General features: G+C 50.1%; 1 protein-coding gene across 1 annotated transcript; it reads right to left on the bottom strand.

Moving 5' to 3' along the window:
* Positions 1–37,868: 37,868 nt before the first annotated feature.
* Positions 37,869–59,505, bottom strand: LOC142466752 (uncharacterized). The gene is made up of 3 exons (XM_075572121.1): positions 59,417–59,505; positions 55,462–55,646; positions 37,869–39,963 (listed from the first exon to the last, which is right to left on the bottom strand). Exon 3 carries the CDS (start codon positions 39,861–39,863, stop codon positions 38,265–38,267), a length of 1,599 nt encoding a protein of 532 aa, XP_075428236.1. The 5' UTR covers positions 39,864–39,963; positions 55,462–55,646; positions 59,417–59,505; the 3' UTR covers positions 37,869–38,264.
* Positions 59,506–72,089: the final 12,584 nt, after the last annotated feature.

Raw genomic sequence — 72,089 nt, 5'->3', positions numbered from 1 at the left:
GCATTTTTGGTTTACCTTGACGTTAGTATGCAGGATTACGACGCTTTGGCCAAAGGGTTTAACGTTTGAATATTATTATTCAAGTATTTATACTTTATACTTATTACCATATATGTTTTGTCAATTTGATGTAGCATTGGGCACCCGTGTCTTCTGTTGTACGTATACATTTGCCACGCTCAGTAGCACTCATTTTGGCATAAATATATATTCATGATGTGGTGGATGTAGGAGTTTGAGCTATCTGGGAATGTGTGTTAAATATATATATGTGTGTGTGTGTATATATATGCTAGAGGTCGGAGGTGAGTGTGCAGGGGACAGTGACCTACTGCACTAGGCCAGTAATCCCTATAGGCCCCAGATATGCCCTGAGACACCCTCTAGCTTGTGGCTGCTATAGGGACAGACCCCATGATAGGGAACCTGCCCCATTAGAGCTGCATAGCAAGTGAGGGACACAGTGGACGCTTCAGACCCTGAGAGAGATAGAGGTCTGGGACAAGGCCTACTCCACAGAGAGAGAGAGACACTATCTTCAGGGTGGGATCGCCCCTGACGGACCATAACTCCGGTGGAATCCAGGACGTCGCGGTGGATATCGTGGATCGGCAGATCCTTTTTTAAGTTGTTTGCGGGGCCAGGTGTAGGAGCACCCGGCAGGTACCTTAATAAAGTGCACCACCATATCATTCAGTACGGCACTGATCACACCTAAGGGAGTGGGGGGTCATACTTGGGGACAATTAAGTGTTAGAGTGGCCAAGGGCCTCAGACATTACTGTGGACATGGTGTGGGGAACACGGTGGAGGGTTACGCCTTGCGCGGTACGTGGGCAGTTGTGTTATTAGTAGCCATATTAGAGTATGAGATATATGCTGAAAGTAAAGGTATTGTTGTTGTGAGGATTCACCATCCTGGCGGTCGCAGACCGTCTCCTCACCCCAAGAAGCCTTCCGTGACAGATACCCAGGATGCGCGGTTTCGTGGTCCCAGTAAGCGCGCACGGACCTTGTGGACTCTGATCAACCACCCGCAGATTCGGATCCCGCCCCCATCTCTGTCACACGACGTGTACGTTCGGCCAGCCTCCCTGAATACATGCGAATCAAGCTCTGCCCCCGGTGTGGGGAAAGTCTGGACCGCCGTGGGAATGACGCACGTTCTCGGCTCCACCCCTTGGCCTCTGTGGTGCGCGCGGGTCAGCGTGCGACTGGTCCCACCCCCTCTTGTCCCAGCAATCAGCGTGGGAGTGACTCGCGCTCTAAACTCCACCCCCTAGCCTCCGTGATGTGTGCGGGTCAGCGCGCGAGCAGTTCCACCCTCCAACCCCGATTAAGCTGCATCATAGGGCACACCTGTGTTCACCAGCAGCCAATCGCCTTTCACTTCCTGGTTCCGCTCTTACTGGCTATTGGAGGCTCCTCCTATTTATACCCTCAGTCTGCTACCATTCCTTGCCGAGCATAGTCATTGTGACACCGTGCCTTGCCACATCCTTGTTCCTGTATCCTTGCTTTGCCTTGTCTACTGTTGCCTGAACCCTGCTAGCACCTTGGACTCCGCTTCTCTCCACTCCTGATCCGGCTTGTATGACCATTCTCCTGTCTCCAGTCCTGACCTTGGCTAAGTACTCCAACGATCCAACATTCTCCAATCCTGAACCTGGCTACTAACTACGACGATCCGAAGCTCTCCGCTCCTAAAACTGGCAAGTACCTTAACCATTCTCCAATATATAACCCTGACCTGGCTTGAATGACTACTCTACATCCTAGACGCGCCCGCGTGGCTGTGGGTTGGCATTATCCAATCCCCTACCTCAGCACCGCGGTCGCGCTTCATTTGTGGTGAGCTACGCGTTACAGTTGTGTTATACCAAGTGTGTGATTATTGTGTCCTGTGGAGGGGCGCCTCCCACTTCGGTGGGATCCCTCTCAGGTGGAGGCGCTGCACCAGAGTTGTAAGTACATCACCCCAGGCTCCCCGTGGCAGAGGTTTAGGCTCCTGTGAGCCAACAGTTGTAAGACAGCATTAGTAGTTCTGTGTTCAGGGGGAAAGAGTGCTACATTTGGAGGCGCTGCTGAGATCTCAGACCTGGGGTAACCCTACTCATCCGTCAATTCAGTTAGACAAAATGTTCTCCCCATCCAAGCAACAGGTTCGCGATTGGGCCTTGGAACACCAGGAATCGCCCCGCCACATGGTCGCGGTGGGGGATGTGCCCTTTGACGTCACCCTGCAAGAAGTCATAAACCAACTTAGGCCACTGCCCAGGGTTTTGCAAAGGTACGACAGATAGGTCAGAAGGGGAACCCCACTTTCCACTGGTACATCATCATACTAGCAACCCGCCACGAGGTACATGAAGATGACACTCCGAGGGCCCTACACTTCCCTGGAGCTCTGCCGCCGGGCTGTCCTGTAATTTTTCCTGAATTGTCCCTGCCAGTAGCCAGTTCTGGCCCTGAACGCCCCCTACACCATACCGTATCAAGCGGAAACCCCACGTCCCTCCCACACCCCTGGGCAGTACGACGCATTACTCACAGGGTGCTCTTTACTGTATTCTGACTTTCTCCTTCCCCGTGGGATCTTTAGTCCCACCACACAGCAAGAAACCCCTCTACGATCGGAGGCCCAGCGACCATCATACCCTCCCAGAGTACCGGGCAAGTCTAGAACTCACCCCTAACACTAGACCTGACTCTCATTCCATCCTGTCCCCAGAGAATGCAGCCGTAGGGACTCCCTTACCACAACTAGTGGAAGCTTTAACCCTGGCATCCCAAGCACAAAATTATAGGAAACTGAAGGCGTTCTCTGGGGCGGTTCCTATCCCTGTGGGCGAAGAAGGAATCGAGTCCTGGAGGGAACACACCCTCAAGGTGATCGACGAATGGCCCTGCTCTGAGGCGGTAAGGCGACAGAGGATCATGAAGAGCCTCCGACCTCCGGCATCCACCATGGTCAGTGCGCAACGCAACCAGGACACCGATCTCTCAGCTCACCAGATGATGGAGCTGTTGGTACAGATCTATGGCAAGGATGAATATGAAAGTGAGCTGTGGTTCAAATATTACGGTCTCAGGCAACAAGATAAAGAAGATCTATCCGATTTCCTTCAACGGATTCAACTGGTACTTTGGAAATTGTGAACTCGCGACCTCATCCCTGCATTGACGATGGATGAATACAGGCGTGAGCAATTTCTTCGAGGGGCCATTCCCACTCATCACATAGTGATTATGATTCGGTGCTCTCTATTAAAGGGACCTCCACCTACATTCATGGACATCTTGGGCTTAGTCAAGGGGCATGAAGCATACATAAGGCTACATATGTCCCCGAAGGTCAAAGAACTTCTCAAGAGTGACATGCAGGGAGCATCCACTTTAAGGGTCAAGAAACCTGCCAAAGAGGAAGAGGCGCCACCCAAGCTACCCTCCGTTGATCCCAAGGATGTTTTCTGCTATGGCTGTGGACAGAAGGGCCATCTCTACAGGGAATGTGCAGAGAAGGAAGACCAGAAGAAAACCCTACCAGTAGAAGAAGTTCAGCTAGGTAAATGATCTGCCACGTACAGATCGCAGAGGCCAAGCCATGCAAAGTCTCTCCTGAGTCTTCTGAAGCCCCAGGAGTAGGAAACTGCCCGGCGCTTCCTTAATACAGTGCCACAGCACCACCCAGTGGTGAAAAAATATAACAAGCAAATGCAAGAAAGGGAAAATATGCAATATAAATAAGGTAACAACAGTAAAATATATATAATCAAAGGACCACTCAACCTTAAGAGGAAAAAGCCACAATCCTCTAGAGAACAGAAAACGCAAGGGATGAGGGAGTGTGTCCTAGATTCGACCAATGGTGTTCTGCAGCAGCTTCAGATGATGAACTGCCTGGTAGCCAAGCTAGAGCTGGTGGGGAAGAAAAACTTTAGGAGACAAAGAAGGGGCTGATGGTGTAGTAATATAAAACACCTTTAATAAATGACACATAAAAAAGACCCCCTTAGGGCGTACTCACACTCTGTACTGCCACTCAGGGCACATAAGGGTTTCTTTACAGCCAATGCTGTCCGGTGTACGACTCCTCCGTCTCTGGCAGTCTCTGACGGTCCCCACAGGCGGCCGCTGGGGTTCTCGTGCAGTTTAACTGGAGTCGGCGTCTGGCGTCACGATCAACCAGGAACGGATTGCCTCCTCCTCCTCTTCCACTCAACACGTTTTGCAAGATAGGGTTAACTTGCTTCGTCTTAGAATCGATGTATTGCAGATGGTTGAAGATGGACGGGCGGGAGTGCGGTGGCAGCGGCAGGACAGGTCCCAAGTCTGCAGGTGAATGAAGATAAGAAGACAGCGGGTGTGCGATGGCGGAGGCGGCTAATAGATCATAATAGCAGGAGCAGAACGGCGTAGGGGAACGGCTTGGGAGGTGCACACTGTAACACCGGAAGTTGATCGGTGTCTGACTTCCGGTTACAGTGTGCACCTCCCAAGCCATTCCACTATGCAGAGATAGACAAGAAAAAAAGCGCAAAACGCAAATCCCCTATGCCGCCCTGCTCCTGCTCAGCATGCCCGCTGTCTTCTTATCGTCATTCACTTGCAGACTTTGGACCTGTCCTGCTGCCGCACACCCACCAGCAGTCCATCTTCAACCATCTGCAAACGTGGGTCCTCTCCTGCCGCCGCCGCCCGCTTCATCCTCTGCTGACATGGGACCTCTACTGAAACATGGTCAGTGAAAAAGTAATGTTCCTCGATTGTAAGGGCCAAATCGATGGTGCGTCTTACAATTAAAGGCGTCTTACAATTGAGGAAATACGGTATATGTTAAGAATATTTCCCCATTCTCGATGGATTTTGATGCAGGACAGAGTTTGGCCCGTATATATCTGGTCAGCCATGTGGAAACAATGTCACAGGTGAACACCGCTGCGTTGGGTGAGCAGTCAACTGACCAGAATTTCAACTTCGGAGATTCGATGCTGCCAACTGAATGGAAAGACCGACTGACAGCCAAGTTGACCGAAAGATGGGCTATGTTTTCCATGAGCGAGATGGATGTGGGTTGCAGTCGCAGGGCCTGACACACCATTAGACTGAGTGATGCTACTCCTTTCCGTGAACTCTTTCGGCACATTGCCCCGAGGGATGTGGACGATGTAAGGAACGTCCTGCAAGAGAGGGATAAGGGAATACCATGGGAAAAAAACCAGAGCACAGCTTCCCAAATGAACTGGTAGATACAGGACTTAAAGAAAAAAGTTTATTGATTTAAAAACAAGTACATGGGTAGTCCTGGCAGGTACTCTGACGCGTTTCACGCACAAGGCGCTTTGTCAAAGAGTAATCTGCCAGGATAGGGATCAACACTTATAATGGGTAACTCACAGCTGTTGCAAATTAATTAAGTAAATGAGTACACCTACTAGGTTTTAACTAAGCTCCAATGGCAGCCCTAGCTGCTAATGAAGCAAATCTCTCATATAAAATATATAAGAACTAACAACGATAAAAACAAACAACGTTGAATCACAAAAATAAACTAAAAACAAAAATACAAAACAAAATAAACATTAACATATCACATATAACTAAGTCAAAACTAGCATATACAAGAAAGAAAAACTATTTCATATTGATGAACAACTAATAACCTCTTAAGTTCATAATACCTCATAATTGAACAGCAATATTGCATATTCCCTATTCCCAAGAGGCTGTACATAGGACATATACATATGGTAGTGTCAATCACAGTAAACGGGTTAAAAAAAGCTTCACATGTTTTTGGTGAACAACAGGATATCACTTGTGATGAACCCTCAGATCTGACTAATCCCTTTGTCAGACTAGAAAAATTATTAGTACAAGATATAAGACTCTGGTGGGACATTACCACGCTTGAAAACTATATAAGTACTAATAGAATCCCTAGAGGACTTCGGGTCGAAAAGGTTCCAACTTTTGGTTTTGCGAATAAACAATTTGAGCAAGATTGGATTAAGATCTTAAAGTTATCTTAAACACTGAAATTACAGCTTTTCAGAATAAATTACAACCTTTTGAAACAATGGAGCAATTCATCAAAAATGATGTAACGCTATTAGAAAATCTTGAAGCTATTGAAGAAGGGATAAGTGATAAGAAGCAACAAAAATTTGAGAGGGATAAAGCTGATTATATCAAAGGTCATGTATATTGCTGGCAAAAACCATCTCAGAGGGATACATCACAATCTAGAACACCCAAAAAATGTAATGCTCATAAAGAGGGACAAAGATAGGATCATCGCACACCGAATAAATCAATATTAAAAACCAGGCGAACAGAAACTTCAAGCTTTGATTCTGATCATTCAGAAAATTATGCTAGGGCACGTTCAGTCTCCTTTGAAAGATCAGATGAATATGGGAGGGATCATTGTACTACATCTAGAACTGATACTAGACCATCTACTTCTACAGCTCTTCTTTTTTCCAGACCCCTTAAATCTCCCTCACAGGCTGTCTCTAATACGGGTTTAAAAAAACTAAAAGAACACGAAGATCAAAGAGGAAACGGGGAAGCACGGGGCAGAACAAAAAGGAAGAAATACACTTAAATTATTCAATTGACAATGTGGTTAATTTGTCTGGGATTGAATTGACCATTGATCAACTATCCCTGTTGAAGAGAGGTCTAGGATTTGCACCGACACAGAATTTTCAACTATTCCAGACTGTTATTGATTTGCAGAAATTTACTCGCAAGTTATCCCTTAAGAAATTCTTTACATCTAGAGGAGCAACGCCCCTAACCAATGTACAAGCCAATGTTCCGGTGACGGATATTCTATAACCTGAGAATGCTGTGAGATTTAACTTTCAGGAACAATGTCTTTTATCAGATATGGATGACATTCTTGAACAACAGGGGGAACCTCTGAACACGTTTTCTCAACCTTTTTTCCGACATCAAGACACGGGTCTGAGAAATAAATTGATTTTTTGCCCCAGTTCTAGTAGGGGCCCTTATATTACCACTTTTGAGAAATTCGTTGAGCGGGACATACGTTTATTGGTGAATGGTTTTCCTTTTGCTAATGTTATCTCTAATAATCTTACTATTTCAGAGGTTCAACAATTAGATATTCTGATGAAGGATGATAGATTTGTCTTTAAACATGCTGATTAAGGAGGGGCCCTTGTGGTCTTGTCAGCCAATCAGTATAGAAACGAGGCATATAGACAGTTAAATGATGTCTCTCTTTATCAACGTCTTAAAGGTGATCCCACAAATGCCTTTAAAGGTCAACTTTTGGAACTTCTGGATATGGGTAAAATTGTTGAGGTTATTAATCAGGAACAGAGAGGAAAAGTAGAGCACTGCTAGTAAAATAAGAAAAAGGGCCAGTAGCAAAATGATTATTTATTAGGCATATAAGCCAAAAAAGGGGACAAACACACTAACGTTTAAAAACTCTGACGCGTTTCCCGCCGTGGAGGCGCTTTATCAAAGAGTACTTTGGGCTCCACTCACATCGGATTATATAATGGTCAGAGGTAAGTATACACCCACAATTAGGTAAAGGTTAATGATATATGCAATCAGCTGAATCCTCATGCAAGTTGGAGGAGCGCCCTAGCCTCTGCACATGATATAAATCCGGTGGAGTGAAACAATCTATCACAATCAACATATAAACATTTATTTTAAAAAACAGGCAAAAGACTAATGTCTATACAAAAACAAAACAGTGTCCAAAAAAGTCATAGATCAATGAATGAAGAATGCTATATCGACCAATAATGTGTCTAAATATATAAGAAAATATATATGTGTAAAACATGATAATTATAAAATAATTAATCAGTGCCTTAATTAAAGGAAAATTGATGTAAGTGTAACATGTTGAGTGCTAAATAAAGAACACATGTATGTACTGCTGCGACACACTTTATTCGAGCAAATACCCAGTATGTACCTGGCAGATACCTGGAATGCGCCGCTCCTCACCTCAGACAAGCCCCGTTGCGTTTGCCTTCCCAGCCATGGTTCATGCCTGGCTGACGGGCGGCTGATCTGTTAAATGATAATGATTAGGATTTAATAGGCTGCAATGCTTCGCGTGTCTACCAGATGGCATAAATTCATGAATTGTAATGCAGTATATATATATATATACTGTGCAGTATTGCAGCCAGCGGGAATAAAATGCTTCAATCCCTGCCTGGAAAATAACGCAATGCACTCGGGCAGAAAACAGTCACAAACCTCAATACACCCGAGTATACCCGAATTCGTGGGACTAGCCGAGCTCGAATAAAGTGTGTCGCCAGTGTATATGTGTAATGAATGTAATAATAAAAAATAATAAATTATATAAAATGAGTATTATGTGTATAATAGATATATGTGAAATGAAAAAACCTTAACTAATAGACAGTAGTCTTAAGAATAGATAACAAAAATGTGTAAGCTAAAACCAAAAAATAATTAAAAAACCCTAATCTAACATATAATGTATAATATAATAGTCACCAAATAGGTTGTGGAATAGTATCAAAAATGAACAACAAATTCTAAAGAGTATATGTCATGAAAAAATAAAGTAATATATATGCAAATAAAAAGAATATATATGATAAGTTATAGTATAAAGAATATGTATATTGGTAGAGATATTAATCTACCAATTGAACCACACATGAATTGATATCATAATATGGTGACATATTTTAAAGCATGAATTCAAAGCAGTAAATGGTAAAGGATATATAATGCAACTATATAAACAGTTTATACAAATATAATAATTTTCAATGAAAGCATAATAATAAAGTATTTGAATAAACAAATCTAAAAAACAAATCTTCAAACAAGTATATGAAAACATGTACATTAAATAAATACATGTAAACCAATAATAAGTATAAATCACAAAGAAAACAAGAACTATTATATACACATGATGTTATAAAAAATGCTTTAGTTCCCAATCAATATTGATGCCTGAGGGTTGCATAGTATCTAAGCTGTAAATCCAGAACATTTCTTTTCTGTTCAGTATGCCCAATCTATCTCCTCCCCTGGTTGGGGCATGTATGTGGTCTATTCCTGTAAATGAGAAGTTTTTGATAGTACCCTGTGGGCAGTTTGTAAAATGTCTTGAGACTGGGTGTGTTAGATCTTTTTTATTTATTGCATGGACATGTTCCATGATTCTGTTCTTTAGGGGTCGTATGGTACGACCCACATAACCTTTCTCACACCCACATCTCAAGAGATATACAGTGTAACTTGAGTTACAATTAATAAAGGTATGTATAATTTGCTCTTTCTTGGGATTTATACAATTGAGTTTTTTTATTTTTCTAGCAAACTTACAAATCCCGCAATGTCCACATGGGAAAAAACCTTTTGGTATAGTCGTGATCCTGTTATGATTTGTTTTTGAATCAAACAGACTAGGGGAAAGGAATGTGCCCAACGATTTAGCCTTCCTAAAAACCAATTTTGGCTTGTTCTCAAGGATTGGGGTCAAATCTTTATCCAATTTTAGAGTGTCCCAATGCTTATAAATGATGGAACGTATACGATCTGACTGCCTGCTCTGTTGGGTAATAAATAGTGGAGCTGTCACCCCATCTTGTTTGGATCTCTTTTTGGAAGATAATAGAAGGTCCCTTCTGTCTAAGCTTTTAACCATGTCTAAGCTTTTAACCATGTTATGGGCTTCTTTGATGTCATGCATCTTATAACCTCTAGATGAAAATCTTGTAATGAGATCATTCAATTGTATATCAAATGATTCTTTGGTCGAACACAACCTTTTTAATCTTGTAAATTGCCCCTTAAGAATGCCCTTTTTAAGAGACTTGGAATGATTACTGTCCGCTCTGAGGTAGGAATTTCGTGCATTAGATTTCCTATAAATATCAGTTTGGATGATATGGGTAAAATTGTTGAGGTTATTAATCACAAGGAGTTTGAGTTCTTCAACTGTCCGCATCCCATGGTACCCATATTTCACCATCTCCCAAAGATCCATAAATCGCTGGTCGACCCTCCTGGCCGACCCATAGTAGCGAGTATTGGATCTTTGGGAGATGGTTTATCGCGGTATGTTGGCAGCTTTTTACAGCCATAGGTATTTTAATTACCATCTTTCATTAAGGATACATCAGATCTTATTAGTTCTATACAGGATTTAAAATGGAAGCGAGAGTACCGGTGGGTTACATTGGATGTGACCTCCCTGTATGCCATTATTTCACATGAACATGGTATCACTGCAATACAACATTTTCTTAATTTATCTGGCTTTTCCATCACTTTATGTACTTTTTTATTAGAATCTATCACGTTTCTATTAACCCACAATTATTTTTTGTTTGATTCACGTTATTATTTACAAAAATCAGGCACAGCTATGGGTTCATCTTTTGCACTGTCGTACGCAAATCTTTTTATGGGACTTTGGGAGTCACAACACATTTATCACGATTCTAATTCATTTTGTAATCACATTATTTTTTATAGACGATTTATAGATGATCTTATTTTGGTGTGGGGTGGGGATTCTGATTCACTTATCACTTTTATTAACACTCTCAATATTAATGATTTAAATTTACATTTCACCTATACTCACAACATGCATCACATTGATTATTTTGGATATTACATTGTTCATAGATAATGAGAAAAACATACAAACTGATATTTATAGAAAGGCTCATTCTAAGAACTCACTCCATTGTGCGACAAGTTGTCTTCCCCGATCTCTGATTAGGAGTATCCCAAGGGCACAATTCATTAGACACAAGAGAATATGCTCTGACAATGAGACATTCATTTTGCAGTCTCGTATTATGGCAGAGAAATTTCTAGCAAGGGGTTATAAAGAAAAGGACATCATAACAGCATTTGAAAATGCAGACTCTATAGATAAAAGGGATATTATTAAGTATAAACACCCTAAGAAAAAACCATTACATAAATTTGATAATGACTTTTCATGTCCGTCATTTATTTCTACTTTTAGTAGACAATCACATTCTGTTAGAGAGATTTTTCTTAAACATTGGAAAATATTAACATTGGATAGGGACATTGCACCCATTATACAAGGAGGTCCTAGGTCTATATACAAAAAAGCGAAAACTTTGGGGTCTCATTGTAACGTATGTGCTTGCCACAAACAAGGAGGGACCCCGAAACTGAGGTGAGATGGGTAACAAACTGCACCCACAGCTACGGGGACACGCCTGAAAAGTGGAAAATAGGCGTCTGGAACCGTCTGGGAGTATAAGATAAAGTAAGATACTCGCCAGACGAGAAGGGAGATTCCAGAAGATAGGTGGTACCGAGAGCCTGGGGTCCAGAGCCGGGAGGTAGGTAGGAATCCGCAAACCGAGGTAAAAGGGTCGAGAAGTCCAGGAGGTCAGGATACAAGGCAGGAGACGAGAGTGGATCCACAGCCAGGCCGGTTCAGTACGCAAGGGGATCACTAAAAAGACAAAGAGACAAAGAGACAGAAACTGAGGTAGGCACGAGATAGGAAACGCTGGGGAAACCAGCGTAGCCGCTACAGCGCAGCGAAGTCTGCCAGGAACAAGGAAAGCAGCGCCGGGGCTGCTATGCAAGAAGGCCTTGGGATGCGACAGGAACTGAGGCAGACATGCCACAGGAAACGCTGGGGAAACCAGCGTAGCCGCTACAGCGCGGCGAAAGCGAAGTCTGCCAAGAACAAGGAAAGCAGCGCCGGGGCTGCTATGCAAGAAGGCCTTGGGATGCCGGGGACTGGAAGCAGGATACAAGGCACAAGGAGCCCAGCAGGTCAAACACGGAGTCCGTGACATGCACAGTTACTTGCCAGTTGAATTGCAAAATCTATGTCCAGCAACTTCCTGAGGGCAGGGCAGGCACTAAATAGCACAGGAGGCCAATCAGGCCAGAGCTGCACAGGAGGCAGCAGGAGGCAGGTGATTGCAGAAGCAGGGAATAGATTGTCTGGAACCTGCAAAGCTCCGGATGGAAGAGCTCCAGCCAAAGCCAGGAGTGGATTCCTGACACTCATCTTTCACCAAGCTTATTTAGTTCGGTCCCTCGAGGGTCTCAGGTGCGGAATATTCCAAAAGGTTTCTTTTCATGTGGGAGGTGTTCTGTTTGTATGTATGCCAAATCCATCAAAAATATTTCAAGTGGTTTTGATAACCTTCGGATTGGGAGTTTTATTAACTGTTATACCAGTCATGTTACATATCACCTACAATGTGGTTAGCATTTCTTGATCTAAGTGTACATGGTATATATTGTTATTGTTCATATTGGATCATATAGGTACTTAGTACTCACAATTAATTTGTCTTTATATAGATTTGTTTATTATTATATATAAAACTATTATTCACTACTACACATATTGATTTTTGATACTAATATTTAGTTTAATGTTATATACATATGCACTTTTTATGGAGTTTAACAATATAAGATTTAAATATGAATTTTGGGTATTAATATAGTTCTATAGTTTATAATTTTTGTAAGCTCTTTGGATTGATAAATATTTTTTCTCTAACTAATTGGATAGAATTATTAAAATGTATTTTTTAGTATAGAAGGATATAGATATGTTTCTTTTTCTGTTTTTCGTTTTGTTGCTTTTTTTGCCACTTTGTTACTGGTTTTGTATATAAATTGTTGATTATTTACATGATATGTCAGCATGCTTATATTTGCTTTTAATCATTCTATGTTTTGTATGTCTTTCTAAACATTTTGGCACAAGTTTGTATTGTATGTAGTCTCCAGTGATCCCTGTTGTGTGATTACCTGTATTGGGAGAAGTACTGGTATACCTTGAGAGGGGGAATCAATTCATTATACAGCAGGTGTACTTGATTTCACATACTCACTTAGCGCTACCAATGAGTGTCTGAGGATCACTATATAGGTTTCTGACAGGAATCAGCGTTCTCCACGCTCCCCACACAGAGCACCCCCTTCCCGCAGGGAGCCCCTGGACACACAAAACAAACCTGCCTTACCGGCCTCCACGGCTCCTCGCCCCTGCCGCCGTCGCGGGATCACTCCCCTCGGCGATTCCTCTGCTCAGCGCCGGGCGCATCCACGCCCTCCTGCATGCACACCTGCACCATCCACTGGCTCGGTTCACGCGCGTACACGAGTTACGGAGCACGCTCAGTCTCACACTCTTCTTCCCGTCCGCCGGACCTCAGGCTTCGCCCCCGCACACTGCACGGGCATACTCAGGTTACCAACAAGACTCACCTGGCCTGTTATGCCTGCACCAATCTGCAGTGTCTCCCTGTAGCTCTTCCTGTCCCGCCTCCGTTCCTAATTGGACCTTCCTGCTTTATCTAGCTCCTCTCTGCTCTCAGTCTTTGCTCGACATAGTCTCTGTATGGAAGTACTTCTGGATTCTCTCAGTGTTTTCACAGGTTCTGACGCAGCTCGTACGACTACCCCCTCTGGCTCTCGATCTCGGCACTCCTTGGATAACGCTCGCTCTGGTAACCCCCTGAACACGGCTTGGACTATGACCTTTCTCCACTCTCCACTCCCTGACTTCGGCAAGGCATCCTTCACTCTATCTCTACAACCGGTACCGGCAAGTATTGTCTACCTTACTACACCTGGCCTGGCAACGCTTCATACCACACTCCGGACACGCTCCCTTTGCTGCGGGAGCGTGTATTACCACTTCCCCCTTCAGCTCAGGAGATGGGTCTGGTCTGCGGGCAGCACCGGCGTAACATTATGTCGAGCCCACAAGACGCAGACCAGACCGAACTACAACAGTTTCTCTCTAATCTGCTTCAGCAAGAACAGGCCATGGCGGATCAAATTGTGGCACTTACACGCCAAGTTGCAGTACTCTCAGACAGGGCACCGACCGCGACCCCGCCAGATGTAAGCCCCCACTCCGCAAGCGCAGTTAGCAGCTCAGATGTAAGGATTCCTCCCCCCAAGCCTTATGCAGGTTAACCCGCAAAATTATAGGGGTTTCCTAAACCAGTGTGAGGTGCAGTTTGAAATGGCCCCCCATCTCTACAATACTGATCGCAAGAAGGTAGCCTCCTCACTGGCAGCGCCCTGGCTTGGGCTTCCCCGGTTTGGGAGCGACGTTCTGACCTTACCCAAGATTACCCAGCATTTAAAGCCGAGTTTCAACGAGTGTTCGATTCTCCCGCTCGTCGGAAGATGGCATCTGTTTCTCTCCTCCAGATCACTCAGGGACGGCGAATGGTGACACAGTATGCTGTGGAATTCCGGACTCTAGCAGCCGAGACTAACTGGGGACAAGAGGCTCTCGTCTCCGTATTCTGGCAAGGCCTGGCAGATCCCATCAAGGACGAACTCTCTCGCCAATCCAGGCCGGAGCAATTGGAGGTCCTCATTGATTTGGCTGTCCGAGTGGATCAACGTATCCAGGTACACCGCTCAGAGCGTCAGCGCACTCGCTTCCATAACTTTCAAGTTCCGTTCTCCAGTACTCCGAGCAACACTCCTGCTTCCCCAAGTGCTACCATACCTCTTTGTCCTGCACTGGAGTTGCCAGAGCCAATGCAATTGGGGGTACAACGCATCCGCACACCGATACGGCAGTTCCGCCACGCCGGGGGATTGTGTTTCTACTGCGGATCCATGGAACATCTGGTTCGGGAGTGTCCACTGTGTCCGGGAAACGGGAACACCCAGTGAGTACAGAGGGGCTCTCTCTGGGTGTAATGTCTCCACGGCCCCTTTCTAAAGGTGAACTCCCTAAGAAACTTACATTTCCAGTCTCCCTTTCAGGCGATAAGTTCAAGACTTCTACCACCTCTTTCATTGACTCAGGAGCTGGAGGAAACTTTGTGGATCTTGAATTCGCCAGGTTAAACCGCATACCACTCGTGAGAAAGAAGGTTCCCATCGCACTCGTCGGTATCGATGGACGTCCTCTTACCCCGGCCCACATCTCCTTAGAGACGGCTCCCTTGCTTCTGTCCTCACATCTGCACAAGGAGATCTTAGTTCTCAATGCCATTCACGCTCCTGGGATACCCATCACCCTTGGTCTTCCTTGGCTACAGCTTAACAATCCTCTCATTGACTGGACTTCCTCTGCTCCCATTTCCTGGAGGCCGAGGTCAGGCGAGACTCATCAACTGCTGGCCAATACCTCTGTTCCCGAAGTTATTCTACCTTCCGTTTATCATCAATTCCGGGACGTTTTCAATAAGGTACAGTCAGACCTCTTGCCGCCACACAGGACTTACAATTGTCCGATCGATCTAGTTCCAGGTTACTCCCTACCCAAAGAAAAAAGCCTGTCCTGCGCTTCAGTTATCAAGCAATGCACCGAACAGTGTCAATGTAGTCATGTGGGCTGGGTGTGAGGAAGCTGTGAACGACCCTAGAATTACCAGAGTAAGTGGAGAGGCAATAAAGTAATAACTCTTACCTTTATCTCCAGTCCGGTCTGGGTTCTGCTAACCTCTATCCTCCAGCTCCCGCGTGCTGCCTTCAATGGATGTAGATGAATTGGATGAGTTACGGGCGCAACTGCGCATGACAAACTCCACGAGGTCCCGGATGAATGCAAAAAACTTTATTGGCACATAGCAACACTAGGGCTACACCACGATCTCCCCCTCTACGCGTTTCACCCTCTGGGACGAAGCCCTATACCAGAGGGTGAAACGCGTAGAGGGGGAGATCGTGGTGTAGCCCTAGTGTAGCTATGTGCCAATAAAGTTTTTTGCATTCATCCGGTACCTCGTGGAGTTTGTCATGCGAAGTTGCGCCCAATTCATCTACTCCCTACCCAAGTCCAAGACCTATCCCTTGTCGTTACCAGAATCTCACGCTATGGATGAATATATCCAGGAGAATCTCAAGAAAGGCTTTATTCGTCACTCCAATTTCCCAGCAGGGGCTGGGTTTTTCTTCGTCAAGAAAAAAGACGGGTCGTTGAGGCCTTGCATCGACTACAGGGGTTTAAACCACATAACTATTAAAAATCGTTACCCCCTTCCCCTTATTACCGAACTGTTCGATAAATTACAGGGGGCCAAGATTTTTTCCAAGTTGGATCTACGTGGTGCCTATAACCTGGTGCGCCTAGGAAGGGGGATGAATGGAAGACGGCCTTCAACACGCGTAGTGGACACTACGAATATCTGGTAATGCCTTTCGGCTTATGTAATGCTCACGCTGTCTTCCAGGATTTCATCAACGACGTCTTTCGTAAGGTACTCAATATTTGTGTTATTGTATACTTGGATGATATCCTGATTTTTTCCAAAGATCTCCAGGACCGTATACGCCACACCTCCTACGTCCTTTCCCGTCTCCGTGAACACCATTTGTACGCCAAACTGGAGAAGTGCACCTTTCATCAGACCTCTACTCCGTTCCTGGGGTACATCATTTCCGATGAGGGGTTTATGATGGACTCCGGTAAACTTCAAGCAGTCACTGAATGGCCAAGACCCAACTCTCTCAAGGCCATACAACGTTTTTTAGGGTTCGCTAATTATTATCGTAAGTTTATACGGAGTTTTTCCACCATTGTGGCACCCCTTACTGCGCTCACCAAAAAAGGAGCTGATCCTTCTGCTTGGTCATCCGAGGCCATCTCCGCCTTCGAGACACTCAAGGAGGCTTTTATATCCGCACCTATTCTCCGTCATCCCAACATTGAACATCCCTTTGTCCTGGAGGTCGACGCTTCTGATTGCGGCGCTGGTGCCGTTCTTTCTCAGAGACCCACGCCCCAAGATAAGTTACATCCCTGTGCATATTTTTCCAAGAAATTCTCGTCTGCCGAGAGGAACTATGACGTGGGTAACAGGGAACTTCTAGCCGTGAAGATGGCTCTTCAAGAGTGGAGACCCCTGCTTGAGGGGTCGAAAGAGCCGTTTACTATTCTCACGGACCACAAGAACCTTCTTTACATAAAGAACGCCCAACGCCTTGGTCCACGACAGGCTCGTTGGGCGCTTTTTTTTTCTCGATTCGATTTTCACCTTTCCTACAGTATATCCCAGGGACCAAGAACGTAAAGGCAGACGCACTCTCCCGTATACATTCTTCTGAAGAGAGGCCAGAGGAACCTTTGGAGACTATCCTTCCGCATGAGAGGTTTCTCGCCATGTCTTCTTTCAAGAATCTTGACAAGATTTTGCACTCCCAGAGACGCATTCCCAAGGACTTGGTCGTTCCGACAACAAACTCTTTGTACCTTCCAAATTTGTTCCAGAGGTCCTGTCTTGGGGTCACTCCTCTAAATCTGCAGGTCATCCAGGTTTTAAGAAGACTACTGATCTCATTCGTCGGAATTTCTGGTGGCCTAGGATGTCTCAAGATATTCTGGAGTTTACCCGCGCCTGCCCCACGTGCGCTCAAAGCAAGACCCTCCATCAAAAGCCTCAGGGTTTTCTGTTACCCCTTCCAGTTCCTGACCACCCCTGGTCCCACATTTCGATGGACTTCATCGTGGAGTTGCCCAGGTCCAGAGGAATGAACACTATCTTGGTGATCGTGGACAGGTTCTCGAAGATGTCCCATTTCATTCCACTTAAAGGATTACCCACCTCCCCCGCCCTTGCTGATATCTTTACGGAGCAGATTTTCCAGATTCATGGGATCCCTTCGTCCATTGTTTCTGACAGAGGTTCTCAGTTCGTATCCAAATTTTGGAGAGCTTTCACGAAGAGATTGGGCATCTCTTCTTCTTTCTCTTCCGCCTATCATCCTCAGTCCAATGGACAAACGGAGAGAATCAATCAATCCCTGGAGAAGTATCTGAGATGTTTCATATCCGATTTCCAGGATGATTGGGCTCAACTCCTCTCTTGGGCAGAGTATGCCGTCAATTCTGCGAAAAACGGATCCACCCGGGAGTCGCCCTTCTTTATAAATTATGGGTTCCATCCTCCCTGTCTTCACATCCCCAACATCCCTTCTGGAGTACCAGCCATAGATGAACGCATTTCTTCCCTCCAAACTGCATTGTCCAGGATTCAGTCTACCCTTCTCAACTCCTCTCGCAGATCGAAACTACAGGCCGATCGTCATCGTCGTTCGGCGCCCAGTTACAAACCAGGGGATTTGGTATGGCTCTCCTCTAAGAATATCCACCTCAAGGTACCATCTCCTAAACTGGCACCTAAGTTCCTGGGTCCCTTCCCTATTTGCGAACAAATCAATCCTGTGGCATTCAGGCTCCAACTACCACCCAGTATGAAGATTCCCAATGTCTTTCATGTGTCCCTCTTAAAACCATTTATCTCCAGTCACTTCTTTCCGGATCAGACTCGTAAACCGGATCCCATTACTGTACAAAATAACGAGGAATATGAAGTTCACTCTTTTGGATTCTCGCCTATCCAGGGGTCAGCTCCAGTTCTTGGTGCAGTAGAAGGGCTTTGGCCCTGAAGAGAGATCCTGGGTACCTTCAAAGGACATTCATGCCCCGGCCCTTCTTAAGTCCTTCAGGAAAAAGTTTCCAGAGAAACCGTTCTTGGACCGTCCTGAGGCCGTTCCTGAAGAGGGGGGTACTGTCAGGAATCGGCGTTCTCCACGCTCCCCACACAGAGCACCCCCTTCCCGCAGGGAGCCCCTGGACACACAAAACAAACCTGCCTTACCGGCCTACATTGCTCCTCGCCCCTGCCGCCGTCGCGGGATCACTCCCCTCGGCGATTCTTCTGCTCAGCGCCGGGTGCGTCCACGCCCTCCTGCACGCACATCTGCACCATCCACTGGCTCGGTTCACACGCGTACACGAGTTACGGAGCACGCTCAGTCTCACACGCTTCTTCCCGTCCCCCGGACTTCAGGCTCCGCCCCCGCACACTGCACGGCATACTCAGGTTACCAACAAGACTCACCTGGACTGTTATGCCTGCACCAATCTGCAGTGTCTCCCTGTAGCTCTTCCTGTCCCGCCTCCGTTCCTAATTGGACCTTCCTGCTTTATCTAGCTCCTCTCTGCTCTCAGTCTTTGCTCGACATAGTCTCTGTATGCAAGTACTTCTGGATTCTCTCAGTGTTTTCACAGGTTCTGACGCAGCTCGTACAACTACCCCCTCTGGCTCTCGATCTCGGCACTCCTTGGATAACGCTCACTCTGGTAACCCCCTGAACACGGCTTGGACTACGACCTTTCTCCACTCTCCACTCCCTGACTTCGGCAAGGCATCCTTCACTCTATCTCTACAACCGGTACCGGCAAGTATTGTCTACCTTACTACACCTGGCCTGGCAACGCTTCATACCACACTCCGGACTCGCTCCCTTTGCTGCGGGAGCGTGTATTACCACTTCCCCCTTCAGCTCAGGGGACGGGTCTGGTCTGCGGGCAGCACCGGCGTAACAGTTTCACTGTTGGCTAAGCCAGTTACTCTTTGTCAAAGTCATAATGGTGGACGAAATGCATCAGAGTTACTCTGTGCAGATTCACTTCAACATGCACTGAATAAACAACCTTTTTTCTTATTGCGTTTGGACACATTTGATTGTACCCCTATGGTGAGCTGTGAACCGCCTAAACCAACTCTTTCTTCTTACCTGATTACTTGGCTAGAACACGCTCTATAGCGCACCTGATGAACTTCCAATTTGCAGTGTTTGCGGACTGAGCTCGATGAGTCAAGATCGTGAGTACTCACTCGTTGCGGGGTTGCGTGGTTTGTATGAGACGCTGGGATGTGTGAGGGTAGTGGCGGAGATTAGCTGTGGTGTGGCCGATACATGGTTCCATGCAGGGAACATGGCTCCACTGTTCACTCATCTCCCTACCACATTATGGCCCCGTCCTGATGTTTAGTCCAGTGTACACAGTCTTACTCCCTGGTTCATGTTTTTAAGATTAAGGATATTGATCAGTAGCGCTTTAATTACTTTATTATCACCTTAATTGTGGACATTGTAGAAACTGTTTGCACTACTTGGAGCATCGGTCTTTGGAGTCTATTCTCTGTTTGTTCTTACATCCTTAGCTAGCTGCACTCCAAAAATTAGAGTGCTAGCTTGCTCCTTGTGTCTGAAATACAATTGGCCCAATTCGCATACATTGCTATTACTGCAACTATGGACTGAGCTGAAAAATGGGAACAATAAAGATGGTGTTGAGGAAAACAGATCAGTGTGGTGCACATACAGTTAACGCCTTCAGTACCAATGCGATTTAGGGTTAATCAGCCAGGTATAATGCCTTTATTAATGGCCTGATTAACCCCCTCATCGCCACACCTCCCCCAACTCAAAGAGCAGGCTCTGTGCCGACCATCTCGTCCAGTGGTTGGGCTGGCCTGGCAGCTCTTGGGTTTGGGGAAAGGTCATCCGCCTTGCCACATTCACTGCCCTCCTCCCCTCCCCCACTTGGCTGAGTACAGCTCCGATGCCATAGTCCGAGGCATCAGTCTGCACCAAAAAGTCTGGTGCAATTAGAATAGGGGCACTGGCCAGTCTTCAGGGCCTGGGATGAGGCTTCACAGGCAGGAGACACGACAACCAGCACAGACAGTCGCTTTTGGGTCAAGTCAGTCAGAGGGTCAGTCTCAGTAATGGGCTGGGGGATAACCTTTCTACAGTAACTAGTGGGGCCTAGACAAGTCAGATGCCTGTCACGCACCCTGTGCCCTAGATGCAACACCTCTGCCATCTCTACTGAACACTGGGTGGGTATAATAGCAAGCCCCAATCCTTGCTAGCACTGCTGCTTCTTGTCCTTGATATGAATCCCATATCTGCCTAAAGGCAACTATCCTCTCCCTGTATGCCCCTACATACCTCTGCACTCTCTCTAGTGCCCTCCTGACCAGGCGTCGGAAGGTAGCCAGAGCATTCCTCATCCTGAATGGCATCCTAAAAAACCCACAGAGGCCGTTCGGAATGTGGAAGGCTGACCATTTCCCCCCCCCCCCTTACCCTCCCACTCTACCCTGCCCTGCACCTCTGCTGATATTCCATAGGCATCCCTATGCAGAGGATGCAGATCACCTGTAAGCACAGGATGATCTGTACTATGTATCCTGCTCAGCTTGTCCGAGTACAGAACCCTATGCTGTTCTATCCTAGCCCTGTCTTCTGCTCCTGGCTGCCTACCTCCCCGGCACCCTAACTCTGCTAGCAACCTTCTAGGCGAACCTGTCCTAGCAAAGATCCCTAGCACTGCCTTAGCTACCCCCTGAACTAGTATCCCCATTCCCAGTAACAGGTTCAGGAGCATCCGCACACAATCACCCGCTTTACTGTCTGGTAGGCAGGCATCACCAGGGTGGCAAAATTTTGCCCCTGCCCCTGATGCCTCCGGCCAGGAGTAAGGCTACAACAGCTGGGCTCTCATCTGAGTGACCCCCTGATGCCCTGTTAGTGGAATGGAGTGGGCTTCCCACAGTCCTTGCTGCCTACACTCCCTAGGTCCCACCAACAGTTTCCTACCTGTCCAGACTATGTCTAACCTGATAGGTCCCGGCTCCCTAACCCAGAGCCCACGTTGCCACAGCAAGTGGCCTGACCCCCCACTTTCCCGAGACGCGGACGGCCGCAGTCTCATGCCTTCTAAGCTGGGGTCAGCTTTCACCGCATCCCTAAATTCTGTTCCTAAAACTAACCACCCACCCTTAGTCTCCAAGAGAGGGGAAACAGGAACAGGTAAAGGGAACAGTAAGTCAGTCACTGGTTGCGACTCAGTAGTCTGACTTACCTGTCTGGTCTCACAGAGACCGCTGGAACTGTTGGTCCCAAATGCAGGGGGACAGGGGTTAATTCTGTGGTGATCCCTGATGACTGGCTCCTAGGAATCACTGCAACAGGAGCCAGTTCTGATGTTAACACACAGGTAACATGCCCCAAGTCATTACTGAGCAAATGTAAGGAACCAGGTCACACGCCGTCCTCGGCGCTGCCCTCCCTTACCTCTCTGCCCGGCCGTGGGTTCCTCTGCTCCTGCTCCACGCAGCAGAGGGCGGCACGCACCACCACACCCATCCCCCCATGGCTCTCTCACACGCCAACGTCTCAATCAATAGGCGCGCGTTGCTTCCACTTACAGGGCGCGCGCCGCATAAGTTAATTTATGCACTGCACCCGGTGGCTGGTTCCGCCCACTGGATGACTCTGGTTCCTGGCTCACACCCCCCCAGCCCTCCAGCTGCAGCAAGACTGCTCATCTTCACCTGTCCTATCACAGGAGGCTCCTCCGCTCACCTCTGCCCTGCCTCCACCCCTGATTGTCTCACTGCACTTTATTACCCCTGTAGCTCCAATGCAACGTCGCTCTGCATAGTTTCGTTGGCCTCGTGCTGTTTGGATACTATGCCCAGCTCCTTCTTTTGTTTCAGTTCCCGTTACCAAACCGGCTTGTCTACTTACCCTCACTGGCTCCTCAACTCCGGCAACCTCCTGACCTCTCGGACCCAATAAACACGGCGCACGGACCTCTACGACTTGGACCTCTACTGCCCATGACCCTTGGGTACGGACATCACTATGCTTCACTCTCTATGCCCGGATCTGGCAAGTACTACGGCTAATCCCTTGTACCTGTCGCGCTGCGCTCACCACGGACAAGGAGGGACCCCGGAACTGAGGTGAAAAGGGTAATACTTGCACCCACAGCTGCGGGGGCACGCCTGGAAGGTGGATAGTAGGCGTCCGGAACTGCACAGGAGATAAGGTGTTAGTTCAGATACTCGCCGGATACTTGGGCAGTTCCTAGTAGAATCGTCGGTGCCGAGAGCCTTGGGGTTGGAGCCGGGAGGTAGGTTGGAATCCGTAAGCCGAGGTGGAGGTTAGGAGAGTTCGGGAGGTCAGAGGGCAAGCCAGTGGTCGAAGTCCAGAGCGGGTCCACAGTCAAGCCGGTTCGGTACATGGGAGATCACTAGAAGACACAGAGACAAGGTACTAAGACAGGCACGACCGTGGGTAACGCAGGTCACACAAAGCTATGCTCAGCCAAAGAAGGAATGGCTGAGCAGGGTATAAATGAGTAGAGAACCCAATGGGAAGAGGGGGAGGGATGGAGGAGTGGTCCCATGGAAGGCAGGGATAGGTGAGGGGAGATGGCCACAGCTGATAGCTTGATGCGAGGCTTGTGGGTGGTTCACGCGCATCAGGCGTGTGCACCGTGCGGGAGGGGTGCACGTGGCCCGAGCTGGGGGCGGGAGATCGTCCTGCGGGAGGACGTAAAAGTCCGTGGGCGTTCGCATGCGCGCATCCCGTGGCAGCCGCGGGGACCAAGGAGAAGGAAGGAGGGTCCCTCTCGTGGCGGTGAGCCAGTGGAGCCCGAGTGCGAAGGGTAAGTGGTGTCGCGGGGAGAACCCTCTTTGGGAGAGGTGTTCCCCGGGGCCGTACAGTACCCCCCCTTGAGGAGCGGCCTCAGGACGACTCCAATATGGCTTTTGGGGAAACTTAGAATGGGAGAGTCTCAGCAATCTGGGGGCATGTATTTGATGGTAGGGTACCCAAGATCTTTCTTCTGGACCAAAGCCCTTCCAGTGAACCAGATATTGCACAGAGCCCCTTGTTTTCCTGGAATCTAGGATAGACCGAACCTCAAACTCTTCCTGCCCCTGAACTAAGATTGGTTTAGGGCCAACTGGTGTTTTGTGGAAACGTGGGCTTTGGGACACAGGTTTTAGAAGCGATACGTGGAACACGGAGGGTATTCTCATGGATGGGGGAAGTTCCAGGCGAAATGCCACAGGATTGATTTGTTCCACCACTGGGAATGGACCCAAATACCTGGGGGCCAGTTTGAGTCTGGGGGTCTTCAGTTTAATGTTCCTGGAGGAGATCCAGACCTTATCTCCCGACTTGAAGACTGGTGCCTGTTGGCGGTGGAGATCTGCCTGTGCTTTTGTCTGCGGGTTGCCCTTCCCAGAGCTTCTTGGATCTTTTTCCAGGGTTCCTGCAGATCCTTGATTCGGTCATCCGCTGCTGGGACTCCAGAAGGGACTGAGGTGATGGGAAGCTGAACCGGGTGGAAACCATAATTAATGAAAAGGGGGGATTTCAGTGTTGAGCTGTTCCTTAAAGAGTTATGGGAAAATTCTGCCCATGGGAGCAAATCTACCCAATCATCCTGACTGTCCGCGACGAAGCCCCGGAGGTATTGCTCCAAAGTCTGGTTTGTTCTCTCGGTTTGCCCATTAGTCTGGGGGTGGTACCCGGAAGAAAAATGGAGGGTGATATCCATCCTATGGGCGAAGGCCTGCCAGAATTTGGAGATGAATTGTGTACCCCTATCGGATACGATGGAAAGAGGAACTCCGTGAATGCGGAATATTTCCCTAATAAAAATGTCTGCCAGTGTGGGGGAATTGAGCAGCCCTTTGAGAGGGACAAAATGGGCCTGCTTGGAGAACCGGTCTACGATTACTAAAATGGTATTCATCCCCCTAGAGGCTGGAAGTTCTACAACAAAGTCCATGGACAGGTGACTCCAAGGGCGTTCTGGTATGGGCAGGGGTCGAAGGAGACCGTACGGCTTTTTACAAATGGTCTTGACCTGGGCGCAGATTGGACAGGTTTTCACATACTCCGAAATATCTTCCACCATGGTAGGCCACCAAAAGGTACGGCTAATGAGGTCAGCGGTTCTACTGATACCTGGGTGGCCGGCTGACTTAGAAGAATGACCCCACTCTAGAATCTTCTTCAGGAACCGTGGGGCTGCATATAGACGGCCGACGGGCACCTTAAGGCCTCTCGGGAGGTTAGACTGTGCTACCATGACCTGGTCCAGGATATCGAAGGAATTAGCCGAGATTATATATTTGGGGGGTAAGATTGTCTCAGAGGTGTCTTCGGAGTTGTCCTCGAATAGGAATTGCCGTGAGACTGCGTCCGCCTTTTGTTTTTTTTAGCCGGGAATGTAGGATATGAGATAATTGAATCTCGAAAAGAAAAGGGACCAGCGGGCCTGACGTGCTCCAAGACGACGTGCACTCTCAATATAAAGTAGGTTTTTATGGTCGGTGAGGATAGAAATGGGGCTCTCTGTTCCTTCCAGAAGATGTCTCCATTCCTGAAGGGCGAGTTTAATAGCCAGGAGTTCTCTATTTCCGACGTCGTAGTTCTGTTCTGCTGACGAATTTTTTTTGGAAAAGAACCCGCAAGGGTGAAGTTTGGCCCGTGGGGACTGTCTCTGAGAGAGGATGGCGCCTGCACCGATATCGGATGCGTCTACCTCCAGTGTAAAGGGAAGCCTGTGATCTGGAGGACGCAAGATTGTGGCGGAAGCGAAAGACTTCTTGAGGGAGTCGAAAGCTTGGAGGGCTGCAAGAGACCAGGCTGCTGTGTTAACTCCCTTTTTAGTAAGGGCAGTGATGGGGGCCACGGTGGAAGAAAAGTTCTTGATGAATTTACGGTAGTAGTTCGCAAATCCTAATCTTTTTGTATTATATATTTTAATATATTTTGTGGTTATATGCATTTTTAATTATTATTTCTCTCCTAATCGTTTTTTGATTAAGTTGTAAGAGGTTCAGTGGTCTGCTTATTGTTTGTGTCTTTTGACATGTCCTTTTTTTGTCCTACAGCGGTTGCCGTATGTATTGCCCTTACTTATATGCTTTACATGCCTGCAGGGACAATTTTGCCCTTATACGGCGCCATGTCGCTCTGCGCATGCGCGGTGACGCGCATTGCGTCATGACGTCATTGTGTGTCCGTTTTGGGTATGAATTTGCCTGCTTATTATACCATTGAATTACTATGTTATCTTATGCATTGCCCTTACTAATAATACATCACACTGCCTGCATAGATCGTTTTGCCCTCAGACGGCGCCGGGTCGCTCTGCGCATGCGCGATGACGCGCATTGCATCATGACGTCATCGTGCGTCCGTTTTTTGGCGCGAATCTGCCTGCAGGTAAGAGGGTATTTAATGGATGGTATTACACTATGTTTTATCCTTGAAAAAGAACGCTGTGACGTTCGAAACGCGTTGGATGGGTCTTTTGTCACATTAAAGTGCCCTTTTATTCTATTTTTGATTCTGGGTCCTTCCTGCTCCTTTTTTGCTTGTGCGCTTTGTTTCACTACTTATTCCTGCTTACTACAATATTGGAAGCTGCACAGCCTGCCTACCACTCCCAGGATTTGTGAGTATTGCTTATTATTCAGGGGAACCTGCCAATGAGACTGATTGTGGGTGGGCTTGTACCATCTACCACCTGTCTTCAGGAGGATAGTACCCATACAAGTGGTCATTATGTACTAATACTATTACTCATTCCTTATACCTTGGATGAAGTGGTTTTGGCTTACAATATTCTTTAATTCCTGGCATTGGAGCGCTTTAGCCTATTTTTTCTATCTAGAAATGATGTATCCTAAAAAGGGGATGGAAGATAGAAGGAAAGAACATTTCTCCAGCTTGGCGTACAGATGGTTCTCTCGAAGGCGAGACAGGACTAATTTGGTGTGCTGAATGTGGTCAGGGAGGGAATTTGAAAAAATGAGGATATCATCAAGGTACACGATGACGAAGCTGTTGAGGAGATCGCGGAAGATCTCATTGACAAACTCCTGGAAGACAGCCGGGGCATTGCACAGGCCGAAGGGCATGACTAGGTATTTATAATGCCCATCCCAGGTGTTGAAGGCGGTCTTCCACTCATCACCCTGACGGATGCGGACAAGATTATAGGCTCTGCGGAGATCAAGCTTGGAAAAAATCGTTGCCCCCTGTAGGCGGTCGAAGAGCACGGAAATGAGTGGTAGGGGGTAACGGTTCTTGATCATGATCTTGTTGAGACCTCTGTAGTCAATACAGGAAACGAGCATACCCAGTGAGTTATACGGGACTCTCCCTAGGTACCATCTCTTCTTGCCCCCTTTCCAAGGAGGAACTTCCCAAGAGGATCATGCTACCCATTTTCCTCAAAGGTCCAGATTTCCGTATACCGACCTCCGCCTTCCCTGACTCGGGAGGAAACTTCATAGACCATAATTTTGCCTTCCAGAACAAGATTCCACTGATCAAGAAGAGGTTTCCCATAGGTCTAGAGGCCATTGATGGATGTCCTCTGCAACCAGCCTGTCACGGTTGTGCTCGCCACAAACCTGGGTCGGACCGCGTGGCTGAGGTGGGGTTGTATAAGCACCGACCTTAGACCGCGCAGGCTGATCCGGATTGCGCAGTTCGTAGTCGTATATAGCAGGGTCGGGACTGGAGAAGGCAGCATCGTCAGTGGACAGGCCAGAGTCAGGATCGGAGACATCAGGGTAAACATTTTCCAAGCGGAGTTTCGGTAACAGGAAGTCAGGAGTTCCCCGCGTGCGGCGACCATGGCCCATGGTACCGGTCTCAGGAAGGGATAGGCAGACCGGAGTGGGCACACCGCCTGGCAGCACCGGTAAACCAGTGCTTCAGCGCAAGAGTCCAGAACGAGCCTGTGCAAGGAGAGAGAGAGCTACAGACCTCAGGACTCGTAGACCAGCCTCTTCAAGGGGAGGGCAGCAGTCCTCAGGAAACTGGAAGCTGAAGTACGCACTGGAGAATCCTCCGCTTCAGCACAGGAACCAGGACACAGCCTCTGCAATGGAGAATGAGCAGCAGGCCCCAGGAACCAGTAGATAGGCTCTGCTGTGGAAGGATAGAAGGCCTCAGGAAACAGGGAGCTGAAGTCAACACTGGAGAGACCTCCGCTTCAGCACAGGAGACAGGAACAGGCCTCTGTGTGAAACTAGCAGCAGGCCTCAGGAAAGCAGACCTCTACGAGAGAGTAGTAGCTGGCCTCAGGATACACAGGATAATAAGGAAATACAGGCCCCTGCATGAAGACTAGCAGCAGGCCTCAGGAACTAGAGAATAACAACTAGAGAGGTTAGTACACACAGAGACAAGCCTAGGGCTTGTGGCAGAACACTTGTGACATCCAGGAAGGATTTTGCTCGGCAGGGAGCGTTGAGGGAAGGCTGTCTTTAAAGGTCAGTGAACCAATAGCAGAAGGGGCGTGTGACAGCATTGCTTTTATGAGTGAACCCAGGGTGGAGCTGCAGTAAATATCAGGAGCAGTGTTCTAGGGCTGCACAGGTCTGTAAGGCAAGGCAAACAGTAAACTAAGGTGCGGATCCGTTACACAGCCTTTATTTAATTTGAGACCCCCATGCTTACCTTGTCCACGAAGGACGGTCACAGCGAAACCATCTTGTTCGATGTATTCCACTCTCCCACGGTTCAAGTTATCCTCAGTTTGCCCTGGCTACAACTGCACAACCCGCGAATTGATTGGAGGGATCGGGTACCCATTCAGTGGCAGGCTTCTCCAGAGCTGTCCTTTCCTACCACACTTCTCGCCGCGGTAGAGTCATCCTCCCCTAAACCTTCTTCTCTTCCGGAGGCATATGCTGACTTTCTGGACGTCTTCAGTAAAACCCAATCCGACCTTTTACTTCCGCATCGCCAGTACGACTGCCCCATCGATTTGGTTCCCGGCGCGACTCTCCCTAAATCCAAATCTTACCCCCTCTCTGTACCAGAGACCACAGCCATGGCGGACTATATTCAGGAGAATCTCCAAAAGGGGTTTATTCGACACTCCACTTTCCCAGCTGGCGCAGGTTTTTTTTTTCGCAAAGAAGAAAGACGGTACACTTAGACCCTGCATTGATTATAGAGGTCTCAACCACATAACCATCAAAAATCGTTATCCTCTTTCCCTCATCTCTGAGTTATTTGACAGGCTACAAGGGGCTATCATTTTTTCCAAGCTCGATTTTGAGAGGGGCTTACAACCTTATCTGCATCCGAGAGGGGGACGAGTGGAAAACCGCCTTCAACACCCGTAGCGGCCACTATGAGTGGTGATGCTCTTTGGCCTATGCAATGCCCCGGCCGTCTTTCAGGACTTTATGAATGAGGTCTTCCATGACGTACTGAATGTTTTTGTACAGTAATCATCTACCTAGATTACATACTCATCTTCTCCAAGACCATGTACTACACAGCAGACTCGTTCTCACCCGTCTCCACTCTAACCATCTCTACGCCAAACTGGAGAAGTACCTCTTTCACCAGACTTCCACAGCCTTCCTGGGCTATGTCATCTCTGACCAGGGGTTTAGTATGGACCTCAAAAAGCTGAAAGACATACTGGAGTGGCCTCAGCCCAGACATTAATGGCTATTCAACGTTTCCGCGGATTCTCAAATTATTATAGGAAGTTTATTCGCACTACCGGTGCTCCCATCACAGCCCTTACCAAGAAAGGAGCCGACTGTCATGACTATCAGGCCTCTCAGGTATATGTCTTTGAGATATAGGGTTTCAAACCGGGTCAGCGGGGGGAATTTGGAGGTTGGACACAGTGAGTGTAGGAAGTGCCTAAGTTGTAGATATTTAAATAGATGAAGGTCTTGGGTCTGGAATTTGTTCTTTAATGCCTGAAAAGTTAGGATCTCTCCCTTCTGCAGTAGATCGGCAACCATCCTAATATTGTGACCCTGGAATTGGTCAAATTGTCTTGTAGAACACCCTGGCGGGAAGTTGGTGTTCCCAAAGAGTGGGTTGAGCTGGGAGGGAGAAGCTAGCAGACCATACTTCCCTTTGCTTTTGAGCCATGCGTCCCACGTGCATCTCATTGCTCCGAGGCCGAACCTCTGTGGCCCACTCCCTCTAACTCCTGTGGTCCAGAGTGCCACTTGGATGGAGTGAGGCTGTGCGTAATGTGACTCTATTGCGAGCCAACAGGCCGAGGCTGGGTCACAATTCCAAACTAAAGCCTGCTTCAATTGTGCTGCGAGGTAATATCTGACTAAGTTGGGGACCCCCATGCCTCCTCTTGCTCTTGAGGAGAGCATCACTGACCTTTGGACCCTAGGTCTCTTATCGTTCCAAATGAATTGGAGTATTAGTGACTGGATGTTCTTTAGAGCCGGGCGTGGCACTACGACGGGGAGGGTTTGGAAGTAATATAGTAACTGTGGGAGGACGTTCATTTTAACGGACACTATTCTTCCGAACCAGGAAATTTGATGTTTTTTCCACGTTTCCAAGTCTTTTTAAAATCTGGTCAAATAGGGGGATGGGGGTGGAATTGTGTTGATAAAGGGAGTTATACGAGTTTGAAATTTTTACCCCCAGATATTTTATATAGGTGGAGCGCCACTTGTATTTGTAGTGGACTAATTTTCCACGTCTGGGGTGGGAGGGAGATATTTAGGGCTTCCGATTTGTCTATGTTGACCTTATAGTCAGAGACCTGCCCAAATTGAGTCAGATGCCTTTGAAGGCTAGGAAGGGAGGAAAGGGGGTCATCGAGGGTCAGAATCACATCGTCCGCGAATAGGGAAATTTTGTACTCTCGATCCGCAATTTGGAACCCCTTGATACTTTTTTCGGCTCTAATTTTGGCCGCTAGAGGTTCAATGGTTAGGGCAAATAACAAGGGGGAAAGCGGGCAGCCCTGTCTGGTCCCGTTCCTGATTTTTATTGGATCCAAGAAGCCACCTGATAGTTTGACATACGCTGTTGGGTTTTGATAGAGGGCTCTCACTCCCTCTAGTAAAGGGCCACTGAAGCCGAACCTCAGCATTGTTTGGTCTAAAAAAGACCATTTGATTCTGTCGAACGCTTTTTCAGCATCGAGGCTCAGAATCATTGCTTTGGATCCGGTGAGATGCACGTGGTCTATTATAGCCACAATTTTGCGGGTGTTGTCGGAGGCCTGTCTTCCTGACACAAAACCTACTTGATATATGTGTATGAGTCTAGGGAGAATTGGATTTAGCCTGTTTGCCAAGATCTTACTGTAGATTTTGAGATCGGTATTTAACAGGGAGATGGGCCTATAGTTACCGCAGAGGAGCTTGTCTCTACCCTCCTGGTGGATTATAGCCAGATTTGCCGCTGTAATCGTAGCGGGGATTGGTTCCCCTTGGAGGAAGGAGTTGTACATATCTAATAGGTATGGGGAGAGGATTGGCATGAACATTTTATAATGTGTTTGAGAAACCGTCTGGGCCCGGGGTTTTGGCTAATTTGAGTGATTTAATGGCTTCAGATAGTTCCTCTTGGGAGACATTTTTTATTTAACTTCTCTACCTCTTCCTGGGATAGGGTGGGCAGGTTACATTGCTCTAGATATTGTGAGATAGTATGAAGGCTAACCGGGTCCTGGGTTGGGGGGTGAAGGTTGTAAAGGTCCGAGTAAACGTCTGCAAATTCCTGTGCTATCTCTTTTTCTATGTATGTGGTCTGTCCATTTCGTGTCTGTATGTGGGCTATCTGAGATTTGACTCTTGTGCCCCTGAGTTTTGAGGCTAGAAGCCTGGCAGCTTTATTGCCTTTATCGAAAAAAAATTGCTTCGACCACCTTAGTGCCTTCTCTACTTCCTCGAGCTGGGTATGTTTGAGGGCAGATCTAGCTAGATTTAGTTGTTTAAGCGTTTTTTTAGATGCCGTAGTTTTATGCTGCTGTTCTAACATGGTGATCTTGTCTAAGATCTCTTTTTGGAGCTTAAGTTTAATTTTCTTTTTGTGTGATGCGATTGAAATCAGGTTTCCTCTGATGGAGGCTTTATGGGCCTTCCAGAGCATGGCTGGGTCGGAGACTGAACCTGCATTAATTTGAAAGAACATTGATAGCTTTTGGCGGAGTACCATTTCAGTGTCAGGGCAGTTTAACATGGAATCATTTAATTTCCATTTGTATTGGGTGTTTTTCACAAAATGTATGGATATGGTAAGGATAGGGTAAGTTCAATTGGTGCATGGTCGGACCAGGTGATTGGGCCTATGTTTGAATGGGACGACGCCTGGAAGATGTTGCTTGTACCTAGAAAATAATCTATCCTCGAATGGGACTGATGAGGGGTGGAGAAGAAGGTATAGTCCCTCTGACCCTGGTGCTGAGCCCTCCATATATCCACTAGTGAGTATTCCTCAATGATGTCACTACATTTCTTAGCTTTCTTTTGGGATTGGATGGTGTATGGAGTGGGAGAGGATGGGAGGAGGGTGGGGGCGGGGTTTGATTTGTCTAGTGCGTGAGAGGCCACCATGTTAAAGTCACCTCCGATAATCAGAGATGAGAAAGATTGCTGTTCTAGGGATTGGAGGAGTGTTCTTAGGAAAGGGAGTTGGTTGTCATTGGGGGCATAGACGTTTACAAGTGTGATTGGGGTGCCAGACAGGGTGCCCTGTAGTATCAGGAACCGACCATCGGGGTCTGGGAGTGACTTGGATAGAACAAAAGGGACGCCATTCCGTATAAGGATGGCTACTCCTCTTTTTTTGCTTGGCGAGGATGCAAAATATGCCTGGGGGAATACATTTTTAAATGTGTTGGGTGGGGTTGGGGAATTGAAGTGAGTCTCTTGGATGAGGACAATGTCTCCCTTTGATTTCTTTAGGTCTTGAAGGACTAGCTTCCTCTTTGTTACTGAATTGAGTCCTTTGACGTTAAGTGAGATTAATTTAATGGAAGACATTGTCCCATGGGGGGTATTCCCAGAGCTCCAGGCTCTGATGCTCTTGGATTTCCCATGACAAGAGCTCGTTCTTCAGGCATAGGACAAAGGTCCCTAGTCGGTGTGGATGGGAAGGGATAGGACATCTCTGGGCATCGGATTGGAGGGGGGGAAGGGTGGACACATAGGGGAAGAAAAGAACATACGGGCCTTTGTCAGGCCCAAAAAGAGTAACCTTTCTCACGACAGTGAGAAAGGTGGTGGGGTCAAACACCCCTGGAGATCCTTCCAGGACACCAAGCCTGGAATGGGAGAGAGAACCAGGTATATGGTCCGACACCCTCCGTGTCTTCGAACATACCGTGTTTAATGGAGACCTAGTAAAATGAGGGGAAAGCTGCCTCCAGTCTAAATTTGCGGCGCAGTGTGACCTTTGGGTCTTGTAGGCTGAAGGGCATGGGACTAACTGGGGAGGAGAGGGATATAGAGCGGGTGGGAGGGGGGGAAAGGGAGAGAAAAAACGAAGAAAAACCAGTGTGCAAACATATAAAGCATTTCTTTCCACAGTTGTTGTTTTGTAGACATAGCCTAATCAGGTTATTACTCTAAACATTTCAGCGTCTTTCTAGTCCCACAATTGTTGTATACAGTATATGCATGTGTGCTGTGTTTTCTTCTTCCTGTGTGTGTGTCTTCTTTTTAAGAAAGAGTGTGTGTGTGCTGCGTCTTCTTCCTGTGTGTGTGTCTGTGTGCTGTCTTCCTCCTCTGTGTGTGTGTGTCTGTGTGCTGTCTTCCTCCTGTGTGTGTGCATCTATGTGCTGTGTATTCTTAATCTGTGTGTGTGTGTGTGCTGTGTCTTCTTCTAAAGTGTGCGTGTGTATGTGCTGTGTCTTCTTCTTCCAGTGTGTGTGTGTCTGTGTGCTGGGTCTTCTTCCTCTGTGTGTGTATGTGTGTGATATATTTTCTTTTCATGTGTGTGTGTGTGTGTGTGTCTTCTACCTCAGTGTGTGTGTGTGCAGCGACTTCTTCCTCTGTGTGTGTTTGACTGTGTGCTGTCTTTTTCCTGTGTGTGTGTGTGTATGCCTGTGAGCTGTTTTCTTCCTCAATGTGTGTGTGTGCTGTCTTCTTCCACAGTGTGTGTCTGCTGTGTCTTCATGCTCAGAGTGTGTGTGTGTGTGTGTGTGTGTGTGTGTGTGTGTGTGTGTGTGTGTGTGCTGTGTCGTGTTCCACAGTGTGTGTATCTGCTGTGTCTTCATCTTGTGTGTGTCTTTGTGCTGTGTCTTATTCCTGTGTGTATGTGTCTTCTTCCTCATTGTGTGTGCTGTCGTCTTCATTAGTGTGTGTCGGTGTGCTGTCTTTTTTCTGTGTGTGTGTGTGTGCTGTGTCTTCATCCTGTGTGTGTCTTTGTGCTGTGTCTTCTTCCTCAGTGTATGTGCTGTCTTCTTCCTCATTGTGTGTTTTTCCTGTGTGTATGTGTGTATTTTTGTGTGCTGTATCTTCTTCCTCAGTGTGTGTTTGTGTGTCTTTGAGCTGTGTCTTCTTCCTCAGTGTGTTTGCTGTGTCTTCGTCCTGTATGTGTGTGTCTGTGTGTTGTCTTATTACTGTGTGTCTGTGTGCTGTGGCTTCTTCCTCAGTGTGTGTGTGCTGTGTCTTCCTCTTTTGTGTCCTTGTGCTGTCTTTGTGTGTGCTGTGTCTTCTTTGTGTGTGTGTGTGTGTGTGTGTGTGTGTGTTGTGTCTTCTTCCTCAGAGAAAGATTGTGTGTGCGCGTGCTGTCTCTTCTTCCTGTGTGTGTGTGCTGTCTTCTTCCTCAGTGTATATGTGCGTGTGTGTCTGTCTATTCTTTCTCCTTGTGTGTGTTTTGTGTTTTCTTTTTCCTGTGTGTGCGTGTCTTCTTCCTGTTTGTGCTGTTTTTCTCAGAAAGAGTGTGTGTCTGCACGCGCTGTGTCTTCTTCCCATGTGCGCGTGTGTCGGTGTGCTGTCTTCCTCCTGTGTGTGTATTTGTGTGTCTATATGCTGTGTAGTCTTAATTTGTGTGTGTAGTGTCTTCTTCCAAAGTGTGTGTGTGTGTGTGTGCGTGTGTGTGCTGTCTTCTTCTTCCTGTGTGTGTGCTGTCTTTTTCCTGTGTGTGTGTGTGTGCTGTCTTCTTCCTATGTGTGTGTGTCAGTGTGCTGTCTTCTTCCTCAGTGTGTGTGTGTGGGGGGGGGGGGGCTGTCTTTTTTTCCTGTGACTGTGTTATGTGTGCTGAGTCTTCTTTCTGTGTGTGTGTGTGTTGTGTCTTCTTCCTGTGTGTCTGTCTTCTTTCTCAGTGTGCGTGTGTGTCCTGTGTCTTCTTCGTCAGTGTGTGTGCGCTGTGTTTTCTTCCTCAGTGTGTGGGCTGTGTCGTCTTCGTGTGTGTGTGTGTGCTGTCTTCTTCCTCAGTGTGTGTATATGCATGTGTGCTGTGTTTTCTTCTTCCTGTGTGTGTGTCTTCTTTCTCAGAAAGTATGTGTTTGTGTGCTGTGTCTTCTTCTAAAGTGTGTGTGTGTATGTGCTGTGTCTTCTTCTTCCAGTGTGTGTGTGTGTGTGGGCTGGGTCTTCTTCCTCAGTGTGTGTGTGCTGTGTCTTCTTCCTCAGAGTAAGTGTGCGCGTGCTGTCTCTTCATCCTGTGTGTGTGTGTGTTTGTGCTGTATTCTTCCTCAGTGTATATGTTTGTGTGTGTCTGTTTATTCTTCCTTATTGTGTGTTTGTTGTGTTTTCTTCTTCCTGTGTGTCTTCTTCCTGTTTATGCTGTGTGTGTCTCAGAAATGTGTATGTGTGCACGCGCTGTGTCTTCTTCCCATGTGCGCGTGTGTCGGTGTGCTGTGTAGTCTTAATCTGTGTGTGTGTTGTATCTTCTTCCAAAGTGTGTGTGCTGTGTCTTCTTCCTGTTTGTGTGCTGTGTCTTTTTCCAGTGTGTGTACTGTCTTCTTCCTGTGTGTGTCGGTGTGTGTCTCTTCTTCCTTAGTGTGTGTGTTGTGTCTTCTTCCATAACGTGTCTGCTGTGTCCTCTTCCTGTGTGCTGTATTTTTCCTGTGTGTGTGTGTGCTACGTCTAGGGTTGCCAGGTGGCTTGTCCAAAAATACTGGACAGCCACGCCCCCCCGAACACATATAAAAAATATCCCCACACTCCCCAAATACATTTTAAAAATACCCTCACCTCCCCAAATACATTTTAAAAAAATACCCCAACTTCCCCAATACATTTAAGATAGCATGATCTCATCTCCCCACGCTGGCCCCCCATCACCATCTTACCCTCCCCCACCCCATTATCATCTTATTCCACCCCTAATCATCATCTTCTCACCCTGGCCCCCCATCCTGTCACAATCTCACCCTGCCCCCAAATCCTCTCACCATCTCACCCTGGCCCCTCCATCCTGTCACCATCTTACACTGGCCCCCCCATCCCCCAATCTGTATCCTTACCCTTTTGCCAGGAAGGACACAGACGTCTCTGGGCCGCCAGGGTGTGGGCTCCGCCCCAGCTGTCCTCTGATTGGCTCTCCGCTCCTCCAATCAGAGACAGGCTACACACAGACACCCACACGAGTGCTCCTGCCAGCCCCCAGTCTCCGTACTACTCTCTGCACTGCCTGCCCTCGCGTTTGTGCTGCTCTCCGCCACCGCAAAAATGGTAATACCGGACACATATGTGTCTGGTATTACCTCCGATTTTATACCGGACAGGCAACGGAATTACCGGCTTGTCCGGGTGAAATCCGGACACCTGGCAACCCTAGCTACGTCTTATTTCTGTGTGTGTGCTGCGCCTTCTTCCTCTGTGTGTATGTGCGTGTTTTTCGTCAGTGCGCGTGTGTCGGTGTGCTGTGTGTGCTGTCTTTTTCCTGTTTGTGCTGTGTGTGTGCTGTAATGTCTTCCTCAGTGTGTGTGCTGTCTTCTTTCTCAGTGTGTGTGTTTTTCCTCTGTGTGTGAGTGTGTGTGTGTGTGTGTGTGTGTCTTTGTGCTGTCTTTTTCCATTGTGTCTGTGTGCTGTCTTCTTCCTGTGTGTGTGTGTGTGTGTGTGCTGTGTCTTTATCCTCTGTGTGTGTGTGTGTGTGTGTGTGTGTGCTGTGTCTTTTTCCTGTCTGTGTGTGCTGTGTCTTTTTCCTCAGTGTGTATGTGTGCTGTGTCTATATCCTGTGTGTGTGTGTGTGTGTGTGTGCTGTGTCTTTTTCCTCAGTGTGTGTAGTATATGTGTGCTGTTTATTTTTCCTCTCTTTGTGTGTGCGCCTTTTTCCACAGTGTGTGTGCTGTGTCTTCTTCCTGTGTGTATGTGTCTGTGCTGTGTCTTCTTTCTCAGTGTATGTGTGTGTGTACTGTATGTGTATGTGTGCTCTCTTCTTCCTGTGTGTGTGTGTGCTGTCTTCTTCCTCAGTGTGTATGTGCGTGTGTCTGTTTATTCTTCCTCAGTGTGTGTGTCGTGTTTTCTTCTTCCTGTTTGTGCTGTGTGTGTCTCAGAAAGTGTGTGTGGGTATGCGCGCTGTCTTCTTCCCATGTGCGCCTATGTCTGTGTGCTGTCTTCCTCCTGTGTGTACGTGTGTCTATGTGCTGTGTATCCTTAATTCTTAATTCCTACCCTTGAACACGGCATACGGACTCGGACTACTCTGCTCTCAACAATCCAAGACCACGGCTTACGGACCAATACCATCCTGCATTCTCCAATCCAAGAACTCGGCAAGAATACCGCATCTCCTATACAGTCCAACCCAGTCCCGGCAACGCTAAACTATTCACCTTCCAGGCACGCCTACGCTGCTGCAGGTGTGTGGTGTTATACCTTCCCACCTCAGTGCCGCGGTCATGTCTTGTTTGTGGGCAGCGCGAGCGTTACACTATTAAATAATAAGGTGTACTTAGTTTTTCACACATGGCTTCGCCATTTTGGCTTTACAGGTCTCTCCCGTGTGTCCAGGCTGGATAACTGACTAAATCCCTTCCCACATTCCCCACATACATGTGGCTTCTCCCCTGTGTGTGTCCTCTTGTGTGTGTCCAGGCTGGATGACACACTAAATCACTTCCCACATTCATGTGGATTCTCCCCTGTGTGTCCTCTTGTGTATGTCCAGGTCAGAAAACTGTCTAAATCCCTTTCCACATTCCCCACATACATGCGGTCTCTCCCCAGTGTGTGTCCTCTTGTATATGTCCAGGCCGGATAACGGACTAAATCCCTTTCCACATTCCCCACATACATGCGGTCTCTCCCCTGTGTGTGTCCTCTTGTGTTTCCTCAGGCTGGATGACACACAAAATCCTTTCCCCTTAAATTAACCCCCATACCCAAAACAGTAATAAAAGTTACATTAGAAGCACCTGGTGGCTGAAGGTCCGTCTGCGGCCTAATGCAGACAGCAAATTGGTTGTGGCGAAACTATTCAGCTAAGTGAGGCTACAGACAGCTTCAGCATAATGGAAAACGCACATTTTATTTAATCCAACAGCATCGAAATATAAAACATTCTTAAGAAAAACATTTTTCATTAAATAAAAATACAATAAGAATGATACAAATAACCTACATTTAAAACGTTATAACTTTTTCAAATGCTCGTTCTATGCATCATAAATTAAAGTCCCTTTTATTGTGATTTAGCGTAACACAGATAGACATGTGCACTTATATGTGAGTGTCTTAGTCGCTGGTTATCCCTAAACATGTCTGGCTTTAGAGACAGGCCTCTCCCCTGTGTGTCCTCGTGTGTGTCCAAGCTGGATAATACAGTAAATCCCTTCCCACATTCCCCACATACATGCAGTTTCTCCCCTGTGTGTCCTTTTGTGTATCCCCAAGCTGGATAACTGACTAAATCCCATCCCACATTCCCCACATACATGCGGTCTCTCCCGTGTCTGTCCTCTTGTGTGTCTCCAGGCCGGATAACTGACTTAATCCCTTTCCACATTTCCCACATACATGCGGTCTCTCCCCTGTGTGTGTCCTCTTGTGTTTCCTCAGGCTGGATGACTGACTAAATCCCTTTCCACATTCCCCACATACATGCGGTCTCTCTCCTGTGTGTGTCCTCTTGTGTGTGTCCAGATTGGATAAATCATTAAATCCCTTCCCACATTCCCCACATACATGCGGTCTCTCCCCTGTGTGTGTCCTCTTGTGTTTCCTCAGGCTGGATACGTCACTAAATCCCTTCCCACATTCCCCACATACATGCGGTCTCTCCCCTGTGTGTGTCCTCTTGTGTATGTTCAGGCCCGATAACTGACTAAATCCCTTTCCACATTCCCCACATACATGCGGTCTCTCCCCTGTGTGTGTCCTTTTGTGTATGTCCAGGGCGGATAAATGACTAAATCCCTTCCCACATTCCCCACATAAATGCGGTCTCTTCCCTGTGTGTGTCCTCTTGTGTGTGTTCAGGTTGGATAAGTCACAAAATCCTTTCCCACATTCCCCACATACATGCGGTCTCTCCCCTGTGTGTGTCCTCTTGTGTGTGTTCAGACTGGATAAGTTCCTAAATCCCTTCCCACATTCCCCACATACATGCGGTCTCTCCCCTGTGTGTGTCATCGTGTGTATCCTCATGCTGGATAACTGACTAAATCCCTTCCCACATTCCCCACATACATGCGGTCTCTCCCCTGTGTGTGTCCTCTTGTGTTGCTTCAGGCTGGATAAATTACTAAATCCCTTCCCACATTCTCCACATACATGCGGTCTCTCCCCTGTGTGTGCCCTCTTGTGTATGTTGAGGCCGGATAACTGACTAAATCCCTTTCCGCATTCCCCACATATATGCGTTCTCTCCCCTGTGTGTATCCTCTTGTGTTTGTCCAGGTAGGATAAGTAACTAAATCCCTTCCCACATTCCCCACATACATGCGGTCTCTCCCCTGTGTGTGTCCTGTTGTGTGTGTTCAGGTTGGATAAATGACTAAATCCTTTCCCACATTCCACACATACATACGGTCTCTCCCCTGTGTGTGTCCTCTTGTGTGTGTTCAGGCTGGATAAGTTCCTAAATCCCTTCCCACATTCCCCACATACATGCGGTCTCTCCCCTGTGTGTGTCCTCTTGTGTATGTCCAGGCCGGATAACTGACTAAATCCCTTGCCGCATTCCCCACATACATGCGGTCTCTCCCCTGTGTGTGTCCTCGTGTGTCTGATCAGGTTGGATGATACACTAAATCCCTTCCCACATTCCCCACAAACATGTGGTCTCTCCCCGGTCTGTGTTCTCTTCTGTGTGTTTTGGTCTGATAACCAAGTCAGACTCTTCTCGCTTTCTCCAAGATCTTTTCCTGTGGCAGATGCTAATATATATCTTTTGGAATGAGAAGCAGTTACATTGTTTATCAATTGCCTTGACTGGTTGAAAGATGCATTTTCTGTCATATTTTTTGGAATGTTGCAAGATTGTTCTGTCCTCATCTTTTCCATATACTCATTTGGGTGTTTGAACTTCAGATGTTTGAGGAGGCAATCCTAAAAGCAACCTTGCAGTGTTGGCATGGGTGGATTATTGGAGCTTGTCTTTGTACTAGACGAGAAAAAAACGTCACTGTTACACAAACTGTCTTACAAAAGGCCATGCAGGAGTGGTAAGTTGACATATCACAAAAAGTTCAAGATGAAAGTAAACTGCATAGTTATAGGATGACCCAACTTTCTGCTAAATCAGGAACCAAATGCACAATTATTGTATTTTAACATATATACAATGGTGGTGGGGACAATGCAAAATGATGGAATGTGATTCCAAAAAAAGGAATGTGATTCCCTCCCTTTAAGGTGACATTCCAGCACCCACAAAAGGGGCATTCATCACAATACATCCACCAACTGCCTTCATTTCCTTAGCTGTTAGCCACTGAGGGATTAATGTATTTTAATATTGTTGATGAATGTATTTTAATATTGTTGATGTATTTGTTTATTACTGGGTTACCATTTATCGCCAATGTGGATATCTGGGCCCCCCATTGAGATGGCCTAGTTACCCACAGTGATAATCAATGGTTTTGTGTGTAATATGTATTTTGAATGTTCTTTTTTTGCTTTGAAAGGGCGTGGGGGGGAGGGGTGAAAGGGCGTGGAGGGGGTGAAAGGGCAGGGGGAGGGGTGAAAGGGCAGGGGGAGGGGTGACAGGGCGGGGGGAGGAGTGAAAGGGCGGGGGGGAGTGAAAGGGCGGGGGGGAGTGAAAGGGCGGAGGGGGAGTGAAAGGGCGGGGGGAGTGAAAGGGCGGGGGGGAGTGAAAGGGCAGGAGGGGAGTGAAAGGGCGGGGTGGGAGTGAAAGGGCAGGGGGGGAGTGAAAGGGCAGGGGGGGAGTGAAAGGGCGGGGGGGAGTGTAAAAGGGCAGGGGGGGAGTGAAAGGGTGGGGGGAGTAAAAGGGCCGGGGGGGGGGGAGTGAAAGGGCAGGGGGGGAGTGAAAGGGCGGGGGGGGGAGTGAAAGGGCGGGGGGGGAGTGAAAGGGCAGGGGGGGGGGAGTGAAAGGGCGGGGGGGGAGTGAAAGGGTGGGGGGGAGTGAAAGGGCGGGGGGGGAGTGAAAGGGTGGGGGGGAGTGAAAGGGCGGGGGGAGTGAAAGGGCGGGGGGGGAGTGAAAGGGCGGGGTGGGAGTGAAAGGGCGGGGGGGAGTGAAAGGGCGGGGGGGGAGTGAAAGGGCGGGGGGGGAGTGAAAGGGCGGGGGGGGAGTGAAAGGGCGGGGGGGGGAGTGAAAGGGCAGGGGGGGAGTGAAAGGGCAGGGGGGGAGTGAAAGGGCGGGGGGGAGTGAAAGGGCAGGGGGGGAGTGAAAGGGCGGGGGGGAGTGAAAGGGCGGAGGGGGTGAAAGGGCGGGGGGGTGAAAGGGCGGGGGGGTGAAAATGCGGGAAAGGGCAGGGGGGGAGTGAAAGGGCGGGGGGGAGTGTAAAAGGGCAGGGGGGGTGAAAGGGCTGGGGGAGTGAAAGGGCCGGGGGGGGGAGTGAAAGGGCGGGGGGGAGTGAAAGGGCGGGGGGGTGAGTGAAAGGATGGGGGGGTGAAAGGGCGGGGGGGTGAAAGGGCGGGGGGGTGAAAGGGCGGGAAAGGGCGGGGGGTGAAAATGCGGGAAAGGGCGGGGGGGGTGAAAGGGCGGGGGGAGGAGTGAAAGGGCGGGGGGGAGTGAAAGGGCGGGGGGGAGTGAAAGGGCGGGGGGGAGTGAAAGGGCGGGGGGGAGTGAAAGGGCGGAGGGGGAGTGAAAGGGCGGGGGGAGTGAAAGGGCGGGGGGGAGTGAAAGGGTGGGGGGGAGTGAAAGGGCAGGAGGGGAGTGAAAGGGCGGGGTGGGAGTGAAAGGGCAGGGGGGGAGTGAAAGGGCAGGGGGGGAGTGAAAGGGCGGGGGGAGTGTAAAAGGGCAGGGGGGGAGTGAAAGGGTGGGGGGAGTAAAAGCGCCGGGGGGGGGAGTGAAAGGGCGGGGGGGGGGAGTGAAAGGGCGGGGGGGGAGTGAAAGGGCAGGGGGGGGGGAGTGAAAGGGCGGGGGGGGAGTGAAAGGGCGGGGGGGGGGAGTGAAAGGGCGGGGGGGGGGAGTGAAAGGGCGGGGGGGAGTGAAAGGGCGGGGGGAGTGAAAGGGCGGGGGGGGGAGTGAAAGGGCGGGGTGGGAGTGAAAGGGCGGGGTGGGAGTGAAAGGGCGGGGGGGAGTGAAAGGGCGGGGGGGGAGTGAAAGGGCGGGGGGGGAGTGAAAGGGCGGGGGGGGAGTGAAAGGGCAGGGGGGAGTGAAAGGGCGGGGGGGAGTGAAAGGGCGGAGGGGGTGAAAGGGCAGGGGGGTGAAAATGCGGGAAAGGGCAGGGGGGGAGTGAAAGGGCGGGGGGGAGTGTAAAAGGGCAGGGGGGGTGAAAGGGCTGGGGGAGTGAAAGGGCCGGGGGGGGGAGTGAAAGGGCGGGGGGGAGTGAAAGGGCGGGGGGGTGAGTGAAAGGATGGGGGGGTGAAAGGGCGGGAAAGGGCGGGGGGGTGAAAGGGCGGGAAAGGGCGGGGGGTGAAAATGCGGGAAAGGGCGGGGGGGGGGGGTGAAAGGGCGGGGCGTAGGTGAAAGGGCGGGGGGGTTGAAAGGCAGGGGCGGGGGGTAGGGCTGAAAGGCAGGGGCGGGGGGCTGAAAGGCAGGGGTGAAAGGCAGGGGCAGGGGGGAATAGCATGGGGGGGAGGGGGTGAATAGAATGGGCGGGGAGGGGGGTGAATAGCATGGGCGGGGAGGGGGTGAATAGCATGGGCGGGGGGGTGAATAGCATGGGCGGGGGGGTGAATAGCATGGGCGGGGGGGGTGAATAGCATGGGCGGGTGGGGGGTGAATAGCATGGGCGGGTGGGGGGTGAATAGCATGGGCGGGTGGGGGGTGAATAGCATGGGCGGGAGGGGGTGAATAGCATGGGCGGGTGGGGGGTGAATAGCATGGCGGGTGGGGGGTGAATAGCATGGGCGGGTGGGAGGTGAATAGCATGGGCGGGTGGGGAGTGAATAGCATGGGCGGGTGGGGGGTGAATAGCATGGGCGGGTGGGGGGTGAATAGCATGGGCGGGTTGGGGGGGTGAATAGCATGGGCGGGTTGGGGGGTGAATAGCATGGGCGGGGGGGGTGAATAGCATGGACGGGTGGGGGGTGAATAGCATGGGCGGGTGGGGGGTGAATAGCATGGGCGGGAGGGGGTGAATAGCATGGGCGGGTGGGGGGTGAATAGCATGGGCGGGTGGGGGGTGAATAGCATGGGCGGGTTGGGGGGGTGAATAGCATGGGCGGGTTGGGGGGGTGAATAGCATGGGCGGGTTGGGGGGTGAATAGCATGGGCGGGGGGGGTGAATAGCATGGACGGGTGGGGGGTGAATAGCATGGGCGGGTGGGGGGTGAATAGCATGGGCGGGTGGGGGGTGAATAGCATGGGCGGGTGGGGGGTGAATAGCATGGCGGGTGGGGGGTAAATAGCATGGGCGGGTGGGGAGTGAATAGCATGGGCGGGTGGGGGGTGAATAGCATGGGCGGGTGGGGGGTGAATAGCATGGGTGGGTTGGGGGGGTGAATAGCATGGGTGGGTTGGGGGGGTGAATAGCATGGGCGGGTTGGGGGGTGAATAGCATGGGCGGGTTGGGGGGGTGAATAGCATGGGCGGGTTGGGGGGGTGAATAGCATGGGCGGGTTGGGGGGGTGAATAGCATGGGCGGGTTGGGGGGGTGAATAGCATGGGCCGGTTGGGGGGGTGAATAGCATGGGCGGGTTGGGGGGGTGAATAGCATGGGCGGGTTGGGGGGTGAATAGCATGGGCGGGTTGGGGGGGGTGAATAGCATGGGCGGGTTGGGGGGGTGAATAGCATGGGCGGGTTGGGGGGGTGAATAGCATGGGCCGGTTGGGGGTGTGAATAGCATGGGCGGGTTGGGGGGGTGAATAGCATGGGCGGGTTGGGGGGGTGAATAGCATGGGCAGGTTGGGGGGGTGAATAGCATGGGCGGGTTGGGGGGGTGAATAGCATGGGCGGGTTGGGGGGGTGAATAGCATGGGCGGGTTGGGGGGTTGAATAGCATGGGCAGGTTGGGAGGGGGTGAATAGCATGGGCGGGTTGGGGGGGGTGAATAGCATTGGCGGGTTGGGGGGGGGTGAATAGCATGGGCGGGTTGGGGGGAGTGAATAGCATGGGCGGGTTGGGGGGGGTGAATAGCATGGGCGGGTTGGGGGGGTGAATAGCATGGGGGGGGTGAATAGCATGGGTGGGTGGGGAGTGAATAGCATGGGCGGTGGGGTGAATAGCATGGGCGGGGGGGTGAATAGCATGGGGGGGCGAAAGGCATGTGGGTGGATGAATGGCATGCAGGCGGGGGGTGAAAGGCATGTGGGTGGGGGGGGTGAAAGGCATGGGCGGGGCGGGTGAAAGGCATGGGCGGGGGGCGTGAAAGGCATGGGCGGGGGGCGTGAAAGGCATGGGCGGGGGGCGTGAAAGGCATGGGCGGGTGGGGGGTGAATAGCATGGGCGGGTGGGGGGTGAATAGCATGGGCGGGTGGGGGGTGAATAGCATGGGCGGGTGGGGGGTGAATAGCATGGGCGGGTGGGGGGTGAATAGCATGGGCGGGTTGGGGGGGTGAATAGCATGGGCGGGTTGGGGGGGTGAATAGCATGGGCGGGTTGGGGGGGTGAATAGCATGGGCAGGTTGGGGGGGTGAATAGCATGGGCGGGTGGGGGGTGAATAGCATGGGCAGGTGGGGGGTGAATAGCAAGGGCGGGTGGGGGGTGAATAGCAAGGGCGGGTGGGGGGTGAATAGCATGGGCGGGTGGGGGGTGAATAGCATGGGCGGGTGGGGGGTGAATAGCATGGGCGGGTGGGGGGGGTGAATAGCATGGGCGGGTGGGGGGGGTGAATAGCATGGGCGGGTTGGGGGGGTGAATAGCATGGGCGGGTTGGGGGGGTGAATAGCATGGGTGGGTTGGGGGGGTGAATAGCATGGGTGGGTTGGGGGGGTGAATAGCATGGGCGGGTTGGGGGGTGAATAGCATGGGCGGGTTGGGGGGGTGAATAGCATGGGCGGGTTGGGGGGGTGAATAGCATGGGCGGGTTGGGGGGGTGAATAGCATGGGCGGGTTGGGGGGGTGAATAGCATGGGCCGGTTGGGGGGGTGAATAGCATGGGCGGGTTGGGGGGGTGAATAGCATGGGCGGGTTGGGGGGTGAATAGCATGGGCGGGTTGGGGGGGGTGAATAGCATGGGCGGGTTGGGGGGGTGAATAGCATGGGCGGGTTGGGGGGGTGAATAGCATGGGCCGGTTGGGGGTGTGAATAGCATGGGCGGGTTGGGGGGGTGAATAGCATGGGCGGGTTGGGGGGGTGAATAGCATGGGCAGGTTGGGGGGGTGAATAGCATGGGCGGGTTGGGGGGGTGAATAGCATGGGCGGGTTGGGGGGGTGAATAGCATGGGCGGGTTGGGGGGTTGAATAGCATGGGCAGGTTGGGAGGGGGTGAATAGCATGGGCGGGTTGGGGGGGGTGAATAGCATTGGCGGGTTGGGGGGGGGTGAATAGCATGGGCGGGTTGGGGGGAGTGAATAGCATGGGCGGGTTGGGGGGAGTGAATAGCATGGGCGGGTTGGGGGGGGTGAATAGCATGGGCGGGTTGGGGGGGTGAATAGCATGGGGGGGGTGAATAGCATGGGTGGGTGGGGAGTGAATAGCATGGGCGGTGGGGTGAATAGCATGGGCGGGGGGGTGAATAGCATGGGGGGGCGAAAGGCATGTGGGTGGATGAATGGCATGCAGGCGGGGGGTGAAAGGCATGTGGGTGGGGGGGGTGAAAGGCATGGGCGGGGCGGGTGAAAGGCATGGGCGGGGGGCGTGAAAGGCATGGGCGGGGGGCGTGAAAGGCATGGGCGGGGGGCGTGAAAGGCATGGGCGGGTGGGGGGTGAATAGCATGGGCGGGTGGGGGGTGAATAGCATGGGCGGGTGGGGGGTGAATAGCATGGGCGGGTGGGGGGTGAATAGCATGGGCGGGTGGGGGGTGAATAGCATGGGCGGGTTGGGGGGGTGAATAGCATGGGCGGGTTGGGGGGGTGAATAGCATGGGCAGGTTGGGGGGGTGAATAGCATGGGCGGGTGGGGGGTGAATAGCATGGGCAGGTGGGGGGTGAATAGCAAGGGCGGGTGGGGGGTGAATAGCAAGGGCGGGTGGGGGGTGAATAGCATGGGCGGGTGGGGGGTGAATAGCATGGGCGGGTGGGGGGTGAATAGCATGGGCGGGTGGGGGGGGTGAATAGCATGGGCGGGTTGGGGGGGTGAATAGCATGGGCGGGTTGGGGGGGTGAATAGCATGGGCGGGTTGGGGGGGTGAATAGCATGGGCGGGTTGGGGGGGGTGAATAGCATGGGCGGGTTGGGGGGTTGAATAGCATGGGCGGGTTGGGGGGTTGAATAGCATGGGCGGGTTGGGGGGGTGAATAGCATGGGCGGGTTGGGAGGGTGAATAGCATGGGCGGGTTGGGAGGGTGAATAGCATGGGCGGGTTGGGAGGGTGAATAGCATGGGCGGGTTGGGAGGGTGAATAGCATGGGCGGGTGGGGAGTGAATAGGATGGGCGGGGGGTGAATAGCATGGGCGGGGGGGTGAATAGCATGGGCGGGGGGGTGAATAGTATGGGGGGCGAAAGGCATGTGGGCGGGTGAGTGAATGGCATGCAGGCGGGGGGGGTGAAAGGCATGTGGGCGGGGGGGGTGAAAGGCATGGGCGGGGGGCGTGAAAGGCATGGGCGGGGGGGTGAAAGGCATGGGCGGGGGGCGTGAAAGGCATGGGCGGGGGCGTGAAAGGCATGGGCGGGGGGGTGAAAGGCATGGGCGGGGGGTTGTAAGGCATGGGCGGGGGGGTTAAAGGCATGGGCAGGGGGGGTGAAAGGCATGGGCAGGGGGGGTGAAAGGCATGGGGGAGAGGGTGAAAGGCATGGGCGGGGTGGGGAGAGCGATGTCGGGCGGGAGAGACATGGGAGGCTGCGGGGTTTGTGCCGGGGGGTGGCTTAGCGATGTCGGGTGGGAGAGATGCGGGAGGCTGCGGGGTTTGTGCCGGGGGTGGGCGGGGGGGTCTGAGCGATGTCAGGCGGCGGGGCAGGAGAGACGCGAGAGGCTGCGGGGTTTGTGCCGGGAGAGGGGGGCTGAGCGATGTCGGGCGGCGGGCAGGAGAGATGCGAGGCTGCGGGGTTTGTGCCGGGGGGCGGAGGCTGAGCGGTCGGACGGGAGAGACACGGGAGGCTGTGGGGTTTGTGCCGGGGGCCGTGGGCCTGAGCGGTCGGACGGGAGAGACACGGGAGGCTGCGGGGTTTGTGCCGGGGGGTGGGGGGCTGAGCGATGTCGGGCGGCGGGCAGGAGACACGGGAAAGTGCGGGGTTTGTGCCGGGGGGGGGACTGGGAAGGGGGGGGCGCTGAGCGATGTCGGGCGGGAGAGGCGCGGGAAGCTGCGGGGCTTGTGCCGGGTGGGGGGCTGAGCGATGTCAGGTGGGAGAGACGCGGGAGGCTGCAGTGTTTGTGCCGGGGGTCTGAGCGATGTCGGGAGGCGGGGCAGTAGCCGGCGTGTGAGGCATTTGGCTGCGGTGCGGGTAGTATGGGTGAGGGGGTGAGGCGGCTTTGGCTTAGGCAGGTCAGGACGGTATAGGTGCACGGGACACACGGGGGCAGACACTCCGGCCAATGAGAGCCGTGGGGGCGAGACAAACCCGCCAATTAGAGACGTGAGAGGGCGGGCGGACCGACTGACCAATCAAATTGTCTACAGGTACGCACAAACACCACTTTCAATGATATACATATATATATATCTATATATTAATATTTACAGCCACATTTGTCTAATAGGTATATTGGGCATTAGTCTAGAAGGGGGCGGAGGTAGGGGACGTGGGTGATGGTAGTTGCCCCAGGGGAGTGTGGTTAGGCTCCTGTGGGGGGGGGAGTGGGGGTGAGAGGGGTTAACCCCTTAATTGCCTTAGCGACTAGAATGGCAATGCTTTACTGGCCACTAACTGGGTCAACAGGGTTAGTAATGTTTTTTTTAATACAGTATTAACCCCTTTGGTGCCTGTCGTATACCTTGGTAACCACGGGCATGAAACGGGTTAATGTTATTTTGATCATAGGTTTCTGTAGTAAGATATTACAGAAGCCTATGATAGAAATATTAACTCAATGCGGTATGTAACACATTATTAACGGTCGCGTTAATTCCCATATCGTGGGATTGGTGCAAATATCGCACCCAGTAAATTATTACCACAATCTTGATATATACCACCTTAAAATTGCGGTAATAACATCCGTTAGTTTATTATTTGCCAAGATGCAATATTAACTCCACTTTAACAGAATTTGATGTATCTGAGTCGTAGTGTTTTGTTTATGCCTGCGGGACAAATAGGGTTGCCAGGTGGCTTGTCCAAAAATACTGGACACAATGGTAAAAGATGCGACCCCAACGCCCTCCAAATACATATAAAAAAAATACCACCTGTGGGAGGACGGCCTCGCGGGTCAGTAAGAAGCTAAGAAACTGTGTAAAGCTTAACTGTAGTGGTTTATTCGCCACAAAACAAATAAACATCAGGTGTACTGTCCCTTTCAGAAAACCAAATAATAAAATAAACACCTATTCCCGTTAGGGAAACTAACTAGACTTCACTCCAGCCCTTTCTAGCGGGCAGCCAGCTAATCTGGTTATCCACCCAAAACATATACTATGTATTCAAAGTTCAAAATCAGAAACTCTCTTATCTGTAATTGTAGCTCCAACAGCAATCAGGAACGCCAGTTCTGGAGGGCAGGCTGTGTCCAGCTCGTGAAGAATAGATGGTACCTGGGCGCTCTCTCAAATGTACATGCAATATAGATTTAATACCTGCTTCGGGGGATGTATATTCCCCCTTGTGTTTGGAGTTTCCTCCTACGGCTCAACCCCACCAGGATCTATCCGGGATCCTTAACATAGACAAAAACAAAGAGGAACTGGGGAGCACAATACGAATAGTACGGGAATATAATAACCCCTGTGAGGTAAGATAGATCAGAGTAAACAAATGCGGGTGCTGTGCTTGGTGCTCAAAGGGTCTAAAACCCCAGTCAAAGCATCAAGCTGGGGAAATGGGAATGCAAAATAAGGTAAATCTCACTCACACGGCCCTTTGTGAGCGTGGTTGTATAATGGTATCTTTAGATCTGCTAAGGAAGACCTTTTTGGACCACGAGGGCCACCGTAGAGATGTGTCGGTGGTGCTTTCCAGCCCTTTCGTTCCAGTAGCAGTTGCCCAAGCGTGGAAGAAGCACATACTAGGAAGGAGCAAGCCCCATGGACTCTGCCTTTTTTACTTTGCATTTGTAAGTGCACGTTTGTTTTGTTCTAAAGTGTCACATTAAATTTGAACATTTTAATACCGTCCCATCCTGTGTCTCACTACTACTGTGGAGATGAGTCCGACCTGGGACCTAACATAGACATACACAGGAGCAGCATCCAGGGAGAAGTGGCGTTCCCAAGATTGCTGTGAAGGAAGACAGATCCATCTGATGTGACTGAACTCACGCAGGCCCGCGTGAGTATTCATATTATTTATTTATCCATCCTCCCACCCCCCCATCACCTTTAGAGCTTCTATGCTAACGGAGGTTTGGAGTGCTACACAAACTGTCCTGCTTGTTGATTTTTTGCATAAGGGTGAGGCCCCACTCAGCACTGTGGCAAGCGTGGCCGGCAGGGGGGCGGCGCGTGCACAGCGCTGCACCGCGGTCTGAGGGACCTTTTGCAACGGGAGGGGGCGTGGAGGTGGGTTTTCAGGGGCGTTGCCATTACCTAAAGCAGCTGGTTCGCCCTCATGGGCTGAACCGCCGGCGGGGGCGTGGCCACGCCTCCGTTGCAAACTCTGAACTTAAATTCCCCTGCTTTATTGAAAACCTGTCACGCACCGCTGGGGAAAGGTGCTCGACAAGGTAGGGACTGGGACCGGCCTGACTGGGAGGGCGGGGCTTGAATGCAGAATGGGTCCGCCCCCTAAGGCATTGACCAGTTTTACTCTCCATGTGTTTTATCCAACACTTTGGGAGCGCTTTGATTGTCACTAGATGCCAAGGAGCTACCTAAAGTGACAGACTAAGATCTGAGTATCCACTCTAATAGGAAGAGCAACCTATTTTGATGTGTATGTGCTCACACAAGCCCGTGTGCAGGTGGTGACACATGAATCGGGCCATTTAACCCCTTTCAGTGCCGGCACTGAGCACATGTTTCTTACACTAAGCTGATACTGGCTGTCTCTTTGTGTATCTACACCGAGGGGGAGTTCGAGCAGACCCGTTAAGGGGTGTGCAGTATCCAGACGTAACAGGATACTTCTGAGTACAAGCCCTAACATAAGGCCGTGTGAGTGGAATCTTATTTATCTGTAGTATATATTTCACCCTCCACATTCCGTCAAGGGGAAGTGCAGGTTTCGGTATTAGGGTATCCCGGTCCCTTTTTCCTGCATACCCCATATCTCTCTCTTGGACTGACCTTTTGCTGTGTATGTGTATATCTATACCGAAGAGGAGATTGTGACGGGAGCTTTGTGACAGGCTATAATAATACACCAAATTACTGGGTTGAACTGAACGAGGCTTAGATATAATAAAGTATATTTATTCCTTAAATAGGTGAACACAGCAATATAGTACAGTAACAGGCAAGAAGGTAACACTTACTTGGGGATGGGGAATGAGAAGTATCAGATAGCAATTCTCCAGCAATCAGGTAGCAATCAAGATGGTATTTGAAGACAATGGATATAGTGTTGACCACAGTTTATATATCTTTGTAACCCTATTCTTAACATTGAGTACAGGCTATTGGATATCAATTACCTGTAGCCAATCTTTAACGTGGGTACACAATTTAACCCATGCCCCCCAGCTAGTTAGCTCATGCGCACTAGGACCCTGAGGGTCTCATTTCTGTAGCCCCACATTTACATCAGGGGCACTGGCCAGTCTAGCAAATGGAATATCTGGCAGGAACTTCTTTGTTTGGAAGGGTAAGGCATGACACTTACAAACCACTCCAGTTTGATGCTTCTCCGCCCTCAGGACAACAGTGAGGGTGGCAATATCTTTTGAACAGTACTTAATTTCTAGACATTGGGTCGCCCCTCTGACCATCTGCTTCCCTTTGTGCAAAGGAATCTTGGCGGGTTTTTATCCCCGTCTTGGAATGCAATATTAAAGGTGAAACATAAACATATTAAAATATCCGGTTCTGTTGGGTCCAAACTACCCAGATCTTAATGTCGGAACTGGGACACTATATGGTCCAAGTTTCAGCCCGCTGAGACCTTCAGAACCGGAGATACACAAATACTACCTAAACCGTTTCCTATTTTAATACAAAATTCTCCGCTGTAAATTAAATCACGGTTTTTCACTCAATCCCCATTGAAAACAACGGGCTCCGCCATAGCCGGTCAATGGAAATCGGCCGCCATTGGAGTCTATGGGAAAAACTCCCGAACCTTTAAGGTGGTCCATACCCCGTCGGGTTGGTCTGAGAGGGTCAAGGATGGTTCTGCAGCCATGCCGGAGCAGTGACTACAGGTACCCCAAACCCTGGCCCTCTGGACCCTCCAGAACCGGAGATATGGGCTTATGGTTTGTAGCATTTCTGACTTAGTCGTTTTCTGGTGCTATTTCTGCCGCCACCATTGGAACCTATGGCGCGACCTGCTCTACCAGCACAACCCGTTCCGGGGGTCCTGGATTCTGGGACCCGGTGGTGGTCGAGTGAGGGGGGACCTAGGAACTAGGGGCAAAAAGAATTTTATTTCTGGGTGCCCTAGAACCTAAGATTCCAATGCCACTAGACGTTGAACTTCACTAATCAGTGATCAAAGCTCTTTTTCAGAAAAAGTATCCGCTTTACGGTTTTGACGGCTGCCACCTCGTTCCTGGAAAGCGCCGTCGAGGAATCTCCATTGAAGTCAATGAGCCCATTGACTTACAATGGGAAACCGCCGCTCCTCCTCTCGGACGCCACCTGCTGGTCTTTGAGGGAAACAGGTCCAAAACAGCTAGATCCACCATTGAAATGAATGGAGCTCCAATGGTGGCCTATGGGACCCTGCAAAATGGTGCCTGAAAAGGCGGGAAAATTAAACAAAGGGCTATAATCACTATACAACTATTAACCCTTGCCCTCCCGGATGGATCCCAGTGTGTGTGTGGTGCAGACACTGATATAACAATAAAACATGGGAACATACATTTTCATGATATAACAAGGGGAAAACCACATTCCTGGACCGCAATCCAGTTAACCCCTTGTCTCCCTGGTGAGGTCAGGGGGTGGCCATATGGGGGTGCAACCCCTTTAATACCGGGCCAAACCCTCTCTCACTCTACAGAGATCGCCTACCAGAAGTAAGGATACAGAAGCGGAAGACGTCCCTTTGGGCTACACCTTAGAAGATCTAAAGATACCATTATACAACAGCGCTCGCACAGGGCCATGTGAGTGAGATTTACCTTATTTTGCATTCCCATTTCCTCAGCCTGATGCTTTGACTCGGGTTTTAGACCCTTTGAGCACCAAGCACAGCACCCGCATTTGTTTACTCTGATCTATCTTACTTCACAGGGGTTATTATATTCCCGTACTATTCGCATTGTGCTCCCCTGTTCCTCTTTGTTTGTGTCCAGCTCGTAGCAGTCTTTATCCTGGTTGGGGTCCCAGCAGCAGAGCTTCTTGCAGTGATGGGGAACAGAACAGCCAGGGTCTTTCCTTGCTGGGAGAAGACTCTCAACCCTCCTGGGGAAAAACTAACTCAGCTTGTGTACGCTACTTCCTGCTTTTTAAACCTGCAGTCTCTCAGGAGTCCATCCTGCTTAATTAGCTGCAGGTGCATGTAACCTCTCCAGGAGGAGTTTAACGGCTTGTATGCTGGAAGCACACATATGCTCCTCACTCCAACATACTGTGTTAGTGACTTTGTCACACTCCTACATCCTGAATACATATAAAATATACCCCTACCTGCCCAATACATATAAAATACACCCCCCACCTCCCCAAAACATAAGATACACCCCCCACCTCCTTAATACATATAAATTTACCTCCACCTCCCCAATAAAATTCAGACTTACCTTGGGGATGGTTTCAGGTCGGGTCCGGTGGCTGCGTGAGGGAGGGGGGGTGAGACATGGCAGCTACAGAGAGGAGGGGGCGGTGGATGCAGAGAGCAGAGGGGGGGCGGTGGCTTCGGAGCAGGAGGACAGTGGCTATGGGGGTGTCGGCAACCGGTATAGCAGTTGCCATGTCTGGCTCTCTCCCACTGCAGGCTTCTCTCTCCCTGCTCAGACAGGCAACCGCCCCGCCCCCTCGTTCGAAGAGGTAATAACGGACACATACATGTCCGGTATTACCTTTCATTTTATACCGGACGCAGGGGCAAAATACCGACCTATGTGGTTCAAAACCGGGTCACCTGGCAACCCGAGAGACAAGCCAAAAACTAACCATGCTTTACTAGCCACTAAGGTGGCAAAGGGGGGTAGGTATTGTAGTGTAATGTGTATATTATCCCGTGTGGTCAGCTAGTCATGGAAACCGATGACTAGTTGACCTGTGGACTACTAAGGGGTTAATATGCACTGTAATATATTTTAACAACTATTAAATCATCTATTTCATGTTGGTTTAGCTCATCTTGCCTATGTATATAATGGGCAGTATAGTGGCCATTATATACATGGGCGGAAGACAGGGCTAACGCCAGCCTGGAGTAGGTGATAATATATTTGCGGTATTTCTGCCGCTAATCCCGTTCCAATAAATATCAGAACTTGATGTATGACAGTTTTTTACTTGAAAATTTGATATTTTGCCTGTTTTGTATCGGATCTGATGCTATTAACAGATCCGCTAAAATGTGCTTTGTTTTTGGCGCTGCAACACTGATTCATTCACGATAATAATAAGGCGCTTTTTCATGGGCGGTAATATGGCATTTTTGGTTACCGCAGCTTGATGGCCTTTTGACTCAAGTCAGGTTTAGTGATATTAAGTTCTAGTTGATCCGCAATGGTTTATGCATATCTATCACTATTTGCAATTTAACATTAACTAGCTGATATACCCGGCGTTGCCCGAGATGTAATTTTGGGGCGCGGGGGCGACAGGGTTGGGCTCCCCCCCCCCTTGAAAGCTAGGTGGGTGACTGAGTTGACTGAGTGTGTGGGTGAGTGAGTGGGTGGGTGGATGGGTGAGTGGGTCTGTGGGTGGATGGGTGAGTGAGTGGGTGTGTGGGTGGATGGGTGACTGAGTGGGTGTGTGGGTGGATGGGTGACTGAGTAGGTGTGTGCGTGGATGGGTGACTGAGTGGGTGGATGGGTGGGTGACTGAGTGGGTGTGTGGGTGGATGGGTGACTGAGTGGGTGGATGGGTGACTGAGTGGGTGGGTGGGTGAGTGGGTGGGTGACTGAGTGGGTGGGTGACTGAGTGGGTGACTGGGTGGGTGGGTGGGTGACTGAGTGGGTGGGTGACTGAGTGGGTGGGTGGTTGACTTTGACTGCGTGACAGTGGGTTGGTAACTTGGTGACAGTGCGTGGGTGGGAGACAGTGGGTGACTTACCTTGACCGGGTGGTGGTTCCTGACGGCAGATGGTTCCCCTCCTGGCACTGATATCCCTGTGGCATCTGGCTAGGGCAGGAGGTGGGTTCGGGAAGTTGGCGGGGGGGCAAGTGTGGCAGGCTGGGCCGGACAATCTCCCCCGCTCACACACTTCATGGCCCACAAATTTTTGCAGGGGCGAGAAATGGCGCCGCGCAGGAGATACGCGCCCGCCCCAGCGCGAGCATACTCTCCCCCGGCGCCACCCACCCCAAAACACAGCCATCCTGCTGTGCTGGAGACGGCACCTCACGGGGAACCTGCGCACCCGCCCCCCGGTTACGGCCGGAGCCCCCGCCCGAGCACACTCTCCCTGGCGCCAAACCACCACCGACCACCTGCTGTGATGGAGGCGGCACTGCGCGGGCAACACGCGCCCCCCCCCATCCGTCGAGCGGGAGGGGATCAACCGCCCGCCGACAGCAGCCGCACCAACGGCCCCTAGTGATCATACTCTCCCCCAGGCATCGCCACTTGGATGAGGACGGGGGGCGGCTCGCAACCTGCAAGCGCACGGTGATCGCCCCACACACCCCCCCGTGTCGGAATCAACCGCGCAGGCCCAACGGTACTCCGGGTAAGGGACCCACCGTGCCGAGTTATGATGGGCACCGGGAGAGGGAGGGGGGGGGGGGGGGGGTGTGTGTGTGTGGAAGTTGAGCTGCGGTCCGGCTGACGGGGGAGAGTGACGGGCACGGGGAGTGTGTGTGTGTGTGGTCAGAGGCGCAGGTGGTCACGGTGAGAGGAGAGTGTGCGTGTGTGTCTCTCCTCCCTGCCTGGCCCGCAGGCCAATGAGCTGTCCAGCCGACATACACACACAAACATTATTTGAGACTTAAAGATATAGATAATAAGACAACAGAGATTTAAAAACCATACAACACACATATTCCTGATTACCTTGTGCTGGCGCGTTACTTTTCCACAGCGTACCCCGTTGATACCAAGCTCTTTCCCATATTCATCTCCAGACCAGGAGCTCTGTGTGTGGGGGGAGGTCTGTGCAGGTTCTGTAGTAGATTTTCCTGTGGTACTGGAACGCCACAAGGTTCTGTTCTTCCTCGTTTCTCGCACAATTTACAAATCTAAAATTAGGACAGTTAGTGAGGTATCAAAGTAATGTCTATTTTATAAAGGAAGAGCTGAAAAAAGATACAAGTTGTTAATAATGTGACTTGTCTTTTCTTTCTTCTCTACAGAGAGGGGAATCAGGGGGAGGGGGGAATCGGATTGGCTGCTGGGATCCAATCCATGATTGGTTCCCTTGCTTGTCACGTGACGTGACACTCGCCGAAACCACAAGCTCCGGCTGGCTGACGCGTCACAGCACGCAGTCAGCCACGCCGGTAGGAGCCAACGGGGACATCCAGAAGGGAGGCAAGCAGCTGGTGGCCCACGGCCGCAGCGGGACCAAAGCCTAAGGCTACATACGGGCAGCAATGGTGCTGAAATAGGCTGTGAGGAGAAGACAGGAGTGAGGGGAGAGGTGCAAAGAGCTGCTGTGATCACATGCTCATTGCCATTTACTTGAGTGGCTGTTAAAGTGCAATTGAGGCTATTGCACTTTAGTGAATCTAGTGTTTGGTAAACAGAGGAGGCAAAGTGGATAAGGAAAAAGAACCCCCTGCAGATCAGTACCTGGGAGGCAAATAAAGGGTGTGGGAGGAAGGGGGATACAGAACACAAACAGCAACAGAAACACAGTAAGAGAAACCATGTGAGACGGGTAACTCTTCTCCTGAGGGGGTATTGGGGAAATAATTTGACAAGCTGTTTGGGGGATAAATAAAATGAATATTTCTGTTTCTTCAGTAGTTTCGGGAGGTTTTGCAAGGATTTGGAAAGACAATAAGTAATGGTCACAGACTAATAGTCTGGAGAATATAGATTTGGCATTAGCTGCCCAGTGAACTAGGTAAAGTAGTGTAGGTGACAGCAACCAAAGTTATCCATAATGTCACCAGCTGCCTCTGGTTAAATAAGGCATTAAAAAGTGTGGCCCTGCGTTCCTAAGACGGAGAAAGACTTGTGTGGGATGAGAGAAAAAGGAGCGCTTAGGATAGCTAGCACGGAGAAAAGGCTGATTGTACAAACTCTTATGGGTTTCTAATCTCAGGATTTATTTAAACTGAAGCAGAGTAGGAAAATGGTATTTAAAGGGGCAGTCCCTCCTAGGAAGAACGTGACCCAACAACAATGGCATATTTAATAGGTTAAATGTAGCGAATTGTCAAGTTAAAAAAACAGTTTAGCAAACGACTGCTATGGATTCTACTATTCTGTTTATCCCACTTAAGTCTACTGTATTATTAATAAGCTACTAGATAACACTTATGATCTAGCCTATGTGCCTCTGTGTCTACACAATCTATAATAGGAGTTATGTCTTTTAATCTATAAATCCATAATGGTTTGTAGTTTGCCTTGTTATCTCATGTACAGATAAATGTGTGTAATAATGCTGTTTTTGACTGTAAGCTCATAACATTGAACCATCTTTTAACTTGCTCCTTTTCACCTTTAACCACTTCGTTTTGCAGAAAAATCATCTAAGAAATTATCAGCATGGCAGCTCCCAGCTCTTCAGACTAATTTATAGTCATTAAATATCCTTTATGGCCCCAATATAGTGCGTACATGTGGCTACAATTATCGTTACTTAAAGCTGCAGTTCAGTCAATATCCTGCATGTGTGTTTTTTTTAATAAATCAGTTCTGTAGTAAGAAAAAATACTTTTAGCATTTTCTGTTTTAAAAAAAACAACTTTAAAATACCAATTTTCTTGTATTCTATTTTAACAAGCATTTACTAAGGCACAGCCCCTTCATGTCCTGTCACAAGCCCTGGCACACCCCTTTGTCAGCCCTGCCCTCTTCTTGCACATGTCAGTGCAGGAGTGCTCATGAATATTCATGAGCTTCCACTGAGTGACAGAAGCAGACGAAAAACATATGCCATATCTAAAGATGTCGCCAAATTTCACCGATCAATACATGGAGAACGAATTGACTGGCAGCGATACAGTTCTTTAAGTAATTAGAGATTGCCCACATGAAACTATTGAATTAAAAAAATAAAAATAAAAAAAAGACTGAACTGCAGCTTTAAGTGTAAGGCTGCGTCCATAGACACTGCAGCCGTGCGGAGGCTGAGGGAAAGCGGGTGCTTGTCTATGGGCGGGCCAGTGACGTCATGGAGCTGGTTCGCACTCATTGGGCGAACCGCTCACGTGTCCGCCCTATCACGCAAGAATTCAGATTTAAACTGATTTATCACACATCGCACACCCCCTCCCGCGCACACGGCCATTTAGACGCGATCACTGCCTTTAGGCAGTCTGCCTATCTATGGACGCAGCTTAACTTATGCAATTTGACTTCTCCCCAGTTCAGCAAATGTGCGGAGCTGTCCGTGTTTGATTATTTTGTTATTGGTTTTCCAGGTTGCTTGGTGACGTGACATCATCAGTGTCATATGACGCTGCGATGACGTCAGACGTCAACCAGGAAGTACTGAGGCTGCAGTGGCTGCCCGACTGTAAACACAGGTGATGGGTATGAAGTGGATTTTGTAAACCTTAGGGGGTATATATACTTGTTAGCTTCACGCATAGTGTGTCTGCACGTGTCGCACGACACAAATTGCTGCCGCGGCTTGAGTCTCCTGAGTGGTGTCCGGCAGCTGGGATTTTATATTGTAACCACAAAGATTACCCAGTATGGGTTTTTCAAGAAAAACTCTGAAAGGGTTAAATAGGTCGTATAACCAGGCTCTATAAAAGTTGTGTACGACTATAGAGCTCATTACCACTGACGAAGTACGTCACGAAACTCGTAGAATGGAGCTATCCCTGTCCGTGAGCAGAGGCACCAGGAGTTCGGCGCCCGGCAGTGATGTCATCAAGAGACAGTGTGAGGAGTCGCGAACGGTGGAGAGCAGTGCAACACTGATCCCAGCTGCCGGACACCACTCAGGAGGCTCAAGACGCGGCGGCAATTTGTTTCGTGCAGACACACGGTGAATGTTTTTTTTTTTGTGTGTGTATTAATAAATGTTTTAATCAGTACTACACTAGGTACTTTTTATTTCACTTTATTTTGGGAGAATCACGCTTTGTTGGAGATCTTGGAGAAGGAATGCAGGTGTGGTCCTGATCAAGCGCAGAGGAGAGGATTAAAGATACTCATTTTTTGCCAGTTATCAACTTCATTCTTGTAAGTAGGCACTTGTCTGGGTGACGCAGGCCCCATAATCAAAGGTGCGGCGCAATGATTTGTCCCCTTTATAACCACAGGAAACACTGTTTGGTGGAAAGAGAAGTCTAAAGTCATTGACGTGGATAACAGGACTGGTTTTCATAACCATATACGGGACTGGTATTGTACTGTTCTGTTCCTTTTTTGCCTGTGATTTGATTTGTGTGTTTATGTTCTGTATTTGACAAGTTTTGGAAGACTTGTCTGTCTTGTCCCTAAGGCTGCCATTTCTTCAACCTTGGACTGATCTATTACACTCCTTTGATTGGGATTATATTTCAATGCTTTCAACTTGTTGATATAAGAGTTGCCCATTTATTTTTGAGAGATGTTATTAAGATCAAACCCACAGTCAGTATTATGTATACACGTGGGGGCTCTGTATGTGGGGTCGGTCACATCCTTCACCTTTTAGGTATAGCTTTATGAGTACACTAGGTACGTTTGCCCAACAGGTGTTTTTAGGCGCTTTGTGCAAGTAAATAGTTATTTTATTGCAGTAAGGTGTATGGTCTGAGGAGAGGACGTGTCTGTCCTGAAACGCCACGTGTTTGCATATACCTGCTCTGATGCTTTGAATACAAAGTAAGTTACTTACAGAAAAGGCTCCTGTGTGCTTCCTGCACCACTTTATTTCTTCATCTTCTCTTTCCCGGAAGTGGAGACACTGACTACATCCAGGTCACAGCTCTGTGCCCTACTGCGCATGCTCACACTAAGGGGATCATGGGAGTTGTAGTTTTTAGACTTCAAAACGGATCATGTGTCACATACTGTGTAGATTAGAAACAAGACAGTAACATTTCCCAGGCACTGTGCTAGGGAAAGGTAGTTTCTTCTGCATGTAGATGTATATACTCTTCTTTGTCCTTAATATATTTCAATATACCTGCTTCAGGTCCTCCCTTTTGGACACACACGCCCCCCTCCCTCCTCTGTTCTCTCTGTGTCTCTCACAGATGTCTGGGGCAGGGCTGCTGGTTTTGTGCAGATTGTCCTGATTTTATCATTTACTTTATTTTGAACGTTAATAACAAGTGCCCGCCCCCTCCCTGCTCCCTCAAACAGAGCCCCCCCCCCCCTGCTCCCAAACACAGACGCACAGAGCCCCCCCTGCTCCCTCACACAGTGCCTGTGATGGTGAGGGGGTACCAAGGCCAGTAAATAAAGGTATTATGTCCGGCTGGGTGCCCCTGAGTCATATTGGAGGTTGTAGAGTGTCAGTTCTGCAGCCCAACAATGTCTGTAATTCTTAGGGTGACCAGATTTTGAAAATGAAAAACCGGGACACATTTTTTTTTACATAACAGTTTATTTATTGTAGTACACTTATACTTTACTACCATTAGTCCTTGTTACATAGTTACGTGTGTGTGTGTGTGTGTGTGTGTGTACCTCACTAATCGAACAAAAAAAAAAGCCAGATGTGAATGATTCTGAACCCATTAACCAGTGTCAGGATGCCCCCTCTCAACAATTTCCAAATCAGCAATCCCGCCTGGGATCTTACCTGATCCGCAGTCCCTCAAGGTACTATACTGGAGGGGAGGTGTTCCCAACCTGTCTTCTGATGTCTCCCGCGTGAAACTTGAGTCAGATCTGGAAGAAAGCAGGGTAGGTTACTTCGGTGTAGGTATACGGCAGTTAAGATAAGATATAGAGGGTGAGGGAGACAGGGAGGAAGAGGGATGGTGAGGAGGGTGAGGGAGGGGGGGGGGAGGAAGAGGGAGGGTGGGGGGAGGAAGAGGGAGGGTGGGGGGAGAAATAGGGAGAGTGAGGGGGAGATAGAGAGGGTGAGGGAGACAGAGAGGGCGAGGGAGACAGAGGGTGAGGGAGAGTGTGAGGGAGACAGAGAGGGAGAGGGTGAGGGAGACAGAGAGGGTTACACAAACTCTCCCAGAAGAGAGGGTGACACAAACACCCACAGATATACACACACAGATAGATACACACACTGATACACACACACCCACAGATACACACACCCACACACAGATACACACACCCATACACACACACACACACACACTGATACACACACACACACACACACTGATACACGCACACTGAGATACACACACACACTGATACACACACACTGAGATACACACACACATACTGAGATACACACACACACACTGATACACACACACACTGATACACACACACACACACACTGATACACACACTGATAAACACAGACACTGATACCCACACACACACAGATACACACACACACACACACGGAGGGGACAATGGTGGGAGCGCCGGGGGGCAAATGTGGGAGCGCCGGGGGGGGGGGGGGCAAATGTGGGAGCGCCGGGGGGGGGGGGGCAAATGTGGGAGTGCCGGGGGGGCAAAGGTGGGAGCGCCGGGGGACAAAGGTGGGAGCGCCGGGGGACAAATGTGGGAGCGCTGGGGGAGGGCAAAGGTGGGAGCGCCGGGGGACAAAGGTGGGAGCGCCGGGGGACAAAGGTGGGAGCGCCGGGGGACAAAGGTACAAGGTAGCCATTCGCGCTCCCACCAACCCTGCTCCCCCTGCGCCTACCTCCCGCCCGGGCAGCAGCAGCCACAGGGAACGGAGGCAGAGGGGGGGGCAAGCGCCAAACAGCCAACGGTTGTCCCCGCTCCCACCTCCCTGCCCACGCCCACGAAACCCCACCCCCGGCATCCTCCAGCCAATTACCTGCGGCCCGGCATATTCTACTAGAAGCCCAACCCCCTGAAATTCCAAAAATACTCACCGGCCGGGCTACCGCATCCTCGCCGCCACCGCGCACCGCCATCTCATCTATAAAACAAACGGGACCAGGGGAAAAAAACGGGACATTGCCGGGACGGACCGGCAGCCGGGACAGCACAGAAAAAAACGGTACTGTCCCAGCAAAACCGGGACGCCTGGTCACCCTAGTAATTCTGCAATTGTATTACAAACTGTCTGTGCTCATCCTGCTAGGCATAAGGGGACCACATCATTATCCTGTGTTACATTGTATATGTCTTCCCCAGTTATGTGAAAAATTAATGATACAGGGCACAATGCGGATTTTCAAAAAGATTTAATTATTAAAATAGCACCAAATACAACGTTTAGTCCTTCTCAGAGGACTTTCTCAAGTGACTGGCATATGAAAGTCTGATAATGTCCAGTATAAATAGTGAAATAACCATGTGAAAGAAATTGAAGATAATCACCCCCCAATTGCCCTTCATTAGTCCACAGCTTGTTCCTACAGTACTCCATACTGCATGTGTCTCCTCATCCCGTCGCGTTGATGTCATCAGGTAGGTCCTCCCTCTGAAGTGGCTCCCGATTGACTTCCGACCTTTCGCAATACCTCATGACGTCGTCATTAGTGGATCTTTTCCTCAATCATCATGCCCTGACTTTGCCTGAAGTCTTTGCGCATGCGCAGTTGCATTGTGCGTCCTAGCGACACCCTCTGGTATCTTCTGCTGGACGTGTGGGAGGAATAGATCACTCTGACGACCTTTTGGACCACCGTGGAGGTGGAGGGATGGGTGTCACATGGTGGGAGGGAGAAGGAACCATCAGTAAGACAATACAGACTGTGTCATATCCAGTGAATAAAAATAAAATGAAAGCCTTGTTTCTTTATCTACTCTCTCTAATAGTTACCTGTAATCTATGTTTAAAATATTCAAACCAATGAGGAGATCAACAGCAGCAGCATAACAGGAAAAGGTGGTCTGTGAATGGGAAGCATATGTACACATCTCCTTGCAAACGTCTGTCCAAAAAACAATTTTGGGACAAAAAATCATTAAGCCCTCTGGGGAAGATAGTGTCCAAAGTGAACATCCAGAATGCTTCCCTTTGCAGCAATGATTTGTCCCTGTCAGAGCCAGGAAATAATTTTTGTACCTGTCACGCTGTGCAGCCCGCAGACAAGGCCAGTCCCCTGTACTGAGGTGGGATGTTGAATATACACACTGACAGCAGAGGGAGCAGGTCCGGGATGTGGTTGTAGCGAGGCCAGGCCAGGATTAAGATTTAGAATAGTCGTTGTACTTGCCGAGTTCAGGATTATAGAGAGTTCCGTAGTCAAATCCGTTTCCGTGTCCAAGGGTCTGAGAGGTAACAATCGTGATGGGTAAGCCGAAGTCGGGAGCCAGAGAGGTAAGTCAGACAAGCCGGTTCAAATCTGTAGGGGTAAAGACAAACAGGAGCACTACACAGTTTCCAGGCTACACAGGAAGCAATGAGCTATGCAGAGCAAGGAGGAAGTGACAAAGCAGGGTATTTAAAGTGGTATCGACCAATCCAGACAGGGGCGTGACGAGGAGCAGCTACTGAGAGGCTGGGAGTAACAGGGCTCAGCTGAGAGTGCAGGAGGCTTGGCAAGAACTCCCGGGCTGAGCGGGGGGCGGAGGCAGGCATGGCGCGCGTGTTACAAGTGCCAGGGATAGATATGCGCACTGTAACGCCGGCATGAGAATCCAAGATGGTGGCCGCGGTGTGAGTAGCAGGGAGTGCCGCACGCCGGCAGGGGTAGCAATGAGGGGCAGAGGCAGCAGCAGCTGCAGTACTGGCAGTGGGTAAGGAGGGGTCACGTTGCAGGGGACGTGGCCCCCGTTTACTTACAGCACCCCCCCCCTTCAGGATCGACCTCCGGACGATCCATCCAAGGCTTCTGTGGGAATTTCTTATGGAAGCGATCCAAGAGAACTGGAGCATGGATGTCCTCCTTCGGTACCCAAGAGCGTTCCTCTGGACCATAACCCTGCCAGTGAACAAGGAATTGTATCTTTCCTCTGGATACACGAGAATCCATGATTGTCTGGATTTCGAATTCAGGGTGTCCTTGGACCGTGACTGGTTTGGGTTTATGGGTTTTAGCAGGGAACCGTTTGCTCGGGACGAATGGCTTGAGCAAGGAAATGTGGAATACGTTTGGAATCCTCATAGAAGACGGAAGTTGCAGACGAGATGCCACAGGATTGATTTGTTCCTGGATCAGAAAAGGCCCTAAGAATCGGGGTACCAATTTCGGGGTCGGAGACTTCAACTTGATGTTCTTGGACGAAAGCCAAACTCAGTCCCCTGGCTTGTAATTAGGGGCCTGTAATGTGTTTCTACCTTGCTTCAGAATCCAATTGTTTATTCCCCTTTAAAAATGTTTTGTTCTCATTCCAGTGTTTGCACCAACACATACATTGGGGTTGATGCGGGAGGGAAGGGGTTAATGTTAATTCAGTGATTATAGCCCTTTGTTCCCTTTTCCCGCCTTTTCAGGCTCCAGTTTGCAGCCTTCCATAGGTCGTCATTGAGGCTCCATGCATTCCAATGGCAGAAGAAGCGGTTTTGGACCTGTTTTCCAGCGACGGCAAGCAGGTGGCATCCAAGAGGAGGAGAGGTGGTTTCCCATTGCAAGTCAATGGGGCCATTGACTTCAATGGGGATTCCTTGATGCCGACCTCCAGGAACAGGTTGGCAGACATCCAATCCGCAGATCGCAAGAGCGGAAACATTTTCTTAAAGAGAGCTTTGATCACTGTTAGTTCAAGTTCAACGACAAGTGGCGTGGGAATCTTAGGTTCTAGGGCACCTGAGAATAACATTCTTTTTGCCCCTAGCCCCTAGGAGCCCCCCCACACGACCCCCACCGGGTCCGGGAATGAGGGACCCACGTAAAGGGGAGAGCGGAGAAAGAAGGTCGTGCCATTGACTCTAATGGCGGAGCGGAGGTTCCATTGAATCCAATGGCGGCGCTCGCCCATGCATTGTCTATGGCGGCGCCGGCCATCGACTCCAATGGGGAAAAGCTGTGTGGTGTTAAAATGGCTAAGTCCGAAATGGTGAAAAATGTAAGTCCACATCTCCGGTTCTGGAAGGACCAGAGGGCTGGGATTTGGGTGGCATGTAGCCAAGGTTCCGGCATGAATGCATGGCCATTCCTAGCCCTCTATGAACAACCAGACGGAGTGTGGGCAAATGTAAAGTTTGGTGAATTTCCCCATAGCCGTCAATGGCGGCGTCTTCCCATTGAAAGGCTATGGCGGAGACGTCCCATTGACTTCAACGGCGTAGTCGCTCCATTGAACGCCTATGGCGGCGGAGCCCATTGATTTCAATGGGGAAAGAGTGAAAGGCAGAAATTCTTTTTTAAAGGGAAGAATCCTGTATTTTAAAAGTGTTTTAACCGGCATTTGTGTATCTCCAGTTCTGGGGGTCGCCGCGGGCTGAAACTTGGCCACAATGAAGAGTTACTTCTGGCTTGAAGAACTGGCAAGTATCGGCCCACTGGGTCCAACAGAACCGATTATTTTAATATGTGAAGATATTAAACTGGGAATGGTATTTTGGGTCTGGTATGAGAACGCAGAGCCCATCTGCTAAGTTAATAGGTCAGGATGGCAGACAAGTGGTCTACCATACCCCCTCTAATCAAAGGTTGACCGCTCTGATTGTATACAATAGGGTGGAGGAACAAAGGGTCTGAGTGGTCTGTAAGTGTCATAATTCACACTTGCAGATAAAGGAGATCCTGCTTCAAAGGAATTTGCTAGCCAGCCAGGCGCCCCAAGATTAAGGGGTAGGACTGAGATTGTATATAAACAAGGCTCAGCCTATGCCCAGTGTGTCTATGTGTCATAACGAGATTGCTGTATGAATTGCTAATCAAGATTCCTGATTATTTCATCATTCTAATCCTAAGTAAGTGTATATTTTGTCTGTTATGTGTATATCTTGTGTGTTCACTTTTTCAAGGAATAAAATATATTTATTTATATCTTAGTCGTGTTCAGTTCAACCCAGGTATTTTAGTGTATAGTATAGCTTGTCATAAGTTACCGTGACAAGCCTATAATAAACTGGTGGCAGCGGCGGGACTGAACTGAACCTGTATTACAGTTTACTGCGGGACTCTGTAATACAGTTGGAACTCGAGGTGAATTGCGAGTTCCTAAGACTAAAGATATTGGACACACAGTGTACAACATATAACACAAGATATGGCACCACCTCACTGTTCCCCTACTTGTGAGAAGCATTGCCTCCAGAACCAAAGTGCCGGCCATCCGTGTGACTGGAGCCGGGCACCGAGACCGGAGGAGTGCATCAAGTCGGCGCGGGAACCTGCAGCCGGCAAGGCTGAGAGAGAAGCGGCGATCGGTGAGCATGAAACCCGGCCGGCTGAGCAAAGAACCACCTCTGCAGCCGCCATACCCATCAAACCACCCGGAGAGCAGGGAATGGACCCATCTCCGGGACGGCAGAGACTTGGGGATGGAGCGAGTAGTCTCGGAGTCCACGGAAGTCTTGCAGCAGGAGAGGTAACGGCCGTTGCGGCGGCCCGTTTATTTTCCATGAAAGAGCTAGCACTGGTGTGTGCGTTGGGCGAGACGTGGTTCCCGGCGAAGTGGACCCAGTTCATGGAGTTGGTGCTGCACCGACCTGCTTACCCCCTCCCAGAACCCGGCGCTCGAGCATCTCTGCTCTGGACTAAGCAGCCCCTTGCGGGGGGTAGTCCACCGGCGGCGGAGAAGCTCCGACATGAGCCTGGCGCTCGAGCAGCTCCGCTCTGGACTCAGCAGCCCCTTGCGGGGGGTGGTCCACTGGCGGCGGAGGAGCTCCGGTAGGCACCACGGCGCTATCACTGCCAACAAGCGGGCCACAATAATGCCCAGTGCCCGGACAGTGCGCGTTCGGGCGAAGAAGCTCCTCAGGGCCAGCGCTCATGAGCTGCAGAAAAGATGACCCAGTAAGTGGCATCCTCCGATGGCTCCCGCCCAGCCAGAGCGATAACCCTTTGTGGGACGTTCCCTGGAGAACATGGCCGGGCTGCATCGGCGAGAGCGGCGGCCATCCATCGGATCCCGGCGGAGAACCGGCGGCGGCGGCAGAAGAGAAGCCGCCATTCCGGCATCCTGCCAGAGGCACTTTTATTTGGGGGAGGTTTGGGGTGTGCGGGATGTGGGTGTTTCACATTGTTTGGCGTAGTCGACGATCCCCAGCAATGACCGGAGCCCCACGATCTACGCCGGCGACCCTGTGCAGAAGCCGGGTGCTGAGACGGCAGCCACCCAGGGCTCGCCCGTGGCGGCGGTGGAAGAGCCGCGATTCCGGCAAAGTGCCGGAGCCCTTTCTGAGTTGGGGGAGGGACAGGGATTGCGGGAGGGGGTTATTTTACCGGGTTTGAATGGAGCCGTGTTTCTCCATGAGGACCTGGGACCCTTGTCCTGCACCGTTTTACCTGTGCCAAACCCGGGAGCTGTTGCGGCAGTTGCCCGTTGCGTCCCGGCCCAGCTGATGCCGGCGGTTGCCACTCCAGTCCCCCTGCAATCGGGACCAACGAAGGCGGCGGTCTCTGCGAGGTAAGCCAGACCCAGTCGAAGACTGACCCTGACTTATATTTTCCCATGACTGTACCCAGTTATTCCCCTCTAGGAGTGACCGGTGGGTGGCAGGAGATGGGAGCACCAGGGGAGGGGAAGGAAGAGCAGCTTGTAGGGCAGCTAGGCATTCCCATTACCCTGGTGGAGCATCAAGGGGACTCTCAGTTAAGAGCCCCACCGTGGCAGCCTTGCTATGGGCTGGAGGTATCAGGGGCAGTGGCACAGTTAGACCACCCCAGGGTTACCTACCAGCCAAGAGCTAAGGTGGGTGCATCTGCACCAGCAACCCTGAGCTCACCTCCGGTAATGGGGGCGCAGCTTCAAGGACAGGGGCTAGCCCCGTTAGCACCCAGCTCTAGGGTAGGATTAACTGGGAGAGGGTTGGGTGGGCCAGTGGGAACCGGGGAGGGAAGGCAGCAAGTGAGCCATCCAGATTTCCCCATTACCCTGGCAGAGCCTCAGGAGGACTCTCGGTATAGAGCCCCACTGTTGTCGCCTGGCTATGGGCCGGAGGTATTTGGGGCGGTGGCACAGTTAGCCCACCCCCAGATTACCTGCCAGCCAGGAGCCAAGGCAGATTCTTCTGCACCAGTGCCCCTGGGCTCCTCTCCGGTAATGGGGAGGCAGTGTCAGGGAGATGGCCTCACTCAGGTGACCTTAGGCTCCAAGTTAGGAATAGCTAGGGAGAAGCGGAGTGAGGGAAGGCTGCAGGTAGGTAGCCAGCACCAGGTCTCAGTAGGAGGAGAAAGGCTAGTGGTAGCCGGGGAGGGAATGCAGCAGGTATGGCAGCTAGAGTTCCCCACTACCGTGGCAGAGCCTCAGGGGGTCTCTCAGATCAGCAACCCCCTGTTGCAGCCTGGCTATGGGCTGGGGGTATCATGGGCAGTGGCAAGCTTGTGCCACCCCAGGGATACCTGCCAGCCAAGAGCTAAGGCGGGTGCATCTGGAGAGATGCCCCTGAGCTCATCCCTGGTTAGGGGGAGACAAGGTCAGGGAGGTAGGGGGGAGCAGAGTGCAGGTAGGCTACAGGGAGGTAAGCAGCAGGAGTCATCAGCAGGGGCTGATGTGCTGGGCCTAGGGGAGGCTAGGCAGGGAGACACTGTGGAGCAGGGGGAGATAGGTCAGTGGAGATAGGTCAGGCAGCTGCCAGAAGCTAGGGATGGGCTAGGTAGGCAGGAGGTCCCTTGGTCTGACTTACAAGGAGTGACCCCCCTGACAGATTCCCCAGGGTTCCCAGAGGTAGGGCTGCAGGAAGAAGGCAGCCAGGAGCAGTAGCCAGGGCTAGTGGGGTACAGCAGAGGGTTCTGTCCCCAGGGCAGCCAAGGGTAGCTACAGGGAGGAAGGGCAGCACAGTGGAGTGGAGAGGAATGGTGCTGGCCCTAGCAGCAGTGGTGGTAGCAGGTGCTTGTTTCCTGGCCTCAAGTTTTGAGAGGGCAGGGGCAAAGCACCTGGGTACCAGGGATCAGTACAGGATACTGCGGGATTGCCTTGTCCCAGGGGGCACAGGAGAGGGTAGGAGTCAGCACCCCAGGTGGTTTCTGGAATCCAGAAGTGATGCCACTCGGGGTGGGGACTGCCCTAGAGGCAGGGAGGAGAGGCAAGGGTATAGCGGAGCAGCTAGAGGTGGGCACAGGGCCAGGGCATGTAGGGTCCCTACAGGATAGTGACATAGCTCTTTACCAGAATTGGTTGACAGGAAAGCGACGGTCTGTGCTTGATAGCTGGTCTCTTGCTGGTGCAGAGACATGCCAGTCTCTGGGCAGTATGCAGCCTGGTCTGCAGAGGTGCCCCTTCACGATGGGCTTGGTTCACCAGGCCCTGGGTGGGGGGCAGAGGGTGGCAAAGGAGAATGCCCGGCGGCCACATTGGAGCCCTGCTCAGCAGGATCTGGACTTCACTATCCAATGTGGCCAGGACAATGTACTGGACAATGCCGGAGGACAATTTTGCCAGGCCAACCCCTCACGACTTATTGAGTGCTTCAAGGATGCCAGTGGTCTCCCAGTGCCAGGGTGGGCAGCTGGGTCACAAGGCACCCATTGAGCAGGGGAGGTGTCATGGTAGAGGGGGTTTGGCCCGGGATTAAAGGGGTTACACCCCATTTGGCCACCCCCTGCTCTCACTTGGGAAGCAAGGGGTTAACTGGACTGTGGTCCAGTAATGTGTTTTTACCTAGCTTCAGAATCCAACTGTTTATTCCCCTGTAAAAATGTATTGTTCTCATCCCAGTGTTTGCACCAACACATACATTGGGGTTGATGCGGGAGGGAAGGGGTTAATGTTAATTCAGTGATTATAGCCCTTTGTTCCCTTTTCCCGCCTTTTCAAGCTCCAGTTTGCAGCCTTCCATAGGTCGCCATTGAGGCTCCATGCATTCCAATGGCAGAAGTAGCGGTTTTGGACCTATTTTCCAGCGACAACCAGCAGGTGGCGTCCGAGAGGAGGAGCGGCGGTTTCCCATTGTAAGTCAATGGGGCCATTGACTTCAATGGGGATTCCTCGACGCCGACCTCCAGGAACAGGTTGGCAGCCAATGCAAACCGCAGACCGCAAGAGCGGAAACATTTTCTAAAAGAAAGCTTTGATCACTGTTAGTTCAAGTTCAACGACAAGTGGCGTGGGAATCTTAGGTTCTAGGGCACCTGGGAATAACATTCTTTTTGCCCCTAGCACCTAGGAGACCCCCACATCACCCCCATCGGGTCCGGGAATGAGGGACCCACGTAAAGGGGAGAGCGGAGAAAGAAGGTCGTGCCATTGACTCTAATGGCGGAGCGGAGGTTCCATTGAATCCAATGGCGGCGCTCGCCCATGCATTATCTATGGCGGCGCCGGCCATTGATTCCAATGGGGAAAAGTCGCGTGGCGTTAAAACGGCTAAGTCCAAAATGGTGAAAAATGTAAGTCCACATCTCCGGTTCTGGAAGGACCAGAGGGCTGGGATTTGGGTGGCATGTAGCCATGAATGCATGGCCATTCCCAGCCCAATTTCCCCATAGCCGTCAATAACGGCGTTTTCCCATTGAAAGGCTATGGTGGAGACGTCCCATTGACTTCAACGGCGGAGTCGCTCCATTGAACGCCTATGGCGGCGGAGCCCGTTGATTTCAATGGGGAAAGAGTGAAAGGCCGAGATTCATTTTTAAAGGGAAGAATCCTGTATTTTAAAAGTGTTTTAACCTGCATTTGTGTATCTCCGGTTCTGGGGGTCGCAGCGGGCTGAAACTTGGCCACAATGAAGAGTTGCTTCCGGCTTGAAGAACTGGTAAGTATCGGCCCACTAGGCACCAACAGAACCGATTATTTTAATATGTGAAGATTTTAAACTGGGAATGGTATTTTGGGTCTGGTATGAGAATGCAGAGCCCATCTGCTAAGTTAATAGGTCAGGATGGCAGACAAGTGGTCTACCATACCCCCTCTGATCAAAGGTTGACTGCTCTGATTGTATACAATAGGGTGGAGGAACAAAGGGCCTGAGTAGTCTGTAAGTGTCATAATACACACTTGCAGATAAGGGAGATCCTACTTCAAAGGAATTTTCTAGCCAGCCAGGCACCCCAAGGTTAAGGGGCAGGACTGAGATTGTATATAAACAAGGCTCAGCCTATGCCCAGTGTGTCTATGTGTCATCTCGAGATTGCTGTATGAATTGCTAATCAAGATTCCTGATTATTTCATCATTCTAATCCTAAGTAAGTGTATATATTTTGTCTGTTATATCTTGTGTGTTCACTTTTTCAAGGAATAAACTATATTTATTTATATGTTAGTCGTGTTTAGTTCAACCCAGGTATTTTGGTGTATATTATAGCTTGTCATAAGTTACCCTTTACAGATGGTCTGCCTGAGACTTGAATTTCTGAGCGGCGCTAAGAAGCGCGGACTGGATCTTGATCCATGACTCCTGAAGAGTAGTTACCCGTTCATCAGCCGCCGGCAGTCCTATCGGAATGTTTGAGATTGGCAGTCAACTTGGGTGGAATCCATGATTTACAAAGAACGGGGTTTCGCGCGTGGATTCATTACGAAGTGAATTGGTTGCAAATTATGCCCAAGGTAGCAGGTCAACCCAATTATCCTGGGAATTGGAAATAAAACACCGTAGGTATTGTTTCAGCGTTTGATTTAGCCTTTCAGTTTGCCCATTAGTCTTGAGGTGATAGCCTGACGAGAAGGATAGCGCCATGCCAAGCCTCTTGGAGAAAGCACGCCAAAATTTCGATATAAATTGCGTGCCTCGGTCCGAGACTATGGATGTAGGTATCTGTAGGCGGACGCTCACAGAGGTATGCAAGAAAGACTGATTATAGTGAAATTAAATAAGCCTTTTATTGCGCCTTTTCCTTAACATCAGGAAACCATCCACACAAGGGGTAAACAAAGCTTCTATTCACTTGGGAGTATTTCTAGTGAAATACTATGCAGCTCACAAATCCCTTAGATAAGCATGTCTCCCAGCCCCAAACATATAGCATGAAATGAACAGATATAAAAAGTCTTGTAAATAAAAGTCTTACCTGTTCCTTGTGGTTTGGAGGGAAAATCTTCTCTGTCCCTGGTTGCTACCTTTTCTTCAGGGTTTGTCAGCATTCAGATTTAGAAGTTTCCCCTGTGTCTTGAAAGCAGCTCTGCTGTTTCTTCTGGCAGGGCTCAAGACAAGTGTCTCCAAGTTCAGCTCAGGTGTGAGCTAAGGTGTCTCACTTCCTGTCTCAAAAGACAGGCTTTTCTAAGAAATCTAATCAGGCAGGTGGTGTTTATTAATTGACTACCAGCAGTTAACCACCACACTGCTGGATTAGAGGCACATTACCTGAACAGGGATAACTCCCCTGTTACATACCTCCCCTGTTTGTGGGAAGCTCGGGCTTGCCACGGCCAAAGCCCATCCTTCCACTCTCATTCTAGAT

Source organism: Ascaphus truei, chromosome 15, assembly GCF_040206685.1.
Source record: "Ascaphus truei isolate aAscTru1 chromosome 15, aAscTru1.hap1, whole genome shotgun sequence".
Lineage (NCBI taxonomy): Eukaryota > Metazoa > Chordata > Amphibia > Anura > Ascaphidae > Ascaphus > Ascaphus truei.
This window is presented reverse-complemented; position numbering and strand designations above follow the sequence as displayed.

Coding starts and splice junctions, on each gene's coding strand:
- LOC142466752 (XM_075572121.1), bottom strand. CDS start 39,863: ATGGAAAAGATGAGGACAGAACAATCTTGCAACATTCCAAAAAATATG.